This window comes from Triticum aestivum, chromosome 7D (assembly GCF_018294505.1).
Source record: "Triticum aestivum cultivar Chinese Spring chromosome 7D, IWGSC CS RefSeq v2.1, whole genome shotgun sequence".
Taxonomy (NCBI): Eukaryota; Viridiplantae; Streptophyta; class Magnoliopsida; order Poales; family Poaceae; genus Triticum; species Triticum aestivum.
Genome location: NC_057814.1, coordinates 388,915,360 through 388,987,448, shown reverse-complemented (window position 1 = coordinate 388,987,448; position 72,089 = coordinate 388,915,360). Strand labels below are relative to the sequence as shown.

At 43.3% G+C, this 72,089-nt stretch overlaps 2 protein-coding genes across 3 annotated transcripts; one reads left to right on the top strand and one right to left on the bottom strand.

Annotated features, from left to right (window-relative positions):
• Positions 1-39,785: 39,785 nt before the first annotated feature.
• Positions 39,786-46,159, bottom strand: LOC123167828 (uncharacterized). Its single transcript, XM_044585689.1, has 16 exons — positions 45,530-46,159; positions 45,363-45,445; positions 44,633-44,789; positions 44,413-44,551; positions 43,953-44,046; positions 43,659-43,793; positions 43,436-43,536; positions 43,226-43,339; positions 42,723-42,961; positions 42,070-42,128; positions 41,808-41,993; positions 41,602-41,725; positions 41,416-41,471; positions 40,773-40,918; positions 40,478-40,648; positions 39,786-40,370 (listed from the first exon to the last, which is right to left on the bottom strand). The coding sequence occupies exons 1-16, from the start codon at positions 45,802-45,804 to the stop codon at positions 40,089-40,091; spliced, it is 2,361 nt and encodes a 786-aa protein (XP_044441624.1). The 5' UTR covers positions 45,805-46,159; the 3' UTR covers positions 39,786-40,088.
• Positions 46,160-50,974: 4,815 nt separating this feature from the next.
• Positions 50,975-53,650, top strand: LOC123165462 (E3 ubiquitin-protein ligase RGLG4). Of its 2 annotated transcripts, XM_044583112.1 has the most exons (9): positions 50,983-51,531; positions 51,622-51,847; positions 51,942-52,055; positions 52,151-52,248; positions 52,329-52,408; positions 52,501-52,606; positions 52,733-52,996; positions 53,122-53,178; positions 53,392-53,650. In XM_044583112.1, exons 1-9 carry the CDS (start codon positions 51,343-51,345, stop codon positions 53,476-53,478), a joined length of 1,221 nt encoding a protein of 406 aa, XP_044439047.1. In that variant the 5' UTR covers positions 50,983-51,342; the 3' UTR covers positions 53,479-53,650. The 2 variants fall into 2 exon arrangements, with proteins under 2 accessions (XP_044439046.1, XP_044439047.1); XM_044583111.1 differs by having other exon boundaries at positions 50,975-51,847.
• The last annotated feature ends 18,439 nt before the right edge of the window (positions 53,651-72,089 follow it).

Sequence of the window (72,089 nt, the reverse complement as noted above, 5' to 3'; positions counted from 1 at the left end):
AAGATTAGCTAGTGGATGAGGATCCATATCAATAGATTTTTAGCAAGCGAAGATGCAAGCAAATAGAAAACACATGGTCACACAAGCAAACAAGAGATCTGACAAGAAAAAGGCGAATGAAAAAGAACGCGAATAAAACGGCAAATTGTTGTGAAGTGGGGAGAGGAAAATGAGAGGCAAATGGCAAATAATGTAAATTGCGAGGAGATGAGATTTGTGATTAGGAACCTGGTTATGTTGAAGATCCTCCCCGGCAACGGCGCCAGAAATTCTCCTCGATGGTAGCTGGAACTACGTCGGTATTTCCCTAGAGAGGGAGGGATGATGTAGCATAGCAATGGTAGGTATTTCCCTCAGTTATGAAACCAAGGTATCGAACCAGTAGGAGAACCAAGCAACACAACGTAAGCAACACCTGCACACAAATAACAACACCTCGCAACCCGACGTGTTAAAGGGGTTGTCAATCCCTTCACATGTAAGGCGCCAGAAATTGGCAAGGAGACGGGAGAAAATTATGATAGATTGAAGTAATAGATCGCAAATAAAATAATGTGCAGCAAAATATTTTTGTATTTTTGTTTAAAAGATCTGAATAAAAATGCAACAGAAAAGTAGATCGCAAGGCAAATATATGAGAAAGAAGACAGGGGCCGTGGGTTTCACTAGTGGCTTCTCTCGAAAAAGATAGCAAACGGTGGGTAAACAAATTACTGTTGGGAAATTGATAGAACTTCAAATAATCATGACGATATCCAGGCAATGATCATTACATAGGCATCACGTCCAAGATTAGTAGACCGACTCCTGCCTGCATCTACTACTATTACTCCACACATCGACCGCTATCCAACATGCATCTAGTGTATTAAGTTCATGAAAAAACAGAGTAATGCAATAAGAACGATGACATGATGTAGACAAGATCCGTTTATCTATATGGCGGTAGATATAGATCTCATCTTATTATCCTTAGTAGCAACGATACATACGTGTCGGTTCCCTTTCTGTCATTGGGATCAAGCACCGTAAGATCAAACCCACTACCGGGCACCTCTTCCCATTGCAAGATAAATAGATAAGTTGGCCAAACAAAACCCAAATATCAGAGAAGAAATACGAGGCTATAAGGGATCATGCATATAAGAGATCAAGAAACTCAAATAACTTTCATGGATATAAAAAGATATAACTGATCATAAACTCGAAGTTCATCAGATCCCAACAAACACACCGCAAAAGAGTTACATCATATGGATCTCCAAGAGACCATTGTACTGAGAATTCAGCGAGAAAGAGAAAGCTATCTAGCTACTAACTACGGACCCCGAAGGTCTACAAAGAACTACTCACGCATCATCGGAGAGGCACCAATGGAGGTGGTGAACCCCATCCGAGATGGTGTCTGGATTGGATCTGGTGGTTCTGGACTCTGCGGCAGCTGGATGAATATTTCATCGACGCCTCTAGGGTTCTGGTATTTTAGGGGTATTTACAGAGCAAAGAGGCGGTCCGGGGGGCACCCAAGGTGGACACAACCCAGCAGGGCGCGCTTGGGCCTCCTGGCGAGCCCTGGTGGGTTGTGCCCCCCTCGGGGCACCCCCCCAAGGTGCAACCAGGGCCCATTGCCTTCCTTCTGGCCCATAAAAAATCATCATGGAGTTTCATGGCATTTGGACTTCGTTCGATATTGATTTCCTGCGATGTAAAAAACATGGAAAAAACAACAACTGGCACTTGGCACTATGTCAATAGGTTAGTACCAAAAAATGATATAAAATGATTATAAAACATCCAAGATTGATAATAAAACAGCATGGAACAATCAAAAATTATAGATACGTTGGAGACGTTTCACCGAACCTGGGTAAACATCGTGTCCCCTTTGTCTGCTGTTACCTTCGATTCTCAGACGCACAGTTCAGGACTCCCTACCCGAGATCGGCCGGTTTTGACACCGACAGAGGGTACATAGACACACTCTCCCCCTCACTGCTATGGATCTCCATGGGAGATCATTGTGTGTGCGTAGATTTTTTTCTTTTCTATGCAACGATTCCCAACAGCTGCTAGAATTGCCAAACATGATGAAAAAGATAAACATAGACCTGTTGTTGGCATGCATGTTGTCCCAATTAAAATAGGAGATCACTGTTATCATGGTTTATGTGACATAGGTGCTAGTGTGAGTGATATTGCTTTTACCTTATATCAAGAAATTACGAATGATATAGCACGCGCTGAAATCGAAGACATAGATGTTACTATTAAATTTGCTAATAGAGACACCATCACACCACTCGGGATTGTTAGAGATGTTGAAGTCTTGTGTGGGAAGATAAAATACCCTACTGATTTTCTTGTTCTTGGTTCCCCACAAGATGACTTTTGTCCCATTATCTTTGGTAGACCCTTCTTGAACATCGTCAATGCTAAAATAGATTGTGAGAAACAAACAGTCGGTGTTAGTTTTGGTGACGAGTCTCATGAGTTTAATTTTTCCAAGTTTAGTAGAAAGCATCATAAAAAAGAATTGTCTAGTAAGGATGAAATAATTGGTCTTGCTTCTATTGTTGTGTGATACGTCTCCAACGTATCTATTATTTATGAAGTATTCATGTTGTTATATTATCATTCTTGAATGTTTCACAATCATTTTAAAGCAACTTTATATCATTTTTGGGACTAACCTATTGACCCAGTGCCAGTTGTTTTTTGCTTGTTTTTTACATCGCAGGAAATCAATATCAAACGGAGTCCAAACACCGCGAAACTTTTTGTGGATTTTTATGGACCAGGAGACATCCAGTGGGCCAGAGAAGCACCTGGGGGTGCCCTGAGGGGGGCACAACCCACCCGGGCTCGTCTGGGGGCCCAGGCGTGCCCAGGTGGGTTGTGCCCACCTCGGTGGCCTCCCGCACCCCTCTTTGCCCTATAAATTCCCAAATATTCCAAAAACTCTCGGGGTAACCCTAGATCAGAAGTTCCACCACCGCAAGCTTCTGTAGCCACCAAAAACCAATTGGGAGCCCGTTCCGGCACCCTGCCGGAGGGGGAATCATCACCGGTGGCCATCTACATCATCCCGGCGGCCACCACGATGAGGAGGGAGTAGTCCACCCTCGGGGTTGAAGGTTTGTACCGGTAGCTATGTGTTTGATCTCTCTCTCTCTCTCGTGTTCTTCAGATGTCACGATCTTGTTGTATCGTGGGCTTTGTTAATATAGTCGGATCATATGGTGTTTTCCCCTCTCTATCTTGTTGTGATGAATTGAGTTTTCCTTTTGAGATTTCGTTTTATCGGATTGAATACTTTTATGGATTTCAGAGCACTTGATATATGTCTTGCATATGAATACTCATGGTGACAATAGGGTATCATATTGATTTACTTGATATATGTTTTGGCACTCAACTCACGGATTCCCGAGGTGACATTGCGGTAATCTACGCATAGGGGTTGATGCACGTTCTTGTCTTTGTTTCTCCGGTAGAAATCTTGGGGCACTCTATGAGGTTCTTTGTGTTGGATTGAGTATTATGAATATGAAATTATTTGGTGTTATTTTAGTACGAACTCTTGGATAGATCGATCGGAAAGAATAGCTTCGAGGTGGTTTCGTACCCTACAAACAATTTCTTCTTATGTTCTCCGCTACGTAGGAACTTTGGAGTGATACTTCATTGCACGTTGAGGGATGGTTATATGATCCAATTGTATTAGCATTGTTGGGAGATTGCACTAGCAAAAGTAGGGACCCTAGGCCTCATTTTCAAGCATTGAAATACCATGTGTGCTCACTTTTGTTACTTGCTACCTTGCTATTTTTTTGTTACTATTACAAAAACCAATATCTACTATCATTACTAAACTTTTATCACCATCTCTTCACCAAACTAGTGCACCTATACAAATTCCCATTGTATTTGGTGTGTTGGGGACACAAGAGACTTTTTATTATTTGGTTGCAGGGTTGTTTGAGAGAGACCATCTTCATCCTACGCCTCCCACAGATTGATAAACCTTAGGTCATCCACTTGAGGGAAAATTGCTACTGTCCTACAAAACTCTGCGCTTGGAGGCCCAACACGTGTCTACAAGAATAAAGTTGCATAGTAGACAGCAAGCTCTTTTCTCGCGCCGTTGCCGGGGAGGTTAGGTAAGTGGCACTCACATCCCATCAACGAAGCTCTTTTCTGGAGCTGTTGCCGGGGAGCTGAGTGCTTGAAGGTATATATTTAGATCTTGCAATTGAATCTTTCAGTTTCTTGTTTTATCACTAGTTTGGTTTTATAAAAGAAAACAACAACAAAATGGAATTGAGGTTGCATCATATTATTGATCATCTTTATAATATCTTTCTTGAAAATGATGGATAAGAAAATTGTGCTCAATTGTTAGAAGATGAATGCTATAAAATGTTTGGCATTGAATCCATGAATGATGAGCATGATTGCAATGTTATTGTATGAATTCTTTGAATATCCATGATGCTAATGATATGCAAAGCGATAAGCTTGGGGATGCTATGTTTGATGAACATGATATTTTTAGTCCCCCAAGATTTGATGTGCAAATTTGTTATAATGATTGCATGCCTCCTATTTATGATGATTATAATGATGAAAGTGGATTTGGAGAGGTCATGGCTTTATTTAATGATGAATCCACCATTTTGGATGAGGCTTCAATTGACTATGATAACAAAGTTGCTATCTATGATGATTATGGTGATGACATGTATGCTATAAAGAATAATGATAACCATGAAACTTGTCATCATGATTTTAATTTTCACTCTCATGATAGTTATTTTGTTGAGTTTGCTCCCACTACTATTGATGAGAAGAAATTTGCTTATGTGGAGAGTAATAAGTTTTCTATGCTTTTGTGTCACGAAAAGAATGCTTTATGTGATGGTTATATTGTTGAATTTATTCATGATGCTACTGAAAATTATTATGAGGGAGGAACTTATGCTTGTAGGAATTGCAATAATATCAAGTTTCCTCTCTATGTGTTGAAAGTTTTGAAGTTATGCTTGTTTTGCCTTCCTATGCTAGTTGATTCTTGTTCCCATAAGTTGTTTGCTCACAAAATCCCTATGCATAGGAAGTGGGTTAGACTTAAATGTGCTAGTCATATGCTTCATGATGCTCTCGTTATGTTTCAATTCTTATCTTTTATGCAAGCATCATTGAAATCAGCATGCCTAGCTAAAAGGCATTAAAGAAAAGCGCTTGTTGGGAGACAACCCAACATTTTTACCTACTGTTTTTGTGTGTTCACATGATTAGGCTACTGTAGCACTATAGGAATCAGGCACTTTGCCGTCTGCCATGGCTAACAGCAAAGGCATGCCTAGCTGACGGCAAAGACCTTTGCCGTCTACCAGCAGACGGCAACAGGTCCGGCTGAATAGGCTATGACGAAGGGCTCTTTGCTGTCCGCTGGCGGACGACAAAGATGAAACGGTCTTTGTCGTCCGCCAGCAGACGGCAAAGAGCCTGGACGGCACACGTGGCAGGTTAGGTCCGTTAGGGGGTTAACGGCGTGCTTTGCCGTCGGCTGGCAGACAGTGAAGACCATTGCACCTTTGCCGTCTGCCAGCAGACGGCAAAGTAACCAAATAGGCCAGCCCCCAAGTGCTGCCACGTGTCAAGGTATGATGTCCGCTGGCGGACGGCAAAGGTGCAACGGTCTTTGCCGTCTGCCAGCAGACGGCAAAGTAACCAAATAGGCCAGCCCCCAAGTGCTGCCATGTGTCAAGGTATGCCGTCCGCTGGCGGACGGCAAAGGTGTAACGGTCTTTGCCGTCCGCCAGCACATGGCAAAGTAACCAAATAGGCCAGCCGGTGCCCCCAGGTTGCACAGGTAGCTGCCACGTGGCACCTTTGTCGTCTGCTGGCTGATGGCAAAGCTCTTTGCTGTCTGCCAGCAAACGACAAAGAGCCTGTATAGCCCCTGTTTTTTCTGCTTTTTCTTAAATTCATTCAATTTCAACACAAAAATTTCACAGTAGACATATGACATATCCAACACACAAGTTTCATCATACATACATAACCAACACATAGTCCCATCCATACATATTACAATAGTTTCACATTGTTCATCCAACACCTATCTATCCATCCATATAACAAGTTCCACATTGTTCATCGATACAAAAGAAAAGCAGAAAGGGAAAAGAAGCACTCCATCCATGCAAGCTTCCGTGAAGTAAATGAAATCTGCAAAATGGGAAACAAGAAAGTTAGAAGAAAACTAGAAGAAAAAGAAAAAGAAAATAAAGAAGAATAAGAAAATGAAGAATAAGAAGAAGAAGAAGAAGTAAGCATACTTAGGTAAAATGGATCTAACCTAGCTAATTATTGAGCTAACCTAGGTAACTAAGCATATTAGAGCTAACTTAGGTCATTTTGGAGAAGAAGAAGAAGAAGAAGAAGAAGAAGACTAGAAGAAGAAGAAGAAGAAGAAGAAGAAGAAGACTAGACAAAGAAGAAGAAGAAGAAGACTAGAAGAAGAAGAAGACTAGAAGAAGAAGAAGGTTTTTACCCTTTTCCTGCTCATTCTTCTTCTTTTATTCTTTCTTTTTCTTCTCTTTCTTCTTCTATTCTTTCTTTTTCTCCTCTTCCTTGTTTTTCTTCTTCTTATTCCTTATTTGTGTCATTTTAGAGCTTACATAGGTAATTATGCCATTTTTAGCTAACTAAGCTAATTATGTCAATTTGGAGGAAAATAAGGTAAGTATAGGTCATTTTTGTGCTAACAAAAGTAATTATGCCATTTTTGAGCTAATGTAGGTAAGATGGATCATTTTGGACCTAACCTAGCTAAAATGGATCATATTGGAGCTAACGTAGGTAAAATGGATCATTTTCGAGCTAACCTAGGTAAAATGGATCATATTGGAGCTAACCTAGGTAAACTTGGTCATTTTGGAGCTAACCTAGGTAAAATGGATCATATTGGAGCTAACCTAGGTAAAATGGGTCATTTTGGAGCTAACTTAACTAATTATGCCATTTTTGAGTTAACTAAGCATATTATGCCATTTTTGACATAAGTAAGCTAAGTATAGGTCTTTATTGAGCTAACCTAGGTAACTAAGCATATTAGAGATAATTTAGCATTTTAGAGCTAAATTAGGTCATCTTGAGCTAACTTAGGTAAATTGATCATTTTGGAGCTAATTAGGCTTATTATGTCATTTTCGAGGATAATAAGCTAACTATATGACATATATGAGGTAACCAATAGTGTTATGCCATTTCAAACCTAAGTGCCAGACGGAGGTGAAGGACCGGTTGGGTTTACGCCAGTGCCAGACGGAGAAGGACCGGTCGGGGTTGCACTAGTGCGAGACGGAGAAGGATCAGTCAATGCTTGTCGGGAGGCATGTTGCACCAAATATCATTTGCAATGTCTCGTTAGCATGATGCAACTGAAATGTGAATACTAGTAACTAATGACCATTCAAATGAAACTCACCATGTCCGCTATACCAATCTGAGGCATCGGCGGAGGGGTCTGACCGTTTTTCTCGCACACGGAGTGCACATTTTGTTTTCACGAGTCAGTCATATTAGTTACTAATGAAACGAACATTACATGCATGATTTGCCTAATAAGTAGGAAAACTTACCACGAGGAGCTCGTATAGGGGCCGGTGAGATGCGTCGTTCCGGTTCCTCTCCACCTCCAACATACTAGTCGTCCTCTGCTCCAACTCGATCTCCCTCTGCTTGGCCTGCTGTTTGCCTCCGCCAGAAGCTCCTGGGCCCTAGCCTCGATGGCGAGGTCCACTGGCCATGGTCGAGGTGGTATCTCAGGAAGAGACCTCGCGTGGCGCTTCTTGATCTCCGGGAGACTTCTAGGACAACGTATCAGTCCATCCCCAATGGCTACCGAGCCATGTTTCCTCCCATCACCAGGTAGCATCACGAGCTCTGTATCAAAAGGACTCTGGCTCGGGTTGAAGCCATCCCCTTTTGTCGCCTTCCCAAAGTCTCTGTACCTCACGAGCTTGTTGTGGGAGGAGATGTTGGTGAAGCTCTCTAGATGATCGAGGTCATCCTCAGAGAATGCCTTGGCCTTCTTGAACGGGGCCATATGGGCCATGGCATAGAGGTCGTACATCGGTGGCACTTCCTTCTTGTTGTGTTTGGCCTAAAAGAGAGGAACAACATATTAGTTAAGGGCTGAAGCTAGCATGAAGAATGAAATTGCATGAATCGTTAAGGGCTGAAACCACATACCCAGTGATCCCCGTACTCAAACAGGTTGGAGCTCCCTTGATGGTGTGGCACACCTCGCATTTGGGCACGCTTATCCCAGGCCTTGTTGTGTTCGGCTAGCCAGTGGGGAGAGCACCACTCATCCACCAACGCCTCCCAACAATCCATCATATCTGCACACCATCTCGAGGGCACCTAAGTTTGGCAAAGAGAAATTTCAGCGCTACGCCTATGAATGAAATCAAGGAAACTAAGTACAAGGCCTTAAGAATAGGTAATTACCTTCATGTACTTCTCCTTACTCAGATACTTGCGGCGGCACTTCTTGTTGGCCCTCCTAATGTTAGTCGAGGCGTAGTAGTCTCGAACAGCCTGCACCCTAGCCTCGTGCCGTAAGTTCTGAAGTAGGCACTTGCACTCGGCTTCGAGAACCCTAGCCGCCTCTGCCTCGTGTTCCTCAGCAACCATGTAGAAGGTCTGCAATCGAACAAGACAACACTGATTAGTACAATCACTAGGTAATGTTGATTTTTAATTCTGTAAAGGAGAAATTACCCAAAAACCCCGCCTCACAATATCGGCCACCGTCTCGCACACGACACTGTCGACCCTCTCCTCTGGCGGGGTCGGGGCAGCCACGTACAGCTCCCAGCTCATTGCTAGCTGTGGAGCCTGACCCTCACCGGGCAACGTGACCCACCCCGGGAAGTGCTGCCGGCAAAGCACACCAAGGACCTGGTTGGGCCTGGGGACACCATCGGCGTGTATCCAACCCCTGCAGTATGACAAGGCCAACACATTAGATATTAATTTGAAGAAACATGAAGGACAAAGGTTAAAAAAGAGTAAATGCACTTACTTCTCCCCGTTAGGCTGAATCAACGACCTCTGATCGCGGGTCGCCGACACGGTCGGGAGCTTCATACTAGCAAGCTGGTAGACCTTCTTGCCCTGCTCAACCAGCTCACCCTCGCTAAAACTATCGTCAGACTAGGTCTCCTCGCCATTAGAATGGCCACTAGTCTCTGGAGTCACGTGGGATGAAGACTCTAGGACCGGAGTCTCGTGGGATGAAGACTCTGGGGCCCGAGTCTCGTGGGACGAAGGCTCGGCGACCCGAGGCTCGTGCCCGAGGCTCGTGGACCGGAGTCCGAGATGGGTCCAAGTCTGATGGCTCCACCTGAGACGGAGCACTCCGGTGGTCCTGAGAATCAGCTGGGCGTGGCGGAAAGGAATGCACAACAGCCTTCCTACCTCTCTCGCCGCCACGTCCACCTCTAGGTGCACCCCTCTTCGTCTTCCCCTGACCTCTCCCGGCCGAAGAAGAAGCGCCCACCGGTGTCGTCATGCTGTCTACGAGCGCTCCCCGAAGCTGCTGGGGTGCAATATAGCCACCCCTCCCAGCACGCGCCGAGGAAGGAGGCTCGGAGCGCTCTCGACCCGCGCCCACCATCTATCAACACCTGCAATGACAAAGAGTAAATAAAATTAGTACAACATAAACATAATAAAAAAATTGGTGGGTGAAAATAACACCTAAAAAATTAACTAACTAAGTAAGTAATTAACCTAAAAAATAACTAACTAACTAATTAAAGGCTTTTTCTTCAGGCCATAAATGGTCTTTAATAGGTTAAAATTATTTTAGTGTTTCAAAAATATTTGAGAAAATTTAGGGAAGCTCATTGGACATATATTGTCCATATATAAGAGTTTCAACACACGGCCATGTTCAAAATATTGGTCAGATCCATCAAAAACCCTTTATGCAAAATTCTACCTTTCCTAGTTGATACATGTCCATGCCCATGGTCAAATAGTTCTAGAAACCATTAGCCAACTAATTGACAAATAATGACTAAACCTGCCTTTTCTTTTTCTTTTCTGATTTTCAAGAAACAAAAGAAAAGGGATGCATATGCATTCTAATCCTAATCATTTACATGGTTGTTTTCTAGGAGTAGTAATTAGTAAAACTAAAACTAGAACTGGTTAACAGAACTAACCAAACTAACCTACAAACTAATTAACCTAACTAACCTAGAAACTAACCTAACTAACCTAGTCTAAAGATCAAAACAAAAGTGTCCAGATAGCAACAAAGATTTGCTTGTACTCTCTTCATAGAGAAAGATTTTAAACCAAAAATTAACAACAAAGATCAAAGCAATTAAACAATTTATGAACATTTGTATCCAGATAACAGAAATATCACCAAAAAACACAAACATAAAAAGAGTTGGATATGTTGTCGGACAGATCACTCAGAGTGATAATATAGATCTCATCAATGTATGAATCAGGCCACTACTTTTTAACATCACAAGTCATCACTGGGATCCATAGACAACAATCTCCAATTAGGAAAGAAAAATCAACCAGAAACGTTACATAGGTTCCTGAGTTCAAATAAGAATATTTCAAGAGTTTCATAACAAATGGTTGAGCCGTCAGACAATGCTTTCTAGGCAAATAGGATTATGCTTGTGATCAAACAAGTAGCAGTAAGCAACTCAAGATCCACCAAAAGGATAGCTCATTTGAAAAATAGTAGCCCGATGAACATTTCGCCATAAAATTCAGTCTCGAAAAATTATGGCAAAGCCAATGTGGACATCAGAATTGCAGATTTTCACAGCATAAGTTCAACACGACAAACAGAAACTAACCTAACTAACCTAGTCTCCTAACAGCATAGTGATACGTCTCCAACGTATCTATAATTTTTTATTGCTCCATGCTATATTATCTACTGTTTTGGACATTATTGGGCTTTATTATTCACTTTTATATTATTTTTGGGACTAACCTATTAACCGGAGGCCCAGCCCAAAATTGCTGCTTTTTGCCTATTTCAGAGTTTCGTAGGAATATCAAACGGAGTCCAAACGGAATGAAACCTTCGGGAACGTGATTTTTAGGAAGATTGTGATCCAGGAGACTTGGACCCTACGTCAAGAAACAAAAGAGGAGGCCACGAGATAGGGGGGCACGCCACCCCCCAGGGCGCGCCCTCCACCCTCGTGGGCCCCCTGTTGCTCCACCGACGTACTCCTTCCTCCTATATATACCTACGTACCCCCAAATGATCAGATACGGAGCCAAAAACCTAATTCCACCGCCGCAACCTTCTGTACCCACGAGATCCCATCTTGGGGCCTGTTCCGGAGCTCCGCCGGAGGGAGCATCCATCACGGAGGGCTTCTACATCAACACCATAGCCTCTCCGATGAAGTGTGAGTAGTTTTACTCAGACCTTCGGGTCCATAGTTAGTAGCTAGATGGCTTCTTCTCTCTTTTTGGATCTCAATACAATGTTCTCCCCCTCTCTCGTGGAGATCTATTCGATGTAATCTTTTTTGCGGTGTGTTTGTTGAGACCGATGAATTGTGGGTTTATGATCTAGATTATCTATGAACAATATTTGAATCTTCTCTGAATTCTTTTATGTATGATTGGTTATCTTTGCAAGTCTCTTCGAATTATCAGTTTGGTTTGGCCTACTAGATTGATCTTTCTTGCAATGGGAGAAGTGCTTAGCTTTGGGTTCAATCTTGCGGTGTCCTTTCCCAGTAGGGGCAGCAAGGCACGTATTGTATTGTTGCCATCGAGGATAACAAGATGGGGTTTTTATCATATTGCATGAATTTATCCCTCTACATCATGTCATCTTGCTTAAAGCGTTACTCTGTTTCCATGAACTTAATACTCTAGATGCATGCTGGATAGCGGTCGATGAGTGGAGTAATAGTAGTAGATGCAGGCAGGAGTCGGTCTACTTGTCTCGGACGTGATGCCTATATACATGATCATACCTACATATTCTCATAACTATGCTCAATTCTGTCAATTGCTCAACAGTAATTCGTTCACCCACCGTAAAATACTTATGCTCTTGAGAGAAGCCACTAGTGAAACCTATGGCCCCCGGGTCAATCTTCATCATATTAATCTTCCAACACTTTGTTATTTCCTTTGCTTTTATTTTACTTTGCATCTCTATCACAAAAATACCAAAAATATTATCCTATCATATCTATCAGATCTCACTCTCGTAAGTGACCGTGAAGGGATTGACAACCCCTTATCGCGTTGGTTGCGAGGAGTTATTTGTTTTGTGTAGGTATGAGGGACTCGCGTGTAGCCTCCTACTGGATTGATACCTTGGTTCTCCAAAACTGAGGGAAATACTTACGCTACTTTGCTGCATCACCCTTTCCTCTTCAAGGGAAAACCAACGCAGTGCTCAAGAGGTAGCACATAGCCAATGTGGTATGATTAACAGCATAGCCAATGTGGTATGATTAACAGGTTTTTCATCACCGGACAAACAGAAACACAAACTCACCTAACGTAGTCTAAAGATGCACAATGACAGAATGACACTAACCTAGTCTAAAGATAACTAACCTAACTAACCTAGAAAATCAAACTAACCTAACTAACAGTACTAACTAGCCTAATTAGTAGCAGTAGAAAAAAAGAAACTAATAGTAAACCTAATTACTAGCAGTAGAAAAAAAAGAAAAAACAGGGGGGGAGCTTACCGGAGTAGGTTGGCGGGGCATCGGGGCGGCGGGGTGTCGGGGCGGCTAGGGCGTCGGCATGGCGGGGCGACTGGTTGTCGAGGCGGCGGGGCGCCGGGCCGGCGGGGCGGCGAGGGCGTCGGGGCGGCGGGATGACGCAGGCGGCGAGGGCGTCGGGGTGGCGCAGGCGGCGAGGGCGTCGGGGTGGCGCAGGCGGCGAGGGCGTCGGGGCGGCGGGGGGTCAGGGCGGCGAGGGCGTCGGGGGCGTCAGGGTGGCGCGGACGGCGAGGGCGTCGGGGTGGCGCGGGCGTCGGGGCGGCGGGGGGTCGGGGACATCGGGGGCGTGGGCCGGTGTGGGGTCGAGGGCGTCGGGGTCGCGCCGGTGAGGTGAGGGGGAGAAAGAGAGGGGTGGGCGCGGGGCCGACCGTTTTTTAGTTAGGTTTAATTTCTTTGCCGTCTGCTAGCAAACGGCAAAGAGCGTAGCTAGTGGGGTGGGGCCGGGGGGAAACAGCCGTTAGGTTGCCACTTTCTTTGCCGTCTGCTCGCGGACGGCAAAGAAGCTTTGCCGTCAGCTAGCAGGTGGCAAAGAAAGTGGCCGTTAGGTGGTTCTCACTAGTGGGCCACCCTCCCTCTTTGTCGTCCGCTAGCAGACGGCAAAGCTTCTATGCCGTCTGCTAGCTGACGGCAAAGAGCTAGCGGACGGCAAACAAGCTCTTTGCCGTCAGCTTTCTGTATCCTCATGGCAAAGACCTTCTTTGCCCTCAGCTAGCTGACGGCAAAGATCCTGATTCCATTAGTGTAGTAATCATGTTTTATAGCCTTTGTTTCAATAAAGTGCCAAGTAAAGCCTTTGGGATAGTGTGGATGATAATTGACTTGATTTTGTGCAAAAACAGAAACTTTTCTTCCATAAACAGAATTGATTAAATTCACTGGAACGTGATAAAATTCTGATTTTTTTACACATAATTGATATACAAATTTTCTACATTGTCCTAATTTTTCAGAATTTTTGGAGTAGTTGAAGTATGGTAGTTGTCCAGATCATTACAAACTGTTCTGTTTTTGACAGATTCTGTTTTCAATGCATAGTTTGCTTGTTTCCTAGTTTCCATGGCTTATATTGCTCAATATAAATTGTGGAAATGATAAGGTACAGTAGGTATTGTGTGGGAACAATTATGAATCTTGTCTTTGACAGTACCAAAGTGAATGGTTTTCTCTTTATCATACTAAACTATCTCACGAAGTTCCGTTAAGTTTTGTGTGATTGAAGTTTTCAAGTTTTGGGTGAGAGATCGATATGAGAATAATAAGGAGTGACAAGACCCTAAGCTTAGGGATGCCCAAGGCACCCTCAAGGTAATATTTAAGGAAGATCCAAGCAACTAAGCTTGGGGATGCCCCCGAAGGCATCCCCTCTTTCGTCTCCAATATTATCGGTAACCTCACTTGGAGCTATGTTTTCATTCGTCACATGATATGTGTTTTTCTTGGAGCGTCATTTTATTTTGTTAGGCTTTTCTTTCTGTTATTTAGAATAATATTTTGCATCTTTATTTTCAATAAAAATGTCAAGGACAGCCTTTACCATGCTTATCTTGCAAGTCTACATGTTGTTGTTTCAAAACAGAAAGTTTATCGTTGTTGCAAAAATTCCCGAGAAAAGTCAGAATGTGATAAAATGTTGAAACTTTTTGCACAATAAGATATGAAAAAATTTCTACAGTGTGGTAAACTTTTAGAATTTTTGGAGTTACAGAAGTATGAATGTTCTTGCATTCTTTACAGACTATACTGTTTTGGCAGATTGCTGTTATGGTTGCATTGTTTGCATATGTTTGCTTGTTTAATGATTCTATTTGAGGATAAGAGTATTAAATATGCAGAGTCATTTAGTATGAAATATTGAATAATAATTTTTGTGATTTGCTACAGTAGAGAATGATAAGGTTTTTGCATTGGTTTGTACTAACTTATCTCGCAACTTCTTATTGAGTTTTGTGTGGATGAAGTTTTAAGATTTAGGGAAACTGTGATATAAAAGGAATTAAGGAGACACAAATGCTCAAGCTTGGGGATGCCCAAGGCATCCCAAGATAATATTTTAAGAAGTCTCAAGCATCTAAGCTTGGGGATGCCCCGGTAGGCATCCCACCTTTCTTCATCAACAATTATCGGTTAGTCTCGGTTGAGCCTAAGTTTTTGCTTCTTCACATGAGTTGTGCTATCCTTGAAATGTCATTTTATTTTCATTTTGCTTGCTTTTTTAATAAAATACTTAGATCTGAAAGTTTTAAATAAGAGAGAGTCCTCACATAGCTATCTATTTACGTAACTACTCGATTGATCTTCACTTATATCTTTTTGGAGTAGCTTATCATTTACTCTTGTGCTTCACTTATATCCAATGAGTCAATTGTTGAATGAATTGAATGTAATGAAATTGAAATTATATGTTCATATCATGCCTAGTCTAAGCTTCACATTGGGTTTAGAAAGTGAAATCTTTTGAAGCTTGACAATCACAATATTGGTCATACAAGCAATTCCTGAATGGTTACTATAAGGAAGAGAACTTTCACATGCAAATACACTATCTTGGAAATCTTTTGTGATTGTGAGCCCCCATCAAAATATTATATGCCAAAATTGTTGACGTTGGACAAGGGAGACAACATAATGATTTATGTTTGTTCATATTCATATAGAAGTTATATTGTCATAGATCCTTCAACATGTGGTGCTTGCCCCCTACCTATGCTAGCAAAAAATTCCGCACCAAGTAGAGATACTACTTGTGCATCCAAAACCCCTTAAACCCAAATCTTATTTTCAAGAGTCCACCATACCTACCTAAGGATTGAGTAAGATCCTTCAAGTAAGTTGTCATCGGTGCAATAAGGCAATAAAAATTGCTTATAGAAGTGTTAGATCATTTAGTGTAAGAGAAAATTGAGCGTTGTACGAACTTGTGATGGCAAAGAATAGAAGCGACAGACTACATAATAAAGTTGCTATCATAAGGGGAAATATAACGTGACATTCTTTTGCACTAAGGGGTTGAGCATACAAACAAAAAGCGCATGGCAACCTCTGCTTCCCTCTGCGAAGGGCCTACCTTTTACTTTTATGTATTTACTTTCATGCCAGAGTCAAAGTTTTTCTCTCTATTCCTTTTTATTTTTCTCCTTTGGCAAGCATCATGTGGTGAGGGAAGATCTAGGCACATATATCCAGTTGGATATGGGTAGCATGAGTTATTATTGTTGACATCACTCTTGAGGTGAATACGTTGGGAGGCGAAATTATAAGCCCCTATCTTTCTATGTGTCTGGTTGAAACGTTTTGCTGATGTGTATGTGGTGAGTGTTAGCAATCATAGAAGACTATATGATGGTTGAGTATGTGGAGCACTTACTTAGACTCTGTTGAATAAGTTGAATTGCAATTGCTTGGTGAGTGAGAACATAGGCTGTTGAGTTTCAAGAAAAATCATTGTTTGAACCTTAACATGTGAATTGGTTGCTACTTTGTCATGATGAGTTTTATGAGAAAGAATTGATGTTATGATGCTAGGAAAAGTGATTTAAATCTTCATTGATCAAACTTATGCACTTTGCTAGCATTCACACTTCATAAATTATTTATTTTATCATTTACCTACTCGAGGACGAGTAGGAATTAAGCTTGGGGATGCTGATACGTCTCCAACGTATCTATAATTTATGAAGTATTCATGTTGTTATATTATCATTCTTGGATGTTTTACAATCATTTTATAGCAACTTTATATCATTTTTGGGACTAACCTATTGACCCAGTGCCCAATGGCAGTTGCTGTTTTTTGCTTGTTTTTTACATCGCAGGAAATCAATACCAAACGGAGTCCAAACACTGCGAAACTTTTTGTGGATTTTTTATGGACCAGAAGACATCCACTGGGCTAGAGAAGCACCTGGGGGGTGCCCTGAGGGGGGTACAACCCACCAGGGCGCGCCTGGGGGCCCAGGCGCGCCCAGGTGGGTTGTGCCCACCTCGGTGGCCTCCCGCACCCCCTCTTTGCCCTATAAATTCTCAAATATTCCAAAAACCCTCGGGGTAACCCTAGATCAGAAGTTCCGCCACCGCAAGCCTCTATAGCCACCAGAAACCAATCGGGAGCCCGTTCCGACACCCTATCGGAGGGGGGAATCATCACCGGTGGTCATCTACATCATCCCGGCGGCCACCACGACGAGGAGGGAGTAGTCCACCCTCGGGGCTGAAGGTTTCTACCGGTAGCTATGTGTTTAATCTCTCTCTCTCTCTCGTGTTCTTCAGATGTCACGATCTTGATGTATCGCGGGCTTTGTTAATATAGTCAGATCATATGGTGTTTTCCCCTCTCTATCTTGTTGTGATGAATTGAGTTTTCCCTTTGAGATTTCGTTTTACCGGATTGAATACTTTTATGGATTTGAGAGCACTTGATCTATGTCTTGCATATGAATACTCGTGGTGACAATGGGGTATCGTATCGATTTACTTGATATATATTTTGGCACTCAACGCGCGGACTCCCGAGGTGACATTGGGGTAATCTATGCATAGGGGTTGATGTACGTTCTTGCCTTTGTTTCTCCAGTAGCAATCTTGGGGCACTCTTTGAGGTTCTTTGTGTTGGATTGAGTATTATGAATATGAAATTATTTGGTGTTATTTTAGTATGAACTCTTGGATAGATCGATCGGAAAGAATAGCTTCGAGGTGGTTTCGTACCCTACAAACGATTTCTTCTTATGTTCTCCGCTAGATAGGAACTTTGGAGTGATTCTTCATCGCACGTTGAGGGATGGTTATATGATCCAATTATATTAGTATTGTTGGAATATTGCACTAGTGAAAGTACGGACCCTATAGGCCTCGTTTTCAAGCATTGCAATACCGTTTGTGTTCACTTTTGTTACTTACTACCTTGCTGCTTTTTTACTATTACAAAAACCAATATCCACTATCATTACTATACTTTTATCACCATCTCTTTGCCGAACTAGTGCACCTATACAAATTCCTATTGTATTTGGTGTGTTGGGGACACAAGGGACTTTTTATTATTTGGTTGCAGGGTTGTTTGAGAGAGACCATCTTCATCCTACGCCTCCCACTGATTGATAAACCTTAGGTCATCCACTTGAGGGAAAATTGCTACTGTCCTACAAAACTCTACGCTTGGAGGCCCAACACGTTACAGGAATAAAGTTACGTAGTAGACATCACTGTGCCTCCTACTGATCCACTAGAACAATATTTGCTAGACCATGAAAATGATATGCATCTGCATGAAAGAAATGCAATAGATAAGATTTTCTTTGAACAACGTCCTCTGCTTAAACACAATTTTCCTATTGAAGCTCTAGGAGGTCCTCCTCCACCTAAAGGTGATCCTGTATTTGAATTAAAACAATTGCCAGACACTTTGAAATATGCTTATGTTGATGAGAAAAAGATATATCCTGTTATTATTAGTGCTAACCTTTCAGAACATGAAGAAGAAAGATTATTGAAGGTTCTAAAGAAGCACCGAGCTGCTATTGGATATACTCTTGATGATTTAAAGGGCATTAGTCCCACTCTCTGTCAGCACAAAATTAATATGGAGCCCGATGCTAAACCCGTTGTTGTTCACCAACTATGTTTAAATCCTAAAATGAAAGTAGTGGTAAGAACTGAAATATTGAAGCTTCTAGAAGCAGGTATAATCTATCCTATAACTGATAGTAGATGGGTAAGTGATGTTCATTGTGTCCCTAAGAAAGGAGGTATTGCTGTTGTTCCTAATGATAAAAATGAACTTATTCCACAAGGAATTGTCACTGGCTATAGAATGGTAATTGATTTTAGAAAATTAAATAAAGCTACTAGAAAAGATCATTACCCTCTACCTTTTATTGATCAAATGCTAGAAAGGTTGTCAATGCACCACAATTTTTTTGCTTCCATGATGGATATTCCGATTTTTCTCAAATACCTGTCTCACAACCCGATCAAGAGAACACCACCTTTACTTGTCCTTTTGGAACTTATGCTTATAGACGTATGCCTTTTGGTTTATGCAATGCACCTGCTACCTTTCAAAGATGTATGACTGCTATATTCTCTGACTTTTGTGAAAAGATTGTTGAGGTTTTCATGGATGATTTTTCCGTCTACGTAACTTCTTTTAATGATTGCTTGAGCAACCTTGATCAAGTTTTGCAGAGATGCGAGCAGACTAATCTTGTCTTAAATTGGTAGAAGTGCCACTTTATGGTTAATGAGGGTATTGTCTTGGGGCATAAAATTTCTGAACGAGGTATTGAGGTGGATAAAGCTAAAGTTGATGCAATTGAGAAAATGCCATGTCCTAAAGATATCAAAGGTATTCGTAGTTTCCTCGGTCATGCTGGTTTCTATTGGAGGTTTATTAAAGACTTCTCTAAAATTTATAGGCCTCTTACAAATCTTTTACAAAAGGATGTTCCATTTGTTTTTTATGATGATTGTGCAGAAACCTTTGACACACTTAAGAAAGCCTTGATTTCCGCACCTATTGTTCAACCACCTGATTGGAACTTGCCTTTTGAAATTATGTGTGATGCTAGTGATTATGCTCTTGGTGATGTTCTAGGACAAAGAGTTGATAAGAGATTAAATGTTATCCATTATGCTAGTAAAACTCTGGACAGTTCTCAACGAAATTATGCTACTACTGAAAAAGAATTCTTAGCAGTGGTGTTTGCTTGTGATAAATTTAGATCTTACATTGTTGATTCTAAAGTGATTGTTCACACCAATCATGCTGCTATAAAATATCTTATGGAAAAGAAAGATGCTAAACCTAGACTTATTAGGTGGTTCTTTTGCTACAAGAATTTGACTTACACATCACTGATAGAAAAGGAGCTGAGAACCCCGTGGCTGATAACTTCTGTAGGTTAGAGAATATTCTTGATGACCCACAACCTATTAATGATAGTTTTCCTGTTGAATAATTAGCTGCAATAAATGTTTCTCATAACACTCCTTGGTATGCTGACTATGCAAAGTACATTGTTGCTAAATACATACCACCTAGCTTCACATACCAACAAAAGAAAAAATTCTTCTATGATTTAAGACATTACTTTTGGGATGACCCACATCTTTATAAAGAAGGAGTAGATGTTATTATTAGACATTGTGTACCTGAGCATGAACAAGGACAAATCCTATGGAAATGTCACTCTGAAGCTTATGGAGGACATCATGCTGGAGATAGAACTGCTCACAAGGTATTGCAATCCGGATTTTATTGGCCTACTCTCTTCAAGGATGCCCGTAAGTTTGTTTTATCTTGTGATGAATGTCAAAGAATTGGTAATATTGGTAAGTGTCAGGAAATTCCTATGAATTATTCTCTTGTTGTTGAACCATTTGATGTTTGGGGTTTTGATTACATGGGACCTTTTCCTTCCTCTAATGGGTATACACATATTTTGTTTGTTGTTGATTATGTTACTAAGTGGGTAGAAACTATTCCAACTAGTAGTGCTAATCACAACACCTCTATTAAAATGCTGAAGGAAGTCATTTTCCCAAGGTTTGGAGTCCCTAGATATTTAATGACCGATGGTAGTTCACACTTTATTGATGGTGCTTTTCGTAAAATGCTTGCTAAATATGATGTTAACCATAGAATTGCATCACCCTATCATCCTCAGTCTAGTGGTCAAGTTGAACTTAGCAATAGAGAAATAAAGTAAATATTACAAAAAACTGTCAATAGGTCTTGAAAGAATTGGTCTAAGAAATTATATGATGCACTTTGGGCTTACAGAACAGCATATAAAAATCCTATGGGTATGTCTTCTTATAAAATGGTTTATGGAAAAGCTTTTCATTTGCCTCTTGAGTTAGAACATAAAGCATATTGGGCAATTAAAGAGCTCAACTATGATTCCAAACTTGCGGGTGAAAAGAGGTTATTTGATATTAGCTCTTTAGATGAATGGAGAACCCAAGCTTATGAAAATGCCAAGTTATTTAAAGAAAAAGTTAAAAGATGGCATGATAAGAGAATCTGAGAGCGTGAGTTTAAAGTTGGAGAATATGTTCTTTTGTACAACACTCATTTCAAATTCTTTGCAGGCAAACTCCTCTCTAAATGGGAAGGACCCTATGTTATCGAGCAGGTTTATCGACCTGGAGCCATCAAAATAAATAATGCCGAAGGTACTAACCCGAAGGTTGTTAATGGGCAACGAATAAAATATTATATCTCAAGTACGCCCATTAATGTTGAAAGCAATATTATCCAAACTATGATACTGGAAGAACACATAAAAGAAACCTTCCGGAATACTCCAGAATCGTGAAAAAGAGGAGGTACGTGATACGGTAAGTAAATGGACTCCGAAAAATCCGCAAAAATATTTTCTGTCCGTTTTGGAATAAAACAAAAATTAGGAAAATAAGAAACAACCAGGAAGGCACCCCTGGTGGGCACAAGCCACCAGGGCGCGCCTGGCTTGCCAGGTCCGCCCAGGTGGGTTGTGCCCACCTCGGGTACCTTCCGGACTCCATTTTTCTTCCGTTTGCTTATTTCCCAAGATAAAAAAATCTTTATATACTTCCCCGAACCTATTAACCTCCGTATCATGGAGAAATCTTCTGTTTTCTTTTCCTTGTTGTTTTCTGATAGATCTAATCCACCATGGCCGCTTCAAGCTCCTCCAAGGACAAGTTCTTCGAGAACGTCATCTACCCATATTTGTGGGAGGTGGTGCAGCACCCTCAAGCTATCCAGATACATGAGGGGGTGCTCCACATCCGCGATGTGCAAGGCCCCAAGGGGACTGGATCCGTGGAGGCTAGGCTTGAAGCTATGGAGCAGGAAGTCTTCCGGTGCAAGGGGATGGTGGAACATGGACTCAATGCCAATCACCTCATGATCGCGGACTACACTCGTGATCTCAAGGTGGATGGCAAGTCCATGAAGGACATGATCTTCGCCTTCAACGAGCAAATCAACTTCCTCCAGAGCCAGATCTACAACCTCCAAAACCAAGTCTTTGAATACTAGGCAAGGTTTAAAGGTATGAGTTTGGCTGCCAGTTGCAGGAGCCGTGAGACTCACTCCTCCTCTTATGATGGTGAGCCTCTGCCATGGAAACCCGAGGACAAGATCGCTACTACTTCATCACCACTACCTCCTTCTTCACCATCAAAGGAAAATTGAGTATCGGGTATGGGCACTCCCCTTGGCTTGTGCCAAGCTTGGGGGAGGTGCTCCGGTATCGTATCACCTCCACTATATTTTGCCTTTACTTAGCCTAGTTCGATCCATAGTTATCTTTTGCTTTAGATGAACTAAAGTTTAGTTCGATCCTTTCTTTTCGAGAGTTTTCTTAGTGATCTATCTTTGTAATCATGTGCGAGATATATAACAAAGTTTAGTTTGAGTTTTGTTTTCTTTACTTTCATGTTCAACAAAAAAGGAAAGGAAATAAATGAAAAAAATCATATGCTAATCTTATGGTAAGTAATGACGTCACATAAGGAAGAGTATAAGTAGAAAATTTTATTGGAGATTGACAAACATAGCACTGGTTAATGATACAATTCATGAAAGAATTAATAAGGGAACAGAAGATTCACATGCAAATATACTATCTTGGACATCTTTTGTGATTGCGATCCCCGATCAAAGTATTATATGCCAAAATTGTTGACGTTGGACAAGGAAGACAACGTAATGATTTATGTTTGTTCATATTCACATAGAAGTTATATTTTCATAGATCCTTCAACATGTGCTGCTTGTCCCCCATCTTTGCTAGCCAAAAATTCCGCACTAAGTAGAGATATTACTTGTGCATCCAAAAATCCTTAAACCTAAATCTTATTTTGAAGAGTCCACCATACCTATCAAAGGATTGAGTAAGATCCTTCAAGTAAGTTGTCATCGGTGCAATAAGGCAATAAAAATTGCTTCTAAAAGTGTTAGATCATTTAGTGTAAGAGAAAATTGAGCGTTGTACGAACTTGTGATAGCAAAGAATAAAAGCGACACACTGCATAATAAAGGTTGCTATCATAAGGGGCAATATAACGTGACATTCTTTTGCACTAAGGGATTGAGCATACAAACAAAAAGCGCATGGCAACCTCTGCTTCCCTCTGCGAAGGGCCTATCTTTTACTTTTATGCAAGAGTCAAAGTTCTTCTTTCTATTCCTTTTTATTTCCCTTTTGGCAAGCATCATGTGGTGAGGAAAGATCTAGGCACATATATCCAGTTGGATATGGGTAGCATGAGTTATTATTGTTGACATCACCCTCGAGGTGAGTATGTTGGGAGGCGAAACTATAAGCCCCTATCTTTCTATGTGTCCGGTTGAAACGTTTTGCTCATGTGTATGCGGTGAGTGTTAGCAATCATAGAAGACTATATGATGGTTGAGTATGTGGACTTGCCAAAAAGGCTCCGATACGTGACCCTTCCTGAAAAGATGATGAATTGTAGTTGCAAAGTTGACTGAGAACATAGTTTGTTGGTTTTCAATAGAGTTTATGCTTTATACTTCGATGTTGTGATGAATTGTTACTTGTTCATGAGAAGTCTATGATAAAAGTTTTATGATAAAGTTTTATATTGAAGTTTGTTGCTATTATAATAATATACATGATGCTTCTATGTCCGTATTTTGTTTTTATCGACACCTCTCTCTCTAAGCATGTGGACATGTTTTTCGATTTCGGTTTTTGCTTGAGGACAAGCTGTTTGATAACGTAGTATTTCAAAATTTTCCTATGATCACGCAAGATCTATCTAGGAGAATCATAGCAACGAGCGGGGAGAGTGTGTCCACGTACCCTCGTAGACCGAAAGCGGAAGCGTTTAGTAACGTGGTTGATGTATCCTAATCTGAGTAACAAATCCTAATCTCGATCTATGCCAACCCAAAAAAAACACCTTCGGAGACACCTGTAGAGCATCTTTATAATCACCCAGTTACGTTGTGACGTCTGATAGCACACAAGGTGTTCCTCCGGAATTCAGGAGTTGCATAATCTCATAGTCAAAGGAATATGTATAAGTCATGAAGAAAGCAATAGCAATAAAACTGAACGATCAACATGCCAAGCTAACGGATGGGTCTTGTACATCACATCATTCTCCTAATGATGTGATCTCGTTCATCAAATGACAACACATGTCTATGGTCAGGAAACTTAACCATCTTTGATTAACGAGCTAGTCAAGTAGAGGCATACTAGGGACACTCTGTTTTGTCTATATATTCACACATGTACTAAGTTTCCGGTTAATACAATTCTAGCATGAATAATAAACATTTATCATGATATAAGGAAATGTAAATAACAGCTTTATTATTGCCTCTAGGGCATATTTCCTTCAGTCTCCCACTTGCACTAGAGTCAATAATCTAGTTCACATCATCATGTGATTTAATACCCATAGTTCACATCCTTATGTGATTAGTTCACATCGCCATGTGACTAACACCCAAAGGGTTTACTAGAGTCAATAATCTAGTTCACATTGCTATGTGATTAACACCCAAAGAGTACTAAGGTGTGATCATGTTTTGCTTGTGAGAGAAGTTTAGTCAACGGGTCTGCCACATTCAGATCCTTATGTATTTTGCAAATTTTCTATGTCTACAATGCTCTGCATGGAGCTACTCTAGCTAATTGCTCCCACTTTCAATATGTATCCAGATTGAGACTTAGAGTCATCCAGATCAGTGTCAAAACTTGCATCGACGTAACTCTTTACGACGAACTTTTTGTCACCTCCATAACCGAGAAACACATCCTTATTCCACTAAGGATAATTTTGACCGTTGTCCAGTGATCCACTCTTTGATCACTATTGTACCCTCTTGCCAAACTCATGGTGAGGTACACGATAGGCCTGGTACACAGCATAGCATACTTTATAGAACCTATGACTGAGGCATAGGGAATTACTTTTCATTCTCTTTCTATTTTCTGCCGTGGTCAGGTTTTGAGTCTTTACTCAACTTCACACCTTGCAAAACAGGCAAGAACTCCTTCTTTGACTTTTCCATTTTGAACTACTTCAAAATCTTGTCAAGGTATGTACTCATTGAAAAAATATATCAAGCGTCTTGATCTATCTCTATAGATCTTGATGCTCAATATGTAAGCAGCTTCACTGAGGTTTTTCTTTGAAAAACTACTTTCAAACACTCCTTTATGCTTTCCAAGAAAATTCTACATCATTTCCAATCAACAATATGTCATTCACATATACTTATCAGAAAGGCTGTAGTGCTCCCACTCACTTTCTTTGTAAATACAGGCTTTACCGCAAGTATGTATAAAATTATATGCTTTGATCAACTCATCAAAGCGTTTATTCCAACTCCGAGATGCTTGCACCAGTCCATAGATGGATTGCTGGAGTTTGCATACTTTGTTAGCACCTTTAGGATCGACAAAACTTTCTGGTTGCATCATATACAACTCTTCTTCCAGAATCCATTCGGGAATGCAGTTTTGACATCCATTTGCCAAATTTCATAATCATAAAATGCGGTAATTGCTAACATGATTCGGACAGACTTAAGCATCGCTACGGGTGAGAAAGTCTCATCATAGTCAACTCCTTGAACTTGTCGAAAACCTTTTGCAACAAGTCGAGCTTTGTAGACAGTAACATTACCGTCAGCGTCGGTCTTCCTCTTGAAGATCCATTTATTTTCTATGGCTTGCCAAGTCCACACTTTGTTCTCATACATGGATCCCATCTCAGATTTCATGGCCTCAAGCCATTTCGCGGAATCTGGGCTCATCATCGCTTCCTCATAGTTCGCAGGTTCACCATGGTCTAGTAACATGACTTCTAGAACAGGATTACCGTACCACTCTGGTGTGGGCCGTACTCTGGAAGACCTACGAGGTTCTGTAGTAACTTGATCTGAAGTTTCATGATCATCATCATTAGCTTCCTCACTAATTGGTGTAGGAATCACTGGAACTGATTTCTGTGATAAACTACTTTCCAATTCGGGAGAAGGTACAATTACCTCATCAATTTCTACTTTCCTCCCACTCACTTCTTTCGAGAGAAACTCCTTAACACTCATCGCACCGCATACATCAGTATGTATTATTTCCAATAAGTCAGCGGCTCGCTCCATTGTTCCGGAGAACGGAGTTTTAGTCATCTTGCCCATGAGGCATGGTTCACAAATATCAAGTGATTCCAAAAGCCCATCAACATGGAGTTTCTTCATGCGCTTTACACCAATATGACCTAAACGACAGTGCCACAAATAAGCTGCACTATCATTATTAACTTTGCATCTTTTGGCTTCAATATTATGAATATGTGTATCACTACGATCGAGATTCAATAAACCATTTACATTGGGTGTATGACCATAGAAGGTTTTTGTAACACCCCGGATGTAACTCGCCATATTTGTAACTCCGACTCTTGCCATTTTCGGCTATGTGTTATGATATTCCCTCCGTGGTCGGGTTTTTGTCTTTCGTATTGTATTTTTTTCATGTCATGCATCTCATATCATGTCATCATGTGCATTGCATTTGCATACGTGTTCGTCTCATGCATTCGAGCATTTTCCCCGTTGTCCGTTTTGCCATCCGGCGCTCCCATCTCCTCCGGCGTACCCCTCTTGTTTTCTTTCGTGAGCGGGTGTCTAACGTTCTCGGAATGGACCGAGGCTTGTCAAGTGGCCTTGGTATACCACCGGTAGGCCACCGGTCAAGTTTCATTCCATTTGGAGGTCGTTTGGTACTCCAACGGTTAACGGGTAACCGCAGATGCCTTTTGTGTGTTGCAGCAAACCCACCCTCAAAACCAGCCCAAAACCCACCAAACTCCCTTCCATGCTCTAGGTCGTTCGATCACGATCGTGTGGGCGAAAACCACACCTCATTTGGACTCTCCTAGCTCCCTCTAGCTATATAAGTGCATCCCCTCCCGAAAACAATCGCAGACGAAACCCTAACCTCGCCCTCCGGCACCGCCGGACATTTCAGCCACAAACGGACACGTCCGTCTTCCACCGCCGCCGCCACGTGTCGCCTTCGGATTCGCCGCCGCCCGCGCCCGTACGCCGCGGCCCGCGAGCCCGCGCGCCCGATGCCGCCGTCCTTCCCCGCCGCGCCGCCGTTCCTCGCCCGCGCCGCCGCGGCCTCTCCGCCGGCCGGCGCCGCCGTTCGCCGCCCGCGGCCTCGCCGCCATCTCCGCCGACCTCCGCCGCCATCGTCGCCGCGCCGCCGCGCCGGCGAGCTCGCCCCCCTCCGGCTGGCGCCGCCTCCCCGTCTCTCCCTCCGGCCGAGCCCGGCTGCCCCGCAACTCCCGCGAGTCGCGCCACCGTCGGGAGCCCCGAGCTCCCTCGATCCGATCCAGTCAACGCACGAGGTTTACCCTGAGACCCCCCCCCCCCAAATATTCCAAGTCTTTTGCATTTTACAGCAAGTACCCCTGTTCATCATGGCATAACTCTCTGCATATAGCTCCGTTTCGCGCATGTAATATGTCAAATTGTTCGTCTTGTGATGCTCTTCATTTTGTTCAACTGCACCATGTTCATTAGAGGCCATCTTGATGCCCAAATCTCTGGTGCAAGAGTGCTAGTTGCTGTTATCTGCTGGTTCTTAGCAGAACTTGGAGATTTGTCATTTTTGTATCATTTAATCTGTGCATCTTATGGGCATGAGGTCTACGTGTGTTTTGTTGTATGCCATGCCATATTTCCAGTGGTGTATGCCATGTATTTTTTTGATCTCTGTGGTGACTAGCACAAGCATGCAAACTAGGCTGCGTAATGTTTCTGATTTCAGGGACAGTAATTTCTCCAAGTCCTTGTCTGCTGTTATTTTGTTGCCATGTAAACTTGATGCTACAAAGAGATCCATGCATATTTTGGAGATGTTCAGTAAGGATGTTTTGTAGATATTGTTGTAATTGATCCATTCCTGCCTTTGTTTGCAATTATGGAGTGCCATAGCATTACTCAATCTTGCTCTACTTTCGCTATAAAATATTTCTGGCAGATTCTTAACATGATAGTCATTTTTGCGAAGCTTGTTGTAGTTGATCCATACATGCTATGCTTTTGTTCCTGCCATGGATAGCTTCATAAACATGCCATCTTGCTGTAGGTATGCTTGTTTTGTCATGAATTACATTTTGGTGAGTGCTTCAAGCTCACCAAGATGCCTTCATATTATTGTTTCTGCCATGCTCTGTTTTATGCTAAGTCTGAAACCTGTTAACGAAACTTGCTATATTTACATGCTTGCCATCATGTCTTCTGGTCCTTTTTGGCTTATGGTCAGTAAGGGACTTGTTTCATATGCATTTAGTAGAATACTGCCATGCCTTGTTTTGCCATGTTAACTTCCTGTAGGATGTTGATTTCGTGCTCTGAACATTGCTACCTGATGCTGTTTTCTGCCATGTCCAGTAATTTCACTGTCTGTGAACCTGTTATATTTTGCACTTTTGCCATGCTTGTTTGAGCTTGATATGTTGTGATCTAGCCGTAGCTCAGTGTTCATCTTTTGTCTAGCTTCTCCTGTAGATTACTGCCATATGCTTTGTTGCTATGTTGGAGTGCTGTAGCATTGTTGCTTGTTGCATTTTAAGTGCTATCATGCTGTTAATCGCAGATTCGTGTCATTCTTGTTTTGCTTGCCATTTGCAAACCGTGCATCCGATTCCGGTGATCTTTATATCGATTTCAACCAAAATCATCTCATCTTTCCAGTGGCATGCTTGGTTTGCCAAGTTACTGCCTTCTTCATCATTTTCCTTCCGGAGCACGCATATGCATCGCATATCATATCTCGCATATCATACATGTTTTGCATCATGTTGCTTGTGCATTTCTCGTGTTTGATTGTGGTTCCGTTGCTTGTGTTCTTGTCTTGGGTAGAGCCGGGAGACGAGTTCGTGAACGAGGAACCTGTTGAGTACGCTTACGAGGATCAAGCTCTCGACAACTCTGAGAACCTTGCAGGCAAGATGACCACCCCTCGAAATCACTTCTATCTTTGCTTTGCTAGTTGTTCGCTCTATTGCCATGCTGCGCTACCTATCACTTGCTATATCATGCCTCCCATATTGCCATGTCAGCCTCTAACCATCCTTTCCTAGCAAACCGTTGTTTGGCTAAGTTACCGCTTTTGCTCAGCCCTTCTTATAGCGTTGCTAGTTGCAGGTGAAGTTGAAGTTTGTTCCATGTCGGAACATGGATATGTTGGGATATCACAATATATCTTATTTAATTAATGCATCTATATATTTAGTAAAGGGTGGAAGGCTCGGCCTTATGTCTGGTGTTCTGTTCCACTCTTGCCGCCCTAGTTTCTGTCATACCGGGATTATGTTCCTTGAGTTGCGTTCCTTACGCGGTCGGGTGATTTATGGGACCCCCTTGACAGTTCGCCTTGAATAAAACTCCTCCATCAAGGCCCAACCTTGGTTTTACCATTTGCCACCTAAGCCTTTTTCCCCCGGGTTTTCTAGAGCCCGAGGGTCATCTTTATTTTAACTCCCGGGCCAGTGTTACTCTGAGTGCTGGTCCAAACTAGAGCCCTTTGCAGCGCCACCTTGGGGAAACTCGAGGATTGGTTTTAGTTGTACGGACTGCTCATCCGGTGTGCCCTGAGAACGAGATATGTGCAGCTCCTATCGGGATTTGTCAGCACATTCGGGCGGCTTTGCTGGTCTTGTTTTACCATTGTCGAAATGTCTTGTAAACCGGGATTCCGAGACTGATCGGGTCTTTCCGGGAGAAGGTTTATCCTCCGTTGACTGTGAGAGCTTATGATGGGCTAAGTTGGGACACCCCTGCAGGGTATTATCTTTCGAAAGCCGTGCCCGCGGTTATGAGGCAGATGGGAATTTGTTAATGTCCGGTTGTAGAGAACTTGTCACTTGACCCAATTAAAATACATCAACTGTGTGTGTAGTCGTGATGGTCTCTTCTCGGCGGAGTCCGGGAAGTGAACACGGTTTGAGTTATGAATGTCATAAGTAGGAGATTCAGGATCACTTCTTGGTCATTACTAGATGACGACCGTTCCGTTGCTTCTCTCCTCGCTCTCATTTGCGTTTGTTAGCCACCACATATGCTTATTGCCGCTGCAGCTCCACCTCACTACACCATCCTTTCCTTTAAGCTTAAATAGTCTTGATCTCGCGGGTGTGAGATTGCTGAGTCCCCGTGACTCACAGATTCTACCAAAACAGTTGCAGGTGCCGACGATGCCAGTGCAGATGATGGGATCGATCTCAAGTGGGAGTTCGATGAGGAACGTGGTCGTTACTATGTGTCTTTTCCTGATGATCAGTAGTGGAGCCCAGTTGGGACGATCGGGGATCTAGCATTTGGGGTTATCTTATTTTCATTTGGATCTTGACCGTAGACGGTCTATGTGTGTATTTTGGATGATGTATGGATTATATTTATGTATTGTGTGAAGTGGCGATTGTAAGCCAACTCTTTATCCCATTCTTGTTCATTACATGGGATTGTGTGAAGATGACCCTTCTTGCGACAAAACCACTATGCGGTTATGACTTAAGTCGTGCCTCGACACGTGGGAGATATAGCCGCATCCTGGGCGTTACAGTTTTATTCATGTAAACAGAACAACAATTATTCTTTGACTTAAATGAATAACCGTATCGCAATAAACATGATCCAATCATATTCATGCTCAACGCAAACACCAAATAACATTTATTTTAGGTTCAACACTAATCCCGAAGGTAAAGGGAGTGTGCGATGGTGATCTTATCAACCTTGGAATCACTTACAACACACATCGTCACCTCGCCCTTAACTAGTCTCTATTTATTTTGCAACTCCTGTTTCGAGTTACTACTCTTAGCAACTGAACCAGTATCAAATACCCAGGCGCTACTGCGAGCATTAGTAAGGTACACATCAATAACATGTATATCAAATATACCTTTCACTTTGCCATCCTTCTTATCCGCCAAATACTTGGGGCAGTTCCGCTTCCAGTGACCAGTCCCTTTGCAGTAGAAGCACTCAGTTTCAGGCTTAGGTCCTGACTTGGGTTTCTTCTCCTGAGCAGCAAATTTCTTGCCGTTTCCTCTTGAAGTCAAGTGGTTATGGTACCCAGACATTCTGAGTATGTGTTCACTGACAAAACTATTCTCCTCCATTTTGCAGCTATAGCACTTGTTGGAGACTTCATATCTCTCAACTCGGGCATTTGCTTGAAGTATTAACTTCAACTCTTGGAACATCTCATATGCTCCATGACGTTCAAAACGTCTTTGAAGTCCCGATTCTAAGTCGTAAAGCATGGCACACTGAACTATCGAGTAGTCATCAACACGCGTCTGCCAGGCATTCACAATGTCTGCAGTTGCTAGCGCGGGTGGTACACCTAACGGTGCTTCCAGGATGTAATTCTTCTGTGTAGCAATGATGATAATTCTCAAGTTACGGACCCGGTCCATGTAGTTGCTGCCATCATCTTTCAACTTAGCTTTCTCTAGGAACGCATTAAAATTCAAAGGAACGGTATCACGGGCCATTGATCTACAACAACATAGACATGCAAAATAACTATCAGGACTAAGTTCATGATAAATTAAAGTTCAGTTAATCATATTACTTAAGAACTCCCACTTAGATAGACATCCCTCTAGTCATCTAAATGATCACTTGATCCATATCAACTAAACTATGTCCGATCATCACGTGAGATGGAGTAGTTTTCAATGGTGAACATCACTATGTTGATCATATCTACTATATGATTCATGTTTGACCTTTCGATCTCAGTGTTCCGAGGCCATATTTGCATATGCTAGGCTCGTCAAGTTTAACCCGAGTATTCTGCGTGTGCAAAAACTGACTTGCACCCGTTGTATGTGAACATAGAGCTTATTACACCCGATCATCACGTGGTGTCTCAGCACGAAAAACTATTGCAACGGTGCATACTCAGGGAGAACACTTATACCTTGAAATTTTAGTAAGGGATGATCTCATAATGCTACCGTCGTACTAAGCAAAATAAGATGCATAAAAGATAAACATCACATGCAATCAAAATATGTGACATGATATGGCCATCATCATCTTGTGCTCATGATCTCCATCACCGAAGCATCGTCATGATCTCCATCGTCACCAGCGCGACACCTTGATCTCCATCGTAGCATCGTTGTCGTCTCGCCAACTATTGCTTCTACGACTATCGCTACCGCTTAGTGATAAAGTAAAACAATTACATGGCGATTGCATTGCATACAATAAAGCGACAACCATATGGCTCCTGCCAGTTGCCGATAACACTGTTACAAAACATGATCATCTCATACAACAAATTATATCACATCATGTCTTGACCATATCACATCACAGCAAGCCCTGCAAAAACAAGTTAGACGTCCTCTACTTTGTTGTTGCAAGTTTTACGTGGCTGCTACGGGCTTCTAGCAAGAACCGTTCTTACCTGCGCAACAAAACCACAACGATTTTTTGTCAAGTGTGTTGTTTTAACCTTCAACAAGGACCGGGCATAGTCAAACTCAATTCAACTAAAGTTGGAGAAACAGACACCCGCTAGCCACCTGTGTGTGAAGCACGTAGGTAGAACCAGTCTCATGAACGCGGTCATGTAATGTCGGTCCAGGGCGCTTCATCCAACAATACCGCTGAATCAAAGTAAGATGTTGCTGGTAAGCAGTATGACTATTATCGCCCACAACTATTTGTGTTCTACTCGTGCATATAACATCTACGCATAGACCTGGCTCGGATGCCACTGTTTGGTAACGTAGTATTTCAAAATTTTCCTACGATCACGCAAGATCTATCTAGGAGAAGTATAGCAACGAGCGGGGAGAGTGTGTCCACGTATCCTCGTAGACCGAAAGCGGAAGCGTTCAGTAACGCGGTTGATGTAGTCGAACGCCTTCGCAATTCAACCGATCCAAGTACCGAACGTACGGCACCTCCGTGTTAAGCACACGTTCAGCTCGATGACGTCCCTCGAGCTCTTGATCTAGTTGAGGACGAGGGAGAGTTCCGTCAGCACGACGGCGTGGCGACGGTGATGATGATGTTACCGGCACAGGGCTTCGCCTAAGCACTACGACGATATGACCAAGGTGTGTAACTGTGGAGGGGGGACCGCACACAGCTAAGAGAAGACTTGGTGTGCCTTTGGGGTGCCCCCCTACCCACGTATATAAAGGAGGGAGGGAGAGAGGCTGGCCCTCCTAGGGGCGCGCCAAGTGTAGGGAGTCCTAGTAGGATTCCCTTTCCTTTTCGGAGTAGGAAAGAAGGAAAGGAGGGAGAGGGAGAAGGAAAAGGGGAGCCGCACCCCCACCCCTTGTCCAATTCGGTTTGGGTAGGGGGGGAGGCGCGTGCCACCTCGTGGCCCTTCTTCCCTCTCTCCACTAAAGCCCAATAAGGCCCATTAACTTCCCCCGGCGAATTCCCGTAACTCTTCGGTACTCCGAAAAATATCCGAATCACTCGGAACCATTCCGATGTCCGAATATAGTCTTCCAATATATGAATCTTTACCTCTCGACCATTTAGAGACTCCTCGTCATGTCCGTGATCTCACCCGGGACTCCGAACAAACTTCGGTCATCAAATCACATAACTCATAATACAAATCGTCATCGAACATTAAGCGTGCGGACCCTACGGGTTCGAGAACTATGTAGACATGACCGAGACACATCTCCGGTCAATAACCAATAGCGGAACCTGGATGCTCATATTGGCTCCTACATATTCTACGAAGATCTTTATCGATCAAACCGCATAACAACATACGTTATTCCCTTTGTCATCGGTATGTTACTTGCCCGATATCCGATCGTCAGTATCATCATACCTAGCTCAATCTCGTTACTGGCAAGTCTCTTTACTTGTTCTGTAATACATCATCTCGCCAACTAACTCATTAGTCACATTGCTTGTAAGGCTTATAGTGATGTGCATTACCGAGAGGGCCCAGAGATACCTGTCCGATACTCGGAGTGACAAATCCTAATCTCGATCTATGCCAACCCGAAAAACACCTTCGGAGACACCTGTAGAGCATCTTTATAATGACCCAGTTACGTTGTGATGTTTGATAGCACACAAGGTGTTCCTCCGGTATTCGGGAGTTGCATAACCTCATAGTCAAAGGAATATGTATAAGTCATGAAGAAAGCAATAGCAATAAAACTGAACGATCAACATGCTAAGCTAACGGATGGGTCTTGTCCATCACATCATTCTCCTAATGATATGATCCCGTTCATCAAATGACAACACATGTCTATGGTCAGGAAACTTAACCATCTTTGATTAACGAGCTAGTCAAGTAGAGGCATACTAGGGACACTCTGTTTTGTCTATGTATTCACACATGTACTAAGTTTCCGGTTAATAAAATTCTAGCATTAATAATAAACATTTATCATGATATAAGGAAATATAAATAACAGCTTTATTATTGCCTCTAGGGCATATTTTCTTCACAAGCGGGGTCTAAGCTTGCGGGAGATGATACGTCCATTTTGCATCATGTTTTCCTACTGTTATTTATGATGTTTTTATGTATAATAATGCTTTTTGGAGTAATTCTAATGCCTTTTCTCTCATAATATGCAAGGTTCACACAAAGAGGGAGAATTCTGGCAGCTGGAAATCTGGACCTGAAAAAGCTACGTCAGCCTACCTATTCTGTTCAACTCCAAGTGAGATGAAACTTCATGAGGAATTTTTATGCAATAAATAAGAATTATTGGGGCAAATAAGTACCAGAGGAGGCCCACCAGGTGGGCACAACCCACCTGGGCGCGCCAGGGAGCCCAGGCGCGCCCTGGTGGGTTGTGCCCTCCTCGGCCCACCTCCGGTGCCCTTCTTCTGGTATATAAGTCATTTTGACCTAGAAAAAAATAAGGGGAGGACTTTCGGGATGAAGCGTCGCCGTCTCGAGGCGGAACTTCGGTAGGAGTACTTTTGCCCTCCGGCGGAGCGATTCAGCCAGGGGAACTTCCCTCTCGGAGGGGAAAATCATCGTCGTCATCATCACCAACAACTCTCCCATCTTGGGGAGGGCAATCTCCATTAACATCTTCAACAACACTATCTCATCTCAAACCCTAGTTCATCTCTTGTGTTCAATCTTTGTACCGGAACTATAGATTGGTGCTTGTGGGTGACTAGTAGTGTTGATTACATCTTGTAGTTGATTACTATATGGTTTATTTGATGAAATATTATATGTTCAGATCCATTATGCTATTTAATACCCCTCTGATCTTGAGCATGATTATCATTTGTGAGTAGTTACTTTTGTTCTTGAGGTCACGGGAGAAATCTTGTTGCAAGTAATCATGTGAACTTGATATGTGTTCGATATTTTGACGGTATGTATGTTGTGATTCCCTTAGTGGTGTCATGTGAACGTCGACATAACACTTCACCATATTTGGGCCTAAGGGAATGCATTGTGAAGTAGTTATTTGATGATAGGTTCCGAGATTGACAGAAGCTTAAACCCTAATTTATGCACTATTCTGTAAGAGACTGATTTGGATCCAAAAGTTTAATGCTATGGTTAGATTTTGTCTTAATATTTTTCTCGTAGTTGCGGATGCTTGCGAGGGGGTTAATCATAAGTAGGGGGTTTGTTCAAGTAAGAACATCACCTAAGCACTGGTCCACCCACATATCAAATTATCAAAGTAGCGTACATAAATCAAACCAACATGATGAAAGTGACTAGATTAAATTCCCGTGTATCCTCAAGAACGCTTTGCTTACCATAAGAGACCGTTTTGACCTGTCCTTTGCCTCAAAATGATTGGGCTACCTTGCTGCACTTTTGTTACCATTGCCGTTACTTGCTCGTTACAAATTATCTTGCTATTAAACTACTCGTTACTTATAATTTCAGTGCTTGCAGACATTACCTTGCTGAAAACCGCTTGTCATTTCCTTCTGCTCCTCGTTGGGTTCGACACTCTTACTTATCGAAAGGACTACGATTGATCCCCTATACTTGTGGGTCATCAGCAGACTGCTCGGATAGCATGGCGTCGAGAGCCTCAAGCTGAGCGCAGATGCCTTCCACGGCTTCCCACTTCCCCGGCGCGGCGTGCAGGTCGGCGAACTCCTTGAGCATCCGCTCCTAGAACACCTCCATCTCGTCCGCGATGAAACGCGTCTGCGGGTTGGCCTTGAAGGTCGTCGTCGTCGCGGATTTCTTCAAATCAATCCACCTCAGGTCAGGATTTATGCAGATCAAACCCTAGGGTGATCCGCGACCGTCGCCTCGGATTTGCTGGGTATGATTCGAAAAAAAAATTGGGCGCGGGCGGAGCGGCAGCTCTAATACCAGATTGTCACGACCACGGAGCCAGGGAGTCGCCGGCGGTGAGGTAGCTGGGGAGATCAGAGAGGGTCGGGGCAATTCGAGGGAGAAGAGAGGAGCGCGAGGTAGAAGACAGGATAAGAAGAGGGGAATGAGAGGCTCAGAGTGATTTTATTTCAAATTCGATGCTACAGTTGTCTTACACACTGGCTTATATATCTCACGCCAGCCCACAAGAGATTACACGGCCCACCGGTCTACGCCTGCTACACGGCCCACTCGACACTACTTGACTTGTTTAATACATTCCCGCCTTGACTCGACCAGCGATCACCTTGCACTGCCTCACCTAGGCACTTACAAAGTGCCAAATTTGGATTATTTGGACATAACACACCGTAAAAATTGCGTGTGCTTTTTACGGCGTTTACTGCGGACGAGTGCTCGTGATTATTTTCTAGCGCACACCCAAGTACTCCAGATTCACCACGATTTTACATCTTTTTAGCAATACCACGGTTTTGCATGTGTCCCATAAGATATGCACGGTAGAGCCTGTGTGATTCAGAGAAGCCTCGAAATGCAATAAATAAAAGTAGGATTGCCAAGCCAAATCCATCATGATTGAGTACCATAGATATTTATTCAATCTCTCAGGTTGTTGGATTATCGTAGTACAACTGTTGTGAGGTTGACGAACATCTCATCTCCTCCCTCCTCGAGCCGCCACCACCCTTCTCTTCAAACCCCTTCCTCCCGATCTCCTTCTTCCTGATCTCGTCCCTCCCAATATGGTCTAGGGCTTCGAGCGGCCACCGCTCCTCTCCTCGCCGCCGGCGGAGCTCCGCTGGGCAAAGCCTGGGGAGGGGATGATGGCGGTGGCAGGGCCTTTCTCCACCACAGCTCCGGGATGCGGTTGCGGTGGAGATCCATGCGGGTGTCCTTGATGTGTGCGCCGTCCGGCGTCGGCGGCGCATCGCTGATGGCCCCTCCGTCGTCGATGGCTCACCCAGGCGGGCGGCGGTTCTGAGCTGCGGTGCGGCTCCGGTCATGCGATTTTTTGGCGGCAGACGTCACCCATGGGCGTGCTCGATGATGGAGGAGGTTAAACTGGTGGTCCAGTTGGGGATGGGTACGAATTTGCCAGCGAACGCTTGGTTCGGCCTCGGCCAGAACCGTCAATGGCGGCGCCCGCATGCATCATTACCTCGTTGGAGGCGTTGTGGGGCAATTCGCGTTCTGTGTGTGCCCCGGAGGAAACCCCAGATTCGGGCTTTCCGGATCAGATGATGGTGAGGTTCCTGCGTCGTCACCCCATGGGGCATCATCTTTGGGGTTGTACACCAGCTAGACGAACAAGTGTTTGGTGTGGTGACTAGGCGCAGGTCTCCGTATGCTTGTCATGAGGTGACCAAGGTGGAGCGGCGTGCCATCTACAATATTGACGACGAGTCTTGGCGGCAAGGTGCAGCGGAGTCTCGAAGCTGGATACCGGTCGATGGACACGTCCAGGAGGTAGGCGCTGTGCGGCGTCGTGGTGGCGTCGACGGCAGAAGGGTCTGGCAAGATCATTGCATTAATTGCTCCTGAAGATGAGAATGTGAAGAACGCGGCGACAGATTCTATAGCGTGCCCATGCGGTTCATGCTGAGGGTCTGCTGGACCGGTTGGTGCTCCTGGCTAGCCGGCGGACGGCTTGGTGGGGCCATCGGATTTCTTGGAGCGTGTGGCGCGCGATAAGGGCACATCATCAATCTTGTTAGTAGAGCGACAATTTTCGCCAAGAAGGTGGCTTCGGAGTGATCTACGCATTTATTTTGTAAGACCTTGTTGAATAATGCAATAAAAATGACTGTGTGCATCACTCGATGCAAAGGCTCGAGGTAATCCTCTTTTTAAAAAGAAAATATATTCAATTTTTTCTTCAAAAAGTTGGAATCTTTATCTATACTACTTAGAGCAGACTTCATTTTTGTGATGCAAAACGCTTAATCCAACCTTACTGCATCCCCCCCCCCCCCCCCCCCCCTCCATTTTAAATTTTTTCCTATTATCTCTATCCTTTTACATCTTAATTGTCTCATATTTCATTGACTTACTAAATAAAACTATTTTTATTCGGTATAAGTCATAAGTTCTTTCCAAATAAGTGATTATTAAATAAAATCTTAAAAATTATTTAGGTAGGTAATACAGGTAGCATTTGATAAATAGTTACTTATAAAATCATATTAATATGCATAGGTGAATCACAGACTAACGAATTAGAATATTTGTGACCACAATGTTTGGGGAACGTTCACTAGGAGTAAAATTGCCAACGCCATGTGAAACGACTAAAAATGGCATGCATTTGTTAGAGCATCTACAATCATAAGTATCAAAATCTACCCCCAAAAGTCTGTGGACGCGCTCAGACGCATCCGTGACAATGACCGGACATCGCACAAAAAAGTCTGTTGCATTCCTGTACCTCAATTTGAAACCTCAAATCCATACAAGACATGCAGATTAAAAACTGCGTACTAGGTGGGTGTTCTATCTACTCATTGTCGGAGATGTCCACGATCTTCGTGCCCGGCTCAGGGTAGATGGCAACTGCGGCAGCTCCGGCTCATCGTCAGACAAACTAGGCGTAGAGCTCATCGATCTCCGCCCTCTGCTGTCGGATGAAGCGCTAGTTGACCCCCCACATAGGCCTCCTCCATGGTGAAGCGCGCAGCTGGCTCCGCCTCCTCCTCCTTCAAGGGCTGGGGGTCCTGCTCCGCCCCGAGCAACTGCTACCCCTTCTCCTCCGGTGAATCCGAAGGTAGTCGGACAGCGAAACGAGCGGCACGCCTGGCCCGAATCCAGCAGCCGCAGCCGTCGCTCCGGAGTGAGAATGGCGTGGGTGGTGATCCGGTGCCTCGGCATCGCTAGCGGCAGACAGGTCGGAAGTAGCGGCGGCGAAGAGGAGAAAGGGGAAGAAATGGTGCGGGGTAGGGTTGGGCGGCCGTCGTCCGGCTAAAATAGACGACCTTGCTCCCTCGGGCGACATGCCAGAGCGGCCCACGCGGCGTGGAGCGATGGAGGCGCTCGTCGAACCAGCGATCTATTTGTGTGACCGTGTGGGCCATTGCGGTCAGTCTGACATGGAGCCCACGTCCGGGCGTCCTCATATCCGCCCTAGATATGAGCCGAGTATGGAGAGTGCCGGCCAGCCCAGACGTTTGAGGTAGGTGTGGGGAGCCAGGTTGGGTGGCCGAAAATCATCCGAGCAATGACCAGGCAGCCCGCCCGGGCATCTGGGACGAGTATGGGAGGTCTGGTTGTAAATGCGCTTAAGGACTTGCCATGGCAAATAGGAAAACTTGCCGTGTGTACAAATAAATTTGCCAGCAAACACATATTTTTTTCAAATGCCATCCGTTTGATTCCCATCACATGGTTGTGCAGGCTGGACCTCCCTCCAGCGAACATTCGTTAGTTAACATTTCTCAATATTTATACCCCATTACAACACACAGACAATTATCTAGTCAATGAAAAAAATTCCTACCAGATATAGTTCAAATGAATATCTTAGGAAAAATCATATGGATCGAAATTATGCGAATCAAACAACCCATGTGTCTTAATTTTAAAAAATACCACGGATAAAATCATCCGAAATTTCTTTGAAAATCCCTTGAATAAGAGGACCTCCTCGATTCTCAGACAAGTGTCTGCAATGTTTCATTAATCCTCGCTATGTCTGAAGCTCTGTTCATCTCCAAGCCATGTGTTTCTGAAGACAGGGCAACTACAAGACTGCCTGAAATGGGTTGAACATCTTTGTCTAGTGACAAAATACCCAGGATTAGGTCGCTTACGAACAAATCATTCTACCCTACGCATGTAGTGTGCACTATCGGAGTCCTGAATGGAATTGAAATGGCTACTCTAAAGTGATGCTGATCTCGAGACTGGACTCGGTGCTGATGGTCTCCTTGTTGGTGGTTCCAGCAGGGTGATCGGCGCACTCCATTCTCAGCCTGAGATGAACCGGCTTCATGATGACTAGATCCCTCGCGTCTCTGTGATTCTCCGTCAGGAGCTCGACACCCACGTGCTCCTCATGCCCCTGGCACTGGAGGATCCTCTTGATCACTGCTTTCTGGTCCTCATGGTCCGCTTTCGTTCGGTCGACCCTTAGGTACAATGCAGCAGAGGCCACCAGCTGCAGGAGCAATAACAGTGTCATGGTCTTTGATTCTTTCTTTCAAGTGATTTCGCTCCATATAACACAGGAAGATTGTCTTGTTTTAATAGAGGTAAGAATCGCACCTCGCATGACCCAGGGCTGACGTTAACTGCACAGGTGAAATGCACGCTTTTCTGGTCTTGGTGACTTTCATCTGCGGGTTTATCATCACCTTTAATCACAGCAGGTTCCTCTGCAGCTTCAGAAAATGCTAGGTTGTCTATTTCATCATACCATTGCTGTGCTATACCAACCTGATAGCATGTGCATTAGCAATTCAGACTCGAGCACTAGCATATCGCCAGCTAGGTTTGTAGTAACTTCGATACTCAAAATTCACAATGCATAAAGATGTTGCGAACCGGACAAGTGCTTTACCTTCTCAGATGTTGTATCTTGTGCGTCAGATTCAGAAATCCCAGCACCAGATCCCCTTACTTGGCGCCAAATACAGCTCTCAACCAAAGGTGTGGCAAGCTCAGTATCAACTGGGATGTCTACAGAGACCTTGATGTTGCATCTTCCTGTTAAGTTGAATCCACCAGTTAAACAGCTATCTTAAACCGAATCTCATATGGCAGTGCCCCTTCAATTTATGTAATGGAGTCACTTCAGTAATCCACATGGTTATCTGAACCGTAAAGTTAATTTCAAATTTGGAGCTTATGTATTGTGCAGATGCACTACAGGATTCGACACTCCTTTTTTAACCTGTGTTGTCAACTCAAAATCATTTGAAACTGAAGGCACAGCAAGTTACAAGGAATGTGGAAAGCAGAGGTAATGAATATAAAAAATGATGCCCTTCTTCGGCAGTAATAAGTTTTATGTGCTGCAGTATTGAAGACCACACAGTATCATAGTTACCCAGAGCCAAAAGTGGGGAAACAGTAGTGTCGTGCTCAAACTAAGCTATAATTTTCAATTAAAGGCTTCAAAATTGGAGGGGAAGTCACCCATGGTCATATATGGCACAGATGCAAAAACTACTATCATGACAAAACAGCTTCTGTTAAATTACCAGGGAGCACATTTACTTTACGGTTGTGATCTTGAAATTGTCCAGCTGAATGTCCCCTGCCATTCATTTCAAAACAGTGAGAAAGGAATAATGAATCCATGCAGCACGCAGACTTTTGTCAGCAGCAGATAAATTTCTATGCTCACTGCAAACATGTTGAAGATAAATGGAGAACCAAAAGCTCACCAGGTAGATACTTTCTCAAGACGGCAAACAAACCAATATGGTAACCCTAGAACCCCAACATTTGTAAAATGAATATTCGAGGTTTCTTTGGTATCCAAGTCATGCTTCTGAACCCTTTGACCATCTTCAAGACAAAGAAAAGGAATTCAAATTATTTGTGGTACGGTCTGACTCTAAATGAAAGCACTAACAGCTTATAGATCAACCTGTATCACAGAAGACAATGCATTTCCGGAATCTTGAAATTGATGATACAAGTTCATTGCAAGGGATCTTCTCCAGTAGATTAGAATGTCCTTTATCACCTGATGACCCATTGATGTGTATATCTTTAAGGAGAGCATGCCTCTCATCAATCATTTGCTGACACAACTCCATTGCTTCAGCTCTACCTTCGCATCACTTTAACTCCTCAATGAGCTGTAAATAAATAACTCCAACATGTGTAACAAAAGAATTTGTACTAACCTCTTACAATATTCTTTTTTTCACCAGTTGACATGCTCAGGATCCATGATGTTTCAAAGCTGGAAAGCAGCAACAGTATAAGAACTAAGAAGATTGCCACACAGCTAGTTAGGTTTGTAATGTCCCAAACTAAAGCCAGCCACAGTTGACCCGCGGTACTTATGTGTATACCGAAACAATAACAGAACATAGGATAGAATTAAGCAATATACATCGAATGACATTGATGGAATAGTGGAACACACTTTTATTCCATTAATAGCTTATGTTTTCTCACACATGCATCAAATTGACAGTTAAGCACACAATGACATGCAATTAGGTAAGTAAAAAAAAGGGCAGCCCGGTGCACGTAGCTCCCGCATGCAATTAGGTAAGTATTCAAGAGAAAATGACAGTTAAAGTTTACATAAATATCATTGAGCTTCAGTGTCAAAATCAAACTGAACCTGAGAATCAGGTTGAGCTGTGCAGATTTACAACATGTAAAACCCAAAAATGAATTACAGCTACAACAGTGCAAAACAATTCATGAGATAAGTCAGATCTCAGGCGATGAAACCATCCAACTGAAGCATTATGCAAAAATCTACCACTAAATCAGTTTGATATTGCGAAAGGACAAGATGGAGGAGATGAATAGAGGCACATACCTGCGATCTGCTACTAATAAATCGTCCTCGGAAATTTTGAGCAAATGCCATGGAAACACTACTGAGTCAGCGTCGAAATCTTGAATGTTTGAAGCATCATCTTTCTTTGAAGCGTCTTCCTTTGTCAAACCAAGCTTATCAATAATCCAACTCCAGACACCACTTCCTTTTTTATTGAAGACTGGATAAACTGTCTCCAGAAACCTTCTTCCAAAATCTGCTTTTCTAACTGCATGATTCTGCAAAAGAATAAGAAAAGCTAGTAAAAAAATCTTTGATACATGATTGACGATTCATGATTGTTGTGGTTAGTTATAATTTTTTGCATGTACAAGACAAAGGAACAGCAGAAAAACTTTAATTGACACCTAAAACTTGTGACGACCACCTTATGGCCTTATGGGTTATTATAGCTCTATTACCTGTATGAGATCTCAGTAGCCAGTGAAAAGGACATACTTGTCAAACCGAGTAAACTGAGGCAAGCCATTATGGATAATTACCTCCGAATCTACTATATATAGACAATCTTCAGCGGCATGATAAAATGATGCAGCAGGGTGCAATAACTTGGCAGATTCAAATTCACCATCCTCAAAACCTGGGGAGGATCCAATCTGTAAAGTAAATATCAATTCATTACACTGAATTTGCAGGCCTTCAAACCATATGAGTAAACTTAGAACCCAAGGGAAACAGCAACTCATGCTTACACAGTCCAAAATCACCCCATCACCGTTGCTAATGATGATTCTATGGTGGTTACTATCAGAGATAAAAATGCGATCACCGTCCTCATCAATTGATAGGCCACCTGTAGAACATTAGATTTTACAAAACATCGTATTTAGTTCCAGTGTTAGATTTTCTGGTTGGCCTGCAAAATTGATGTTTAGTAAAATAAGTTGCACGAGGGAAGAAGCCGCAACCAAGTACCTGGATGATAAAGTAACAAGTTTCTGAGAGAACCTACATATGGCTCTTTGACAACCTCTTCTTTCTGCCACGGAACTCCTGATTCTACAACATTTTCAATAGGTTCTGCACTCAATGCACTAAATCCTTCCATGCCTGCATTTATAACAAATAGGAGGTTTTAGAAAATTAGCATATGTGAGGAGCAACCAATTTGCCGAGCAACATTCTAGAGAATCTTAAGTGCAACAAATGTGCACAAGCAAGCTAACAATAATAGCATAAAATAAATAGCTAATGCTATCTAAAGCTTACCCCTGATCATGAGCTCAGGGTCCCCATCCAATTTTGTGAAGATTATATGATCCTTAGAACCTTCAAATAGCAAGTAGCAAGCACCATTCGCCATCTGAAAAGTCATCAAACAGACAAACCATGTTTCAATCAAGCATGCATTAATTAAATCCATATAGATCTACAAAATTTGTTTGCCACATATTCCGTTGTGCTTGGCATTGCATTGTATTCCCATTGTATGAAGTTGTGTTTCGCTTCTTTAATGTGATAAATTAAACCTGTCTAACGATATCAAAATGGACCATCTCAATGTATATCCATAGCGTATTTGAAAAATATACTGGTACTTGGATTCTCCCAGTGAAGACAGAATAAAAAGATAGTGTATGCATCCTATATATGAACTGCATGGCCAATGATCACAAAACATTTCTGAACTTCTCTAGTGGCAGGAAAATTGCAAGGATATTTGCCTCACATTGGTAAAGTCTTTGTCTGACAACAAGATAGGAAATGTAATGTATTCCTCCATTATTGTACGAACTGCTTGGCTTTGAGTAGCTAAGGAACTAATACCACTCCCATATTGCATAGCAAAAACATTTAGATGCGGGTACCTACAATGAACAGATAATAAGACAATAGAGAAATTTGAGACTTTTGTCAGATCACAAAGCAGCCAGATTTTACACAACTACCTCTGATGAAGATATTTCAATTTTCTAAATGCAGCTGAATGTTTGCTGTCCCCGTCTAATGTTTCATGTGACTGATACAATAGAACAAGATATATTCCTTCTTGATTAAAGGTTTTCCAAATGCCATTCACGGCATTCAACCAACAATGATTTTTTTCTGCATCACAACAGTTAAGCAAGAATTAACAGACAGCAATAACCACTGAAGAAAAGGACCGTGCATTACATATTTACGTTCATTACTTACATCTAGGAATAGCCAAAATTATCCTTGTTATGTCATTTGTATCACATGCAAGTCCATGTCATCTTTCAGAAGAAGTTAAAAAAAAATCACTGCAATCGTATTCTTGGAAAACTATTTGTAACTGTGTACAGTACTTCTTGTGGCTTTCATCCTATGTAGTTTTGTCACACAAATGTGATGAACAAATGATGAAATACCACAAGACTCCTGGAGTGTTGCACAATAGTGAAAACTCAAGAGCATCCTTTTCATCAAGCATTACGAAATTTATTGAAAATAACCATCCCCTTTGTGGGTTTGTAAATGGCAGGTGAGAATTAAGAAGAGCATGCTTCTCCACCATAACCAGCAAAGCTGTGTGGGCAGACACTATAACGAGAGCACCCAAACTATCAACAAGAACATATAGTTCCACAAAATGGCACGGCATGGGATATGATATTGCAGTATGTTACGACTTGCGATTGAAATGGTTGATATTACCTTCGAGTGTCCCAAATGTGGATTTGATGAAATGTAAGAGTTGAGACTGCGAGGTGGGTGTACTCTCACTTGAGCCGTCAGAGCTGCGAGACAGACGAGGGCGGCTTTGTTAGGACAGTCAATGGCTAAGAGAAAACTAGAGAGGCGCGTGATGCGAGAACTTCTACCTCGGAGCGTGGTGCAGGGCTCTCGTCGTAGTCGCAGCCGCTGCAGACTGCCGCCGGTAGGAGTCGAACCGACTGCACGTGCTGCTGCTGCAGGCACTGCTGGTGATGGAAGAGCCGGCCGCGGCTGGCGGCTTCGGCCCGTGCAGCGCTACCGGAGAGTAAGCGGAGGTGGATGAGAGGAAGCAAGAATGTAAGAGCGAGGAGAGGAATGCCGCGGATGGATCGCGGGGACGCCGCAAGCGGCGCAGCGCCGCCGCGGCCGAAGCCTGCGCCATCAGACCTCGATGGCGTTTAGCAGTGGGGTTCAGGTATTCAGGACGTCCCAATCGGTGCCCGCCGGCAGAAATGAACAAGACGTCAAGACTACTCGTGCTCGGAGGGCGCCAAGTTCGGACTCAGGCGCCGCCGCGGGACGAGGCCGTGCCAGAGCGAGGACGGCTGAACGGGGGATGTGGGCTGTGAAGCAAGGGGAGGACGACTGGCGAGGCGGGGCAGGCTGACGTCGCCCGGGGAGTTGTGGAGGCGGGCGCCGGGTGGCTAGGCCAGTCGTGGAGGCAGCGGCCGGCGGCGGCGGCGTTTGCTTCAGTCGATGCCTCGATGGGGGGAACGGCAACAGGACCGGGACCGATGCCGACGGGGTGGGCCGGCCCAATAACTTCTGGACACCTTTTTCTCTGCTTCTTTTTTGCTCTCTTTTCAGTTTCCCCTTTTTCTTTTATGTTTGTTGTGTTTTCCTTCTTCCTTTTCTATTTTTGTGTTTTTAATAATACGTAGAAATTATTATTTTAAAAATAGTTAAAGAATATTGTAGCACACATGAACAACTATTATCAAATGCAAGATTAAAAAAATACATCTGGTGAACAGTTTTAAATATGAAATGCATGTTTTTTTTTAATATATGAACGTTTATTTTTAGACCCCGCAAAAAACGTGCTCCCTCTATATAAGAGAGTTTTTGACACTAGAGTTTTTGACACTAGTAGTGTCAAAAATGCTCTTATATTATGGGACGAAGGGAGTATATTTTTAGGTACATAATCATTTTTAATGTATTAATTTGTTTCTTTGGAAATACTTCCAAAATTTATTAAAATAAACACATGTTTTTTGGACAAGTTTTTTTTCGTACGAATTGGGTTGGTTGGTTTTAGGTGGGCCAAAGTTTGGGGCTTCACGGACCTCGCTTAGAAATGAGCTTACATGATTGGACCTCTCTGTGTTGCGGCCTTCGCATAGGTTGAGTGGAAGGGCTTGTTCTAATCATGTGGTACTTTTTATGATGGTGAATATGCAAGTATAAAACTTAACTTTCTTAGTTAATTTCGTAGATTCAGGAATTGTATGTTCCCCAAAGCGCAACTAGATATAAATAACATTAACAAGTTGGTAAAGAAATAAGCAAGAAGTAAGCTGAGAATGAAGTAGCCACAAGGCACGAAACTGAAGTAATATATCCTGAAGTTCAATCCATGTTTGTGTAGGGGAAGGGGGCTCTAATTTCATGACTAGATTCCTCCTTGAGCTTCGAGAGCTCAATCACTAAGGTTAGACCTCGACGGGGACTAAAACATTCACAAAATTCCCGGAGCTAATCCACAAATACGGAAGCTTCCGGTTGACTATGACCATCTATGGTTCCCTAGAAACTAAATAGTAACAAGTGGAACGAAGAACTCAAAGGGGATTCAAGATTGCCTTGGTCGAGTCACAAACGTTTGGTTCCTCTTTGTTTTCTCTCATTCAAATCAAATAATGGTTGGCTCTAGAGGAAAAGAATGGGAGCTCAAGGTGGTCATCAAGGGTAAAGAAGGCATATCAGGTTGATGCCCTCCTTACATAAGAAAGCTGGCATTTTACATGGCCCCCAAATTATGCTCATTACGTTCCCATTCTGGACCGCACAAAAATTCCAGTGCCAGAGCTCTACGGTTTATCCAGAAAATACTCATGTTACAAAATGGTTCGACCTAGCCGCCCCGGACTAATCTTGAGAACTCCGGGTTGATTTTACAGCAACATGCATATCTTGGGGGTTCTTCAAGGGGTTTGGTAGAAGGTGTTGAGGAATTCTATGATATGTGTTCGTCAACAATCCCCACTCTTCATCATTTGTATAACTCCTTTTTTTATAGCACATCTTTCCTATAGAAAAACCGTTGATACATATTAACATGTGATCGACACGCCTCAAACGTATCTATAAAAAAAAATTCCATGTTCATGCTACTTTTACATCAATGCATGGTTCGGCACAAACTTATATTATTTTATTGTACTAACCTATTAATCCAGTGCCAGATACCACTTTCTGCATTGTTGGAGTTCTCAGAAAAAACACCATTTCAGGGACAGAAAAAACATTTTTTAGATAGGTTTTCTAATCTCTCAGGTTTCATATGCCACTTACGCAACTGTTGTGGGCTTAACTTTTACTATGCCTAGACTCTCTAGAACCAGGATATAATGCAAGAAGATAACCAAAGTACTTTTTTAGGGTGATAACTAAAGTACTTAAGAAGAGAAAAAATAATGCAGGTGTTGGTAATAAAAGATTACAAGAACAAAAAATAGCTTTGCATGTGTGGTGGTTGTAATGAATGTAGCGGTATCTAGTGGGAGCAATTGTTCTTGGCAATAGGCTATTTTTTATATTCAAGGTTGATTTTTTTTTGAACAGGTCTAATAGCATCCACACCCTAAATTCAAAGGCGGGGGTGATTAATAAGGAGTGGACAGATCCGCGCGTGCATAAAAATCCATGACTCCTCTGCCTATGTTTAGTAATATAATTCTCATGAAACACGCATAGTCCAATACCATTTTATTAACAAAAAAAATCCACATGAATCTCCATGTAAAATCAAATGGTGTAAGAGCTATATTAGACTTAGGGGGCGTTTGGTTATCCGGCAAGCACTCGCTTAGCCTGGCACATCAAAGAAGAGATGGATTTGGTTCCTGAGCTAGCTTGCCTCATTACCAGCGGTTTCCAAACTTTTCTTCTGTTCAGTGAGCGAGCCAAATCGGCTAGCCTCCATCGGCAAGGCTAGCCTTGCCTAAACTAGAATGGGGTCCAAACGCACCCTTAGTTAATTCTCATCCACAAACCTTCGGCTTATTAATCTGTGTTGTAGTTTGGTCAATCTTTGATCACATATATAATTAGCAAAATGTTAATGTATGGCATCAAATATATAGATTCATATTTGATCATAGTTTACAAGGATATATTTTTGCTACATATAATCTATATTTCATTAGTTAAAATCATGGTTAAAATACGAAGAAACTGGTAAAACAGAACAGAAGTATACGGTGGTAGTCGATACTAAGAGCTAGTCGGACCTAGATGAGAAAACAAGATTCTAACTTTACTGTAATAGGCTTTCATCTGAGCAATCTGGAATACCATTTGAAATTTATGTGAGCAACGATTTTTGTGGGAAACAAGATACTAACTTAGGTATCTCCAATGGCCCTTAAACCGGACACTATATCCGTCCGCAGCGAGAGCCGGCGATCCAACTTTAGCCACGTACATTTCAAATTGGATTTCAACTAAATACATGCAAACGAGACAATTTTATTTAAACCAGAGCACATTCATTACATTTTTGACATTTTTCAATAAAAACGATCGGATCTAAACCTAACCTACGACGGCGCCCGTGCCCCACGTCCTTGTTTGTCCCTTTCACCGGGTCCATCTCGCCGTCTCCATGGGTGGCAGAGATAAGACCCGCGAAGTGAAGGTTCGCCGGCAAGGAAGAGTAGAACATGGGAGACGAATCAGCCTATTTGGGACTCGAGGCCTCGCCGCCCCATGCTCTACTCCTCCTTGTTGGAGTCCGTGACCTATCCGTCGCCGCTGGATGTGAGGTCCACAATGGAAGTGGACAGGGTGGGCACCCACTGGCGCGGCCAATCGTTGTTTGGCGACGCACAGCTGGCGGCGTTCTCGATCGTGATCGCCTGCTGCGCCAACTCCAACTCCGCGCCCGGGTATGCCACCTCTACGTTGCGAGTGGCGGCGTGAGTGTGGGCGGCCTCGTAGAGCGCTTGCTCCTTGTAGATGAAATTAGGGTTTGCAACGGCCATGACTGCCAAGGCTTGCTCGCTCGCTCGCTCGCTGTAGATTTGGCCCTCCGTCAGCCGGTGCTGCTCGATAAGGAACAAGTTGTACCGTTGTTCCTCCTACGCTTGCCGGAACATCGACATAGGCACCGGCGTCGGCTCCTCCTCCGCCCTGGCAGCATTGAAGTGCGCCTGCGCCTGCTCCATCATCAAAGCCGGCATCCACCGACATGAATTGCGGCGTGGAGTCGTCATAGGAGCACGTCTCCATCTTGGGGTCATCGTCGGAGACCCTTGGAGAGCTGGCTGGCATGTCGGCCTCTATCCGCTTGGCACGACAGCTCAGCTAGACGGCCGCAAGGGCGGCTACCTCATGCTTCTGCTCCGTCGAGAGACTCTCCCACAACGCGTTTCCGATCACTATCTTGGCGGATGTGGTGCACGGGAGAACGAAGTGGACAGGATGGGTTGTGCTGTGGTGTACGCCAGGTGTGACCGCCTTTAAATAGTGGATGCCGGTGAGACCAAGCGTTCGGGTGTGTCAATGCCCTAACTATATTGACGATGAGTTTTGAACAGGCATAGACACCAAAAAGTAAACATCTCCCAGCATTGAACAGGCGCAAACACCATAGACGCGGTGCGGGTGATGCCCTCGGCCGGGGAGCCGCTTCAATACCAGTGCTAGTGAGAGGTCATGTCCGCTCTAGGCCGGCGTCAACGCGGGGCGGCCGCTCGAGAGCGGCATGATTGAGGGCAGAGCGACATGATTGAGGGAGCGTTGGACGCTTGCGTGGCAGTGCCCCGGACGCCCGCAAAGCCCTGCCCCTAATTTGCTTTCGGTTTACGAGAAAATGGACCCACGGAGCGGACCGATACATGACCACGCTGGATAGCAAACATGTTCGGACCGTGCGGTCTGGTCGGTTGCGAGACGTTTGAGGGTGCGTGTTGGAGATGCCCTAACTATAACAGACTTTCATTTTGCTCGAGGTTGGATCGCAAATGAAAATGAAGGTTCTGTTTACGGGGAAAATGGACGTCCGAACCACCGAGCGAACCGATACAAAATCGTATCGGATCGTAAAACACGTTCGAACTACGTGGTCTGGACAGTTGCACATGGTTTGAGGATGCGTATTGGAGATTGCAAAAAAAATGTCTTTTAAGTGTAATACACTTTCATTTTTCTGAGGTTGCAAGAAAGAAAACAAGAAGGTCCGACTAGCACTTCAGCGACACACAACGGACATGATCCAAACGCATCTTTAGAATGACGATGAGCTTGTCTGCACTATTTTCTGACCACAAAGATTCGCGGTATACCAGGTTGTCTTCCTTCCTGACTAGACATGGCAGAAAGAAACACGCTGACACGCAGGAATCCGCTACTTTAGCACTCACTCGCAAAGCATAGCAGCGAATTACCGGAAAGAAACCGAACATTTAGCGACAAGTTCCTTAAAGATCACGGACGTTCCTGAGACACGGAATAAAGAGCGGAAATTCGATCGACGAAGGTCTCAAGAAGCTTCGCTGCAAAATCCTTGCCTTGCTTGACGCATCATCGTCCATGATACAACAACCTTGGTCCAGTTCCATGGTCGTGCCTTGCTTCTCCGTGTGATCTTTGCTGCGACTTCGGAGAAAGAACGAGAGGAGGAGGCCGTGTCCTCCTCGCATGGTATTTCTAGCGGCCGTCCCCTGCCGTCGATCGCGGTCGCTTCCGAGAAAAAATGGGCGGGGTGTTGAGCGCGCTGTTGGGCGGCCACCGGCGGAGAGCGGCCCAGGCGGGGAGGACGACGACGTCGAGGAGCGCTGAGCCGTCGGGCTACGGCCGTGGAGGAGCCGGCGAGCAGCGGCGGAGGGCGATGCTGTCCAAGAAGTACTCGTACATACCGGACACCTACACCTCCCTCGACCAGGTGATTGATGATGGGCCATCTTCATCTCACGCGATTCTTCCTCGCTTCATCTTCATCTCCTGCCTGACTTGGTTAGCTTTGATTTCTCAGGTGGCTTCGGCGCTGCGCGATCAGGGCCTCGAGTCGTCCAACCTCATCCTCGGGGTGGACTTCACCAAGAGCAACGAATGGACAGGGAAGCGATCGTTCAACGGGCAGAGCCTGCACAAGCTGGGCGACGCGCCCAACCCTTACGAGGCGGCCATCAGCATCATCGGCAAGACGCTCGCGTCCTTCGACGAGGACAACCTCATCCCCTGCTTTGGCTTCGGCGACGGTGAGCCAGCCGGAGCCCACCTTTCACTCCTTATTACACCGACCGACGGCAAGGACGAGTCCGTTCCATTTACTTCTTGTGCTCTTGTTTGCAGCGACCACGCACGACTACAACGTCTTCAGCTTCCACCCGGACAACTCGCCGTGCCACGGCTTCGAGGAGGTGCTGGCCTGCTACCGGAACGTCGTGCCGCACCTCAGGCTATCAGGTGACCTCCGACGACCAAACCCCTGTCAGTCCGTCCCGAGCTCTGGAAATCCTCCTGCGTTGCTGAATGAACAATGCGCGATTGTCTGTACTCAGGGCCGACGTCCTTCGCGCCGATCGTGGAGGCCGCCGTCGACATCGTGGACAGGACCGGAGGCCAGTACCATGTCCTCGTCATCGTCGCCGACGGCCAGGTCCCTCAACTGAATCCAAAACCTTATGCAGCAACAGGCGCTTCTTGATTTGTCTTAACAACTTCATCACGGCGCTGCAGGTCACTAGGAGTGTGGATACCAGTGAGGGCGATCTGAGCCCGCAGGAGAGAAGAACCGTGGACTCCATTGTCATGGCCAGGTGATCATCGACAGTTTGGCGCGCACGCGCGGTGTAAGGGAGGATCACCATTTGAGAAAAAATAAACCTGACACAAAAGCTTGAATCCGCAGTTCGTATCCCTTGTCCATCGTGCTGGTCGGGGTCGGGGATGGCCCGTGGGAGGACATGCAGAAGTTCGACGACAAGCTCCCCGCGCGCGCCTTCGACAACTTCCAGGTCATCACTCAAATTCGAAAACAGAGATTGAGGGAGTTGTAGCCCTCTTCGTTGATCCAATCTCCGAAGACGAATCACAATGCAGCTCTACTCACATGTTAACTAACAACAATGGTGCATGCGCAGTTTGTGAACTTCACGTCGATCATGTCGAGGAACGCGACGCTGCAGCAGAAGGAGTCGGCGTTCGCGCTGGCGGCGCTCATGGAGGTGCCCATCCAGTACAAGGCCACCATGGAGCTCGGCATCCTGGGCCGGTCCACGGGCAAGGCCAAGAGGGTCGTCCCGGCCCCGCCTCCGCTGCCGGCGTCTGCGCAGAGGCAGCCCTCGTCGTTGAGGCTGGAAGCTAGCAGCGCGAACGCCGCCGCGGCGGAGCCAAGAGAGGATCAGGTTCAGCAAACTGCTCGGAATTACAAGTCTTGTTTCTCTTGTCAATTGTGATGATCATGCATGGAGGGTCGATGATTCATGCCCCCTTCTTGAACAAACTGACTGATAAATCAATCTCCATGCAGGTGTGCCCAATCTGCCTGACCAATGCCAAGGATCTAGCATTTGGCTGTGGCCACATGGTAAGACATTGGAATTCATTTATCTAAGCAAATGTTGAGATGCATTTTCTTTTCTACTCCTTCTGTTTCAAAATAAATGACTCAACTTTATACTAACTTGATACTAAAGTTAGTACAAAGTTGAGTCACTATTTTGAAACGGAGGGAGTATGAAACATGGAAATGTGTGTGTTTTTTTCTTCATATTTTTTATTGTTTGTGTACGAACGACAGTGTTGCAGGGAGTGTGGGGAGAACCTCGACAGATGCCCGATATGCCGAGAGACAATACGCTCCAAGCTGAGGCTGTACACGGGATGATTAATTCAAAGCAAACTATGTCGTTATATTTGTTTCAGTTTCAAACGCGAAGCATTTCGCAGACAAAATGCAGCGTCTGAATTATTCTGATTGCATGGTTCTACGCTTGTTTTTCTGTAAATAAGTGTGAGGTATTGAAGCTCCGTATCATCATGTGTGTGAGGTTTTCTCTTCTCTAGCTTCAGACAATGATAAGTTTTATACGTGTGGCACGAACACATGGCAATTCCGAACGTTTTTATGGCAAGTTTAGTCACAGGAGGATGACAACTTTAGTTGTCAAGAATGGCAACTTTCTTTTCAGATGGCATGTTTCAATTTTTTTGAGGGGGGGGGGGGTTATTTTTTCTTTTCGGATGCCAACTTTAGTTGTAAAAACATCAAGCCAGAGTGCTTCATGCCACACGTGTGGCATTTATTATTTGGTCTACCTTATCATGGACACTACACAAGTTAAGGAAATGAATGGGATGAGTTCTTGCAGGGTGACCGCCCTCTGCACCTACATAAACCTAACATACACTTCTCGATCATGTGAGTCATTACGTGAACCATGGGCCGAAACATGATGAGAACGTTCTTTTAACTGAAAATGCAGCAATCCACGATACTAGTACCTGCTCTACAATCTCAATGGTTAATGATGCATGTCATTATGATGTTATTAAGCTATGCAACTCTTTTGTGCGGATCCTTATTATCTGCCGCTATTCTAATCATTAGATTTTGAAATAATTTCCATTTCTTTTTTAAAAAGAAAAATTAATGGAGTGGGGAAGGGGAAGAGGGGGCTGGAAGATTTTTTTTTGTATAAAAGAAGACATACACCCGGTTTTAAATTACTCAGGCCTAAACAGCTGAACTGATACAAGATTTGAGGAGAACAATTCAAAAATACCACCAACAAGCAAATAATGAAAGAATCACAAGCTGAAAAACTACCAAGGTTTTGTTGAAGCGAATTCAGTGCCTAGGCGGGAGTAGGCGAATACTAGAGGAAATGACCTTCGCCTGCTTCCAAAAATGGGCATGACTTCGTCATAATGCCATCCCTCCATCGCTCAAGGGGACTCCCTCGCATTGGTTCAAAGGGCGCCGACCTATTAAACAACAGGACGCTCACCCTATAACACAAAATGATAACTGAGGAAACCAGACCGCTAAGAAGAAAAAAAGGACTCTGAGCATGACCACCACGGCAAGCCATGCCACGCCAAGAGCAATGTCATCGCTCCACAGTGAATAACTAGGAGCAACCAAGGGTCCCGTGATGATGCCTTCAAGAAGAGGGAATGATGCTAAAGCGTCCATGTCGCTTTGTCCGACAAACCGGACCAAGTGTTTTCACCAGGAGCCAGAGGTAGAGTGGCCCAAATCCATTGTGGTGCTTCTAAGAAGGGAAATGACGTTCGAGAGTGTCTCCCACTCGCATCGACATCGTCGGGGCTGAGTTTTGCCTGGTTACGGAACACTATCACTTGGATCCCGCACACGACAAAATACACCCACCATACCCTATAGATATAGTCGCCTCTCAATCCAAGTCGTCTTGGGACAAACCCGATGGGCAGCTGACCAACCGTTGGCCACCAGACTAAGAAGTCCACTGAGAGGTGAGGTTGAAGGGGGTCGAGGTAGATGGCACCAATATCCCGACGGGAGCAACCACAACCACTGCATCTAAACTATTTTTGTTGTGGAAACAACATAAGAGTAAGGCGCATCTCACTGTTAGCACTCAAACACAAAGCTAGCAGGGTGTGTACAGGGGCCTTACAACGAAGGTCTTTGTACGTACACCAACAAAGTTGACACATTGACGTTTCTTAAACAAAGTGTGGTCACCTTGTGAAGCATGACCTACTCATGAGTTAGGAGAGGCATCGGGATAAATTCTTCGCTCACGGAGTGTCAAGGATGCGCCCACTTTCAAAACTCCCCTTCTCCTGACAATCTGTGCCTTACAAGGTCCCTCAAACCCGTTACCCAACCCTGAGCCTTTTACGGTCCCTTGGAGGGGGTGTTCCCCTCCCTTTGAGTTGATTCAAGTGAGTGCGGATGACCACAATACCCATGGGGCTAAGCCAAGGGGTCCTAGAAAATAACAAGGGCACCCCTTGAGGTGAGAGGTGTAAATTTGGTCATTCTTGGCCCTGTTGGAGAACGTAGCATGCAATTTCAAAAAAATTCCTACGATCACGCAAGATCTATCTAGGACATGCATAGCAACGAGAGGGGGAGAGTGTGTCCACGTACCCTCGTAGACCGAAAGCAGAAGCGTTAGTTTAACACGGTTGATGTAGTCGAACGTCTTCTCGATTCAACCAATCAAGTACCGAACGTACAACACCTCCGAGTTCTGCACGCGTTCAGCTCGATGACGTCCCTCGAACTCTTGATCCAGCAAAGTGTGAGGGAGAGTTTCGTCAGCACGACGGCGTGGTGACGGTGATGGTGAAGTGATCCGCGCAGGGCTTCGCGTAAGAACTACGACAATATGACCGGGGGAGTAAACGGTGGAGGGGGCACCGCACACGGCTAAGAACAGTTGATGTGCCTTAGAGGTGCCCCCCTGCCCCATATATAAAGGAGGGAGAGGGGAGGAGGCCGGCCTAGGGCGCGCCAAGTGGGAGGAGTCCCACTTGGACCCCTACTCCAATTCGGCCCCCCTTTCCCTTTTACCAGAAGGGGAAAGGGGGAAGGAGAGGGAGGAGGAGAAGGAAAAGGGGGCCGCGCCCCCTCCCCTAGTCCAATTCGGACTCCCCATGGGGGGGGGGGGGGACGCGCCACCCCTTGTGGGCTGGCTTGCCTCCCTCCTATGGCCCATATCTTCCCCCCGGGGGGGTCCGGTAACCCCTGATACGTCTCCAACATATCTATAATTTTTTTATTGTTCCATGCTATTATGTTATCATTCTTGGATGTTTTATAGTCATTTTATATCATTTTTTTGGTACTAACCTATTGACATAGTGCCAAGTGCCCGTTGTTGTTTTCTGCATGTTTTTTACATCGCAGGAAATCAATACCAAACGGAGTCCAAACGCAGTGAAACTTTTTGGAGATTTTTTTTGGACCAGAAGACATCAAGTGGGTCGAAGAAGTGCCTGGGGGGTGCTCCGAGGGGAGCACAACCCACCAGGGCGCGCCAGGAGGCCCAGGCACGCCCTGGTGGGTTGTGCCCACCTCGGGTGCCCCCTGAACCGACTCTTTGCTCTATAAATACCCCAATATTCCAGAAACCCTAGGGGAGTCGACGAAAATCAATTCCAGCCGCCGCAAAGTCCAGAACCACCAGATTCAATCTAGACACCATCACGGAGGGGTTCACCACTTCCATTGGTGCCTCTCCGATGATGCGTGAGTACTTCTTTGTAGACCTACGGGTCCGTAGTTAGTAGCTAGATGGCTTCCTCTCTCTCTCTCTTTTGATTATCAATACAATGGTCTCTTGGAGATCCATATGATGTAACTGTTTTTGCGGTGTGTTTTTTAGATCCGATGAACTTTGAGTTTATGATCAGATCTATATTTTTATCCATGAAAATTATTTGAGTCTTCTTTGATCTCTTATATGCATGATTGCTTGTAGCCTCGTATTTCATCTTCGATATTTGGTTTTTTTTTGTCAACTTGATCTATTTATCTTGCAATGGGAAGAGGTGCTTTGTAGTGGGTTCGATCTTACGGTGCTTGATCCCAGTGACAAAGGGGAACCGACACGTATGTATCGTTGCTACTAAGGATAAAACGATGGGGTCTATTTCTACATAAATAGATCTTGTCTACATCATGTCATCATTCTTATTGCATTACTCCGTTTCTCCATGCACTTAATACACTAGATGCATGCTGGATAGCGGTCGATGTGTGGAGTAATAGTAGTAGATGCAGGTAGGAGTCGGTCTACTAATCTTGGACGTGATGCCTATATAATGATCATTGCCTGGATATCGTCATGATTATTTGAAGTTCTATCAATTTCCCAACAGTAATTTGTTTACCCACCGATTGCTATTTTCTTGAGAGAAGCCACTAGTGAAACCTACGGCCCCCGGATCTCTTTCTCATATTATTTGCCTTTGCGATCTTTTTTATTTGCTTTTTTATTTTCAGATCTATTAAACCAAAAATACAAAAATACTTTGCTGTACTTTATTTTATTTGTCGTTCGATCTATCAATATTTACAACTCTCTCACGTCCGTTTGCCTATCTTGGGCGCCGCTACCCGAAAGGGATTGACAACCCCTCTTACACGTGGGGTTGCGAGTATTTGTTATTTGTGTGCAGGGGCTGTTTACGTTGTCTTGCTTAATTCTCCTACTGGTTCGATAACCTTGGTCTCATCACTGAGTGAAATACCTACCGCTGTTGTGGTGCATCATCCCTTCCTCATTGGGGAAATACTGACGTAGCTTCAAGCCGCATCATTCCCCCCGGTACTCCGATATGTACCCGATACATTCCGAAACACTTCCGGTGTCCGAATACTATCGTCTAATATATCAATCTTTACCTCTCGACCATTTCGAGACTCCTCGTCATGTCCATGATCTCATCCGGGACTCCGAACAATCTTCGGTCACCAAAACACATAACTCACAATACAAATCGTCATCGAACGTTAAGCAAGTTGCATGTGTGTCAGTGGAACCGGTCTCATGAACGTGGTCTTGTAAGGTTGGTCCGGGCCGCTTCATCCAACAATACCGCTGAATCAAAATAAGACGTTGGTGGTAAGAAGTATGACTATCATCGCCCACAACTCTTTGTGTTCTACTCGTGCATATCATCTACGCATAGACCTGGCTCGGATGCCACTGTTGGGGAACGTAGCATGCAATTTCAAAAAAAATCCTATGATCATGCAAGATCTATCTAGGAGATGCATAGCAATGAGAGGGGGAGAGTGTGTCCACATACCCTCATAGAACAAAAGCGGAAGCTTTAGTTTAACGCGGTTGATGTAGTCGAACGTCTTCTCGATTCAACTGATCAAGTACCGAACGTACGGCACCTCCAAGTTCTGCACGCGTTCAGCTCGCTGACGTCCCTCGAACTCTTGATCCAGCAAAGTGTCGAGGGAGAGTTTCGCCAGCACGACGGCGTGGTGACGGTGATGGTGAAGTGATCCGCGCAGGGCTTCGCCTAAGCACTACGACAATATGACCGGAGGAGTAAACGGTGGAGGGGGCACCACACACGGCTAAGAACAATTTATGTGCCTTAGAGGTGTCCGCCTTCCCCCGTATATAAAGGAGGGAGAGGGGAGGAGGCCGGCCTAGGGCGCGCCAAGTGGGAGGAGTCCCACTTGGACCCCTAGTCCAATTCGCCCCCCCCTTTTTCCTTTTACCGGAAGGGAAAAGGGGGAAGGAGAGGGAGGAGGAGAAGGAAAGGGGGGCCGCGCCCGCTTGCTACCTCTTGAGCACTGCGTTGGTTTTCCCTTGAAGAGGAAAGGGTGATGCAACAAAGTAGCGTAAGTATTTCCCTCAGTTTTTTAGAACCAAGGTATCAATCCAGTAGGAGGCCACGCACGAGTCCCTCGCACCTACACAAACAAATAAATCCTCGCAACCAACGCAATAAAGGGGTTGTCAATCCCTTCACGGTCACTTACGAGAGTGAGATCTGATAGATATGATAAGATAATATTTTTGGTATTTTTATGATAAAGATGCAAAGTAAAGAAAGTAAAACAAAAACAGTGCTAGAAATAACTTGTTGTAGGGAGATTAATATGATGGAAAATAGACCCGGGGGCCATAGGTTTCACTAGTGGCTTCTCTCATGAGCATAAGTATTACAGTGGGTGAACAAATTACTGTTGAGCAATTGACAAAATTGAGCATAGTTATGAGAATATCTAGGTATGATCATGTATATAGGCATCACGTCCGAGACAAGTAGACCGACTCCTGCCTGCATCTACTACTATTACTCCACGCATCGACCGCTATCTAGCATGCATCTAGAGTATTAAGTTCATAAGAACAGAGTAAAGCTTTAAGCAAGATGACATGATGTAGAGGGATAAACTCATGCAATATGATATAAACCCCATCTTGTTATCCTCGATGGCAACAATACAATACGTGCCTTGCTGCCCCTACTGTCACTGGGAAAGGACACCGCAAGATTGAACCCAAAGCTAAGCACTTCTCCCATTGCAAGAAAGATCAATCTAGTAGGCCAAACCAAACTGATAATTCGAAGAGACTTGCAAAGATTACCAATCATACATAAAAGAATTCAGAAAAGAATCAAATATTGTTCATAGATAAACTTGATCATAAACCCACAATTCATCGGTCTCAACAAACACACCGCAAAAAGAAGATTACATCGAATAGATCTCCACGAGAGAGGGGGAGAACATTGTATTGAGATCCAAAAAGAGAGAAGAAGCCATCTAGCTAATAATTATGGACCCGAAGGTCTGAAGTAAACTACTCACACATCATCGGAGAGGCTATGGTGTTGATGTAGAAGCCCTCCGTGATCGATGCCCCCTCCGGCGGAGCTCCGGAACAGGCCCCAAGATGGGATCTCACGGGTACAGAAGGTTGCGGCGGTGGAATTAGGTTTTTGGCTCCATATCTGGTAGTTTGGGGGTACGTAGGTATATATAGGAGGAAGAAGTACGTCGGTGGAGCAACATGGGGCCCACGAGGGTGGAGGGCGCGCCCTGGGGGGTAGGCGCGCCCCCTACCTCATGCCTTCCTAATTGCTTTCTTGACGTAGGGTCCAAGTCCTCTGGATCACGTTCGTTCCGAAAATCACGATCCCGAAGGTTTCATTCCGTTTGGACTCCGTTTGATATTCTTTTTCTGCGAAACTCTGAAATAGGCAAAAACAGCAATTCTGGGCTGGGCCTCCGGTTAATAGGTTAGTCCCAAAAATAATATAAAAGTGTATAATAAAGCCCAATAATGTCCAAAACAGAATATAATGTAGCATGGAACAATCAAAAATTATAGATACGTTGAAGACGTATCAAGCATCCCCAAGCTTAATTCATGCTCGTCCTTGAGTAGGTAAATGATAAAAACAGAATTTTTTATGTGGAATGCTACTTGGCATAATTTCAATATAATTCTTCTTATTGTGGTATGAATATTCAGATCCGAAAGATTCTAGACAAAAATTTAATGTTGACATAAAAACAATAATACTTCAAGCATACTAACTAAGCAATTATGTCTTATCAAAATAACATAGCCAAAGCCATATAGTCTGGCTATGCTCCATCTTCCCCACACAAAATATTTAAATCGTGCACAACCCCGATGACAAGCCAAGCAATTGTTTCATACTTTTGGTGTTCTAAAATTTTTTCAATCTTCACGCAATACATGAGCGTGAGCCATGGACATAGCACTATATGTGGAATAGAATGGTGGTTGTGGAGAAGACAAAAAAGGAGAAGATAGTCTCACATCAACTAGGCGTATCAACGGGCTATGGAGATGCCCATCAATAGATATCAATGTGAGTGAGTAGGGATTGCCATGCAACGGATGCACTAGAGCTATAAGCATATGAAAGCTCAACAAAAGGAACTAAGTGGGTGTGCATCCAACTCGCTTGCTCACGAAGACCTAGGGCATTTTGAGGAAGCCCATCATTGGAATTCCCACTAGTATATGAAAGTGATATCATAGGAGACTCTCTATCTTGAAGATCATGGTGCTACTTTGAAGCACAAGTGTGGTAAAAGGATAGTAACATTGTCCCTTCTCTCTTTTTCTCTCATTTTTTGGGCCTTTTCTCTTTTTTTGGCCTCTTTTTTTTAGTCCGGAGTCTCATCCCCACTTGTGGGGGAATCATAGTCTCCATCATCCTTTCCTCACTTGGGACAATGCTCTAAAAAATGATGATCATCACACTTTTATTTACTTATAACTCAATACTTAGAACAAAATATGACTCTATGTGAATGCCTCCGGCGGTGTACCGGGATATGCAATGATTCAAGAGTGACATGTATGGAAGAATTATAAACGGTGGCTTTGCCACAAATACGATGTCAACTACATGATCATGCAAAGCAATATGACAATGATGGAGCGTGTCATAGTAAACGGAACGGTGGAAAGTTGCATGGCAATATATCTCGGAATGGCTATGGAAATGCCATGATAGGTAGGTATGGTGGCTGTTTTGAGGAAGGTATATGGTGGGTGTATGATACCGGCGAAACGTGCGCGGTATTAGAGAGGCTAGCAATGGTGGAAGGAAGAAAGTGCGTATAATCCATGGACGCAACATTAGTCATAAAGAACTCATATACTTATTGCAAAAATCTACAAGTTATCAAAGCAAAGTATTACGCGCATGCTCCTAGGGGGATAGATTGGTAGGAAAAGACCATCGCTCGTCCCCGACTGCCACTCATAAGGAAGACAATCAATAAATAAATCATGCTCCGACTTCATCACATAACGGTTCACCATACGTGCATGCTACGGGAATCACAAACTTAAACACAAGTATTTATCAAATTCAAAACTACTCAACTAGCATGACTCTAATATCACCATCTTCATATCTCAAAACAATTATCTAGTATCAAACTTCTCATAATATTCAACACACTCATAAGATTTTTTTTTTACTAATCTTGAATGTCTATCATAATTAAAGCAAATTACCATGCTGTTTTGTAGGACTCTCAAAATAATCTAAGTGAAGCATGAGAGAATAATAGTTTCTATAAAACAAAACCATCACCGTGCTCTAAAAGATATAAGTGAAGTACTAGAGCAAAAACTATATAACTCAAAAGATATAAGTGAAGCACATAGAGTATTCTAACAAATTCCGAATCATGTGTGTCTCTCTCAAAAGGTGTGTACAGCATGGATGATTGCGGTAAACTAACAAATAAAGACTCAAATAATACAAGACGCTCCAAGCAAAACACATATCATATGGTGAATAAAAATATAGCTCCAAGTAAAGTTACCGATGGAAGTAGACGAAAGAAGGGATGCCTTCCGGGGCATCCCCAAGCTTTGGCTTTTAGGTGTCCTTAGATTATCTTGGGGTGACATGGGCATCCCCAAGCTTAGGTTCTTGCTACTCGTTGTTCCATAATCCATCAAATCTTTCACCCAAAACTTGAAAACTTCACAACACAAAACTCAGCAGAAAATCTCGTGAGCTCCGTTAGCGAAAGAAAACAAAAGACCACTTCAAGGTACTGTAATGAACTCATTCTTTATTTATATTGGTGTTAAACCTACTGTATTCCAACTTCTCTATGATTTATAAACTATTTTACTAGCCATAGATTCATCAAAATAAGCAAACAACACACGAAAAACAGAATCTGTCAAAAACAGAACAGTCTGTAGTAATCTGTAACTAACGCAAACTTCTGGAACTCCAAAAAATCAGCCAAAATAGGAAGACCTAGATAATTTGTTTATTGATCAGCAGCAATTGGAATCAATATTTTATCACGTTCTGGTGATTTTTAACAATTATTTTCATGAACAGAAAGTTTCTGGAATTTACAGCAAGATCAAATAACTATCATCCAACAAGATCCTATAGGTTAAACTTAGCACAAACACTAATTAAAACATAAAAAGACATCTAACCAGAGGCTAGATCAAATATTTATTCCTAAACAGAAGCAAAAAGCAAAAAAACTAAAAATAAAATTGGGTTGCCTCCCAACAAGCGCTATCGTTTAACGCCCCTAGCTAGGCATAAAAGCAAGGATAGATCTAGGTATTGCCATCTTTGGTAGGCAATCCATAAGTGGCTCTCATAATAGATTCATAAGGTAATTTTATTTTCTTTCTAGGGAAGTGTTCCATGCCTTTCTTTAACGGAAATTGGAATCTAATATTCCCTTCCTTCATATCAATAATTGCACCAATCGTTCTAAGGAAAGGTCTACCAAGAATAATAGGACATGAAGGATTGCAATCTATGTCAAGAACAATAAAGTCTACGGGCACATAGTTCCTATTTTCAACAATAAGAACATCATTATTCTTCCCATAGGTTTCTTAATAGTGGAATCCGCAAGGTGCAAGTTTAAAGAGCAATCATCAAATTCACGTAAACCTAATAAATCGCATAAAGTTTTTGGAATCGTGGAAACACTAGCACCCAAATCACACAAAGCATAGCATTCATGATCTCTAATTTTTATTTTAATAGTAGGTTCCCACTCGTCATAAAGTTTTCTAGGGATAGAAACTTCCAACTCAAGTTTTTATTCATAAGATTGCATCAAAGCATCAACGATATGTTTAGTAAAGGCTTTATTATGACTATAATCATGAGGAGAATTTAGCACAAACTACAACAAGGAAATACAATCTATCAAAGAGCAATTATCATAATTAAATTCCTTGAAATCCAAAATAGTGGGTGTATTGAGATCTAAAGTTTTGACCTCTTCATTCCCACTTTTATCAATTTTAGCATCAAGATCTAAAAACTCTGAATTTTTGGAACGCCTTCTAGGTAAAGGTGGATCATATTCAGTCCCATCATTATCAAGATTCATATTGCAAAACAAAGATTTAATAGGGGACACATCAATAACTTTTAGATCTTCATCTTTATTTTCATAGAAATTAGAAGAACACGCTTTCACAAAGCAATCTTTCTTAGCACGCATCCTAGCGGTTCTTTCTTTGCACTCATCAATGGAAATTCTCATGGCTTTGAGAGACTCATTGATATCATGCTTAGGAGGAATAGATCTAAGTTTTAAAGAATCAACATCAAGAGAAATTCTATCAACGTTCCTAGCCAATTCATCAACTTTAAACAATTTTTCTTCAAGCAAAGCATTGAAATTCTTTTGCGAATTCATAAATTCCTTAACACTAGTCTCAAATTCATAAGGCATCTTATTAAAATTTCCATAAGAATAGTTGTAGGAATTAAGATAATTATTAGAGGAATCACTAGGATAAGGCCTAGGATTAAAGTTTCCTCTATACGCGTTGTTACCAAAATTATTCCTACCAACAAAATTCACATCCATAGATTCATTATTATTCTCAATCAAAGTAGACAAAGGCATATCATTAGGATCAGAAGAAACACTCTTATTAGCAAATAATTTCATAAGTTCATCCATCTTTCCACTCAAAACATTAATTTCTTCTATCGCCTGCACTTTTTTACTAGTAGATCTTTCAGTGTGCCATTGAGAATAATTAACCATAATATTATCTAGGAGTTTAGTGGATTCTCCTAAAGTGATTTCCATAAAAGTGCCTCCCGCGGCCGAATCTAAAAGATTTCTAGAAGCAAAATTCAACCCGGCATAAAAAAATTGTATGATCATCCATAAATTCAAACCATGTGTAGGACAATTACGTATCATTAATTTCATCCTCTCCCAAGCTTGTGCAACATGTTCATGATCAAGTTGCTTAAAATTCATAATATCGTTTCTAAGAGAGATGATCTTAGCGGGAAGAAAATATTTAGAGATAAAAGCATCTTTGCACTTATTCCAAGAATCAATACTATTTTTAGGCAAAGATGAAAACCAAGCTTTAGCACGATCTCTAAGCAATAAGGGAAATAGCTTCAGTTTAACAATATCATTATCCACATCTTTCTTCTTTTGCATATCACACAAATCAATGAAGCTATTTAGATGGGTAGCGGCATCTTCACTAGGAAGGCCGGCTAATTGATCTTTCATGACAAGATTCAACAAAGCAGCATTGATTTCACAAGATTCAGTATCGGTAAGAGGAGCACTAGGAGTGCTAATAAAATCATTGTTCTTGGTATTGGTGAAGTCACACAATTTAGTATTATCTTGAGCCATCGTGACAAACAAGCAATCCAACACACGAGCAAACAAGAAGCGAGCAAAAAAGGCGAACGGAAAAGAGAGGGCGAATAAAACTGCAAGGGTGAAGTGGGGGAGAGGAAAACGAGAGGCAAATGGCAAATAATGTACTGCGGGAGATAAGGGTTTGTGATGGGTACTTGGTATGTTGACTTTTGCGTAGACTCCCCGGCAACGGCGCCAGAAATCCTTCTTGCTACCTCTTGAGCACTACGTTGGTTTTCCCTTGAAGAGGAAAGGGTGATGCAGCAAAGTGGCGTAAGTATTTCCCTCAGTTTTTGAGAACCAAGGTATCAATCCAGTAGGAGGCCACGCACGAGTCCCTCGCACCTACACAAACAAATAAATCCTCGCAACAAAAGCAATAAAGGGGTTGTCAATCCCTTCACGGTCACTTACGAGAGTGAGATCTGATAGATATGATAAGATAATATTTTTGGTATTTTTATGATAAAGATGCAAAGTAAAGAAAGTAAAATAAAAACGGTGCTAGAAATAACTTGTTGTAGGGAGATTAATATGATGGAAAATAGACCCGGGGGCCATAGGTTTCACTAGTGGCTTCTCTCATGAGTATAAGTATTACGGTGGGTGAACAAATTACTGTTGAGCAATTGACAGAATTGAGCATAGTTATGAGAATATCTAGGTATGATCATGTATATAGGCATCACGTCCGAGACAAGTAGACCGACTCCTGCCTGCATCTACTACTATTACTGCACACATCGACTGCTATCCAGCATGCATCTAGAGTATTAAGTTCATAAGAATAGAGTAACGCTTTAAGCAAGATGACATGATGTAGAGGGATAACTCATGCAATATGATATAAACCCCATCTTGTTATCCTCGATGGCAACAATACAATACGTGCCTTGCTGCCCCTACTGTCACTGGGAAAGGACACCACAAGATTGAACCCAAAGCTAAGCACTTCTCCCATTGCAAGAAAGATCAATCTAGTAGGCCAAACCAAACTGATAATTCGAAGAGACTTGCAAAGATAACCAATCATACATAAAAGAATTCAGAGAAGAATCAAATATTGTTCATAGATAAACTTGATCATAAACCCACAATTCATCGGTCTAACCAAACACACCGCAAAACAAGATTACATCGAATAGATCTCCACGAGAGAGGGGGAGAACATTGTATTGAGATCCAAAAAGAGAGAAGAAGCCATCTAGCTAATAACTATGGACCCGAAGGTCTGAAGTAAACTACTCACACATCATCGGAGAGGCTATGGTGTTGATATAGAAGCCCTCCTTGATCGATGCCCACTCTGGCGGAGCTCCGGAACAGGCCCCGAGATGGGATCTCAAGGGTACAGAAGGTTGCGACGGTGGAATTAGGTTTTTGGCTCCGTATCTGGTAGTTTGGGGGTACGTAGGTATATATAGGAGGAAGAAGTACATCGGTGGAGCAACGTGGGGCCCACGAGGGTGGAGGGCGCGCCCTGGGGGGGGGGGTAGGCGCGCCCCTACCTCGTGCCTTCCTGATTGCTTTATTGACTTAGGGTCCAAGTCCTCTGGATCACGTTCGTTTCGAAAATCACGTTCCCGAAGGTTTCATTCCGTTTGGACTCCATTTGATATTCTTTTTCTGCAAAACTCTGAAATAGGCAAAAAAGAGCAATTCTGGGCTGGGCCTCCGGTTAATAGGTTAGTCCCAAAAATAATATAAAAGTGTATAATAAAGCCCAATAATGTCCAAAACAGAATATAATATATCATGGAACAATAAAAAATTATAGATACGTTGGACACGTATCACCGCTCCCCTAGTCCAGTTCGGACTCCCCATGGAGGGGGGCGTGCGCCACCCCTTGTGGGCTGCCTTACCTCCCTCCTATGGCCCATATCTTTCCCCTGGGGGGTTCCGGTAACCCCCCGGTACTCCGATATGTACCCGATACATTCCGAAACACTTCCGGTGTCCGAATACTATCGTCCAATATATCAATCTTTACCTCTCGGCCATTTTGAGACTCCTCGTCATGTCCGTGATCTCATCCGGGACTCCGAACTATCTTTGATCACCAAAACACATAAATCATAATGCAAATCATCATCGAACGTTAAGCGTGCGGTCCCTACGGGTTCGAGAACTATGTAGACATGACCGAGACACATCTCTGGTCAATAACCAACAACGGAACCTAGATGCTCATATTGGTTCCTACATATTCTACGATGATCTTTATCGGTCAAACCGTAATGACAACATATGTCATTTCCTTTGTCATCGGTATGTTACTTGCCCGAGATTCGATCGTCGGTATCTTCATACCTAGTTCAATCTCGTTACCGGCAAGTCTCTAATACATCATCCAGCAACTAACTCATTAGTCACATTGCTTGCAAGGCTTATCATGATGTGTATTACCGAGAGGGCCCAGAGATACCTCTCCGATACTCGGAGTGACAAATCCTAATCTCGATCTATGCCAACCCAACAAACACCTTCGAAGACACCTGTAGAGCATCTTTATAATCACCCAGTTACGTTGTGACGTTTGATAGCACACAAGGTGTTCCTCCGATATTCGGGAGTTGCATAATCTCATAGTCAAAGGAATATGTATAAGTCATGAAGAAAGCAATAGCAATAAAACTTAACGATCCTAATGCTAAGCTAACGGATGGGTCTTGTCCATCACATCATTCTCCTAATGATGTGATCCCGTTCATCAAATGACAACACATGTCTATGGCCAGAAAACTTAACCATCTTTGATTAACGAGCTAGTCTAGTAGAGGCATACTAGGGACACTGTGTTTTTTCTATGTATTCACACATGTATCAAGTTTCCGGTTAATACAATTCTAGCATGAATAATAAACATTTATCATGATATAAGGAAATATAAATAACAACTTTATTATTCCCTCTAGGGCATATTTCCTTCAGTCTCCCAGTTGCACTAGAGTCAATAATCTAGATTACATTGTAATGATTCTAACACCCATGGAGTCTTGGTGTTGATCATGTTTTGCTCATGGAAGAGGCTTAGTCAACAGGTCTGCAACATTCAGATTGGTATGTATTTTGCAAATCTCTATGTCTCCCTCCTTGACTTGATCACGGATGGAATTGAAGCGTCTCTTGATGTGTTTGGTTCTCTTGTGAAATCTGGATTCCTTCCCTAAGGCAATTGCTCCAGTATTGTCACAAAAGATTTTCATTGGACCCGATGCACTAGGTATTACACCTAGATCGGATATGAACTCCTTCATCCAGACTCCTTCATTTGCTGCTTCCAAAGTAGCTATGTACTCCGCTTCACACGTAGATCCCGCCACGACACTTTGCTTGGAACTGCACCAAATGACAGCTCCACCATTTAATATAAATATGTATCCAGTTTGTGACTTAGAGTCATCCGGATCAGTGTCAAATCTAGAATCGACGTAACCATTTATGACGAGCTCTTTGTCACCTCCATAAACGAGAAACATATCCTTAGTCCTTTTCAGGTACTTCAGGATGTTCTTGACCGCTGTCCAGTGATCCACTCCTGGATTACTTTGGTACCTCCCTGCTAAACTTATTGCAAGGCACACATCAGGTTTGGTACACAACATTGCATACATGATAGAACCTATGGCTGAGGCATAGGGAATGATTTTCATTTTCTCTCTATCTTCTATAGTGGTCGGGCATTGAGTCTGGCTCAATTTCACACCTTGTAACACAGGCAAGAACCCTTTCTTTGACTGATCCATTTTTAACTTCTTCAAAACTTTATCAAGGTATGTGCTTTGTGAAAGTCCAATTAAGCATCTTGATCTATCTCTATAGATCTTGATGCCCAATATATAAGCAGCTTCACCGAGGTCTTTCATTGCAAAATTCTTATTCAAGTATCCTTTTATGCTATCCAGAAATTCTATATCATTTCCAAACAACAATATGTCATCCACATATAATATTAGAAATGCTACAGAGCTCCCACTCACTTTCTTGTAAATACAGGCTTCTTCAAAAGTCTGTATAAAACCATATGCTTTGATCACACTATCAAAGCGTATATTCCAACACCGAGATGCTTGCACCAGTCCATAAATGGATGCTGGAGCTTGCACACTTTGTTAGCACCTTTAGGATCGACAAAACCTTCTGGTTGCATCATATACAACTCTTCTTTAAGAAATCCATTAAGGAATGCAATTTTAATGTCCATTTGCCAGATTTCATAATCATAAAATGCGGCAATTGCTAACATGATTCGGACAGACTTAAGCATCGCTACGGGTGAGAAGGTCTCATTGTAGTCAACTCCTTGAACTTGTCGAAAACCTTTCGCAACAAGTCGAGCTTTGTAGATAGTAACATTACCATCAGCGTCAGTCTTCTTCTTGAAGATCCATCTATTCTCTATGGCTTGCCGATCATCGGGCAAGTCAACCAAAGTCCATACTTTGTTCTCATACATGGATCCCATCTCAGATTTCATGGCTTCAAGCCATTTCGCGGAATCTGGGATCATCATCGCTTCCTCATAGTTCGTAGGTTCGTTGTGACGCCCCCGATTTGACCGTACACCAATCATACACGCAAATGTGTACGATCAAGATCAGGGACTCACGCGAAGATATCACAACACAACTCTAAAAGTAAAAAGTAAGTCAAACAAGCATCATAATACAAGCCAGGGGCCTCGAGGGCTCGAATACAAGTGCTCGATCATAGACGAGTCAGTGGAAGCAACAATATCTGAGTATAGACACAAGTTAAACAAGTTTGCCTTAAGAAGGCTAGCACAAACTGGGATACAGATCGAAAGAGGCGCAGGCCTCCTGCCTGGGATCCTCCTAAACTACTCATGGACGTCGTCAGCGGCCAGCACGTAGTAGTAGGCACCTCCGGTGTCGTAGGAGTTGTCGTCGACGGTGGCGTCTGGCTCCAGGGCTCCAACATCTGGTTGCGACAACCAGGTAGAATGGAAAGGGGGAAAAGAGGAAGAAAAGCAACTGCTACCTCTTGAGCACTGCGTTGGTTTTCCCTTGAAGAGGAAAGGGTGATGCAGCAAAGTAGCGTAAGTATTTCCCTCAGTTTTTGAGAACCAAGGTATCTATCCAGTAGGAGGCTACGCGCGAGTCCCTCGCACCTACACAAAACAAATAAATCCTCGCAACCAACGCGATAAGGGGTTGTTAATCCTTGCACGGTCACTTACGAGAGTGAGATCTGATAGATATGATAGGATAATATTTTTGGTATTTTTATGATAAAGATGCAAAGTAAAATAAAAGCAAAGTAAAAAGGCAACGGAAATAACTAAGTGTTGGAAGATTAATATGATGAAGATAGACCCGGGGGCCATAGGTTTAATTAGTGGCTTCTCTCAAGAGCATAAGTATTTTACGGTGGGTGAACAAATTACTGTTGAGCAATTGACAGAATTGAGCATACTTATGAGAATATCTAGGTATGATCATGTATATAGGTATCACGTCCGAGACAAGTAGACCGACTCTTGCCTGCATCTACTACTATTACTCCACACATCGACCGCTATCCAGCATGCATCTAGAGTATTAAGTTCATAAGAACAGAGTAACGCCTTAAGCAAGATGACATGATGTAGAGGGATAAATTCATGCAATATGATAAAAAAACCATCTTGTTATCCTCGATGGCAACAATACAATATGTGCCTTGCTGCCCCTATTGTCACTGGGAAAGGACACCGCAAGATTGAACCCAAAGCTAAGCACTTCTCCCATTGCAAGAAAGATCAATCTAGTAGGCCAAACCAAACTGACAATTCGAAGAGACTTGCAAAGATAACCAATCATACATGAAAGAATTCAGAAGATTCAAATATTGTTCATAGCTAAACTTAATCATAAACCCACAATTCATCGGTCTCAACAAACACACCACAAAAGAAGATTACATTGAATAGATCTCCACGAGAGAGGGGGAGAACATTGTATTGAGATCCAAAAAGAGAGAAGAAGCCATCTAGCTACTAACTATGGACTTGAAGGTCTGAGGTAAACTACCGACACTTCATCGGAGGGGCTATCGTGTTGATGTAGAAGCCCTCCGTGATTGATGCCCCCTCCGGCGGAGCTCCGGAACAGGCCCCAAGATGGGATCTCGTGGGTGCAGAAGGTTGCGGCGGTGGAATTAGGTTTTTGGCTCCGTATCTGATCGTTTGGGGGTACGTAGGTATATATAGGAGGAAGAAGTACGTCGGTGGAGCAACATGGGGCCCACGAGGGTGGAGGGCGCGCCTGGGGGGGGGGGGGGGGGTAGGCGCGCCCCCTACCTCGCGGCTTCCTCGAAGCTTCCTTGACTTAGGGTCCAAGTCTCCAGGATCATGTTCGTTCCAAAAATCACGTTCCCGAAGGTTTCATTCCGTTTGGACTCCGTTTGATATTCTTCTTCTGCGAAACTCTGAAATAGGCAAAAAAACATCAATTCTGGGCTGGGCCTCCGGTTAATAGGTTAGTCCCAAAAATAATATAAAAGTGAATAATAAAGCCCAATAATGTCCAAAATAGAAGATAATATAGCATGGAGCAATCAAAAATTATAGATACGTTGGAGACGTATCAAGCATCCCCAAGCTAAATTCCTGCTCGTCCTCGGGTAGGTAAATGATAAAAACAGGATTTTTGATATGGAATGCTGCTAGGCATAATTTCAATGTAACTCTTCTTAATTGTGGTATGAATATTCAGATCCGAAAGATTCAAGACAAAAGTTTAATATTGACATAGAAATAATAATACTTCAAGCATACTAAC

Coding starts and splice junctions, on each gene's coding strand:
- LOC123167828 (XM_044585689.1), bottom strand. CDS start 45,804: ATGGCGCAGGCTTCGGCCGCGGCGGCGCTGCGCCGCTTGCGGCGTCCC. Junction 45,446..45,529: donor GCCCTGCACCACGCTCCGAG/GTAGAAGTTCTC, acceptor TCTGTCTCGCAG/CTCTGACGGCTCAAGTGAGA. Junction 44,047..44,412: donor CAGACAAAGACTTTACCAAT/GTGAGGCAAATA, acceptor ATGACTTTTCAG/ATGGCGAATGGTGCTTGCTA.
- LOC123165462 (XM_044583111.1), top strand. CDS start 51,343: ATGGGCGGGGTGTTGAGCGCGCTGTTGGGCGGCCACCGGCGGAGAGCG. Junction 52,409..52,500: donor GACTCCATTGTCATGGCCAG/GTGATCATCGAC, acceptor TTGAATCCGCAG/TTCGTATCCCTTGTCCATCG. Junction 53,179..53,391: donor CATTTGGCTGTGGCCACATG/GTAAGACATTGG, acceptor TACGAACGACAG/TGTTGCAGGGAGTGTGGGGA.